This window comes from Humulus lupulus, chromosome X (genome assembly GCF_963169125.1).
Source record: "Humulus lupulus chromosome X, drHumLupu1.1, whole genome shotgun sequence".
Classification (NCBI taxonomy): Eukaryota; Viridiplantae; Streptophyta; class Magnoliopsida; order Rosales; family Cannabaceae; genus Humulus; species Humulus lupulus.
The window spans coordinates 228992591-229064679 of NC_084802.1; the positions used below are offsets into that span (position 1 = coordinate 228992591).

The 72089-nt window shown below is 41.1% G+C and overlaps 1 protein-coding gene, 1 long non-coding RNA gene and 1 other non-coding gene across 3 annotated transcripts; 1 reads left to right on the forward strand and 2 right to left on the reverse strand.

Moving 5' to 3' along the window:
- Nucleotides 1–2609: 2609 nt before the first annotated feature.
- LOC133803222 (uncharacterized) lies at nt 2610–5281 on the forward strand. The gene is made up of 3 exons (XM_062241195.1): nt 2610–2937; nt 3319–4067; nt 4252–5281. Exons 1-3 carry the CDS (start codon nt 2644–2646, stop codon nt 4802–4804), a joined length of 1596 nt encoding a protein of 531 aa, XP_062097179.1. The 5' UTR covers nt 2610–2643; the 3' UTR covers nt 4805–5281.
- A 6373-nt stretch (nt 5282–11654) lies between these two features.
- LOC133805977 (uncharacterized) lies at nt 11655–26578 on the reverse strand. The gene is made up of 2 exons (XR_009879019.1): nt 26512–26578; nt 11655–11890 (listed from the first exon to the last, which is right to left on the reverse strand). It is a non-coding gene; the product is annotated as an uncharacterized LOC133805977 (long non-coding RNA).
- A 32325-nt stretch (nt 26579–58903) lies between these two features.
- LOC133807923 (small nucleolar RNA R71) lies at nt 58904–59010 on the reverse strand. Its single transcript, XR_009879806.1, has one exon. It is a non-coding gene; the product is annotated as a small nucleolar RNA R71 (small nucleolar RNA).
- Nucleotides 59011–72089: the final 13079 nt, after the last annotated feature.

The following is a 72089-nucleotide window of genomic DNA, read 5'->3' on the forward strand; positions in this document are numbered from 1 at the left end:
TTGGACACTCTCCGTACCAAGAGGCCTTGGGCCGAGCCCGCATGCTTACATGGACCCTGACAATGGGCCTGGACGAAGGCCCCGAGCCCATGCAGGAAATGGGGATAACAGATACAAAGTCTTCATCAACAAAGATGAGACAACTCAATGGGATTACATGCTTAAGAAGATTGGTATCATCAAATTCCTTATTTCTAAATGTGTAGATTTCAATAATTTGAATGAAATATGTTTACTGCCATATTTTTGTGAGTTTGAGATCATTTTTTATATTAAGAGTACAATGGTGAATGTTAATAAACAATTCAAGAGTTATTGTTGTACTTATTTTGTTTGTAAAGTTATTGATCATCATGTAAGATATGGTAATTATAAAAAAAACTATAATACAATCGAGGTCAATAAAATTGATGATGAGATCTTTGTGACCTTAATTAAAGTAAATGCATTCGATGAGGAATGTATGATAACCCTAAAGATAATTGATATGATTCATGCATGTAGTGATGAGACTAATTGAACATTAAGAGAAGGTGAACATGTCAATGCAATTAATGATGAGATCATTACAAAAGAAAGTGAAGATGCAAATGTCAATGCATTTGATATTGAGATCATTGCAAACCTAAAAAAAGATACCAAGGCCAATGCATTTGATGTTGAGATCATTGCAACATTGGGTGAAGTTAATGCAACCCAAGGAAAGGTGCAAGGATGGTGGTATGATACTTGTGCCACCATTCATGCAACCTATGATAAAACTCTTTTAAAAACATTTGAAAGTGCAAAGGTGGGACTTGAAGTCCAAATGGGAAATGAGAAGAGATCTAAGGTACTTGGAAGTGGCTGCATTGATGTGTTCTTCACTAATGGAAAGAAAGTGACCCTAATTAATATTTTCTATGTTCCCTATATGACTAGAAACATTATGAGTGGAAGTCTATTGAATAAATCTGGTATCAAAATGGAGTTTGAATTCGGTAAACTCACTTTGACTAAGTTGGACACTTTTGTGGGAAAGGGTTATACATGTGATGGAATGATCAAACTTTGTGCTCTTGATAGTGACATTAATGATATGGCATCTAAACTTTGTGCTCTTAATATGTGATTAATTCTAATTCTATTACTTAGTGTCATAATAAACTTGCTCATATAGGTTATAACACAATTAAAAGAGTTGTTAAATGTGAATTACTTAATTGTGATGTGAATGAGCATGAGCATGAGCATGATAAATATGAATTATGTGTTAAATCTAAAATGGTAAAGAAACATTTTTCAAGTGTTGATAGATGTTCAAACTTGCTAGATTTAATACATAGTGATTTGTGAATTGAATGACATGTTGACTAGAGGAGGAAATAGATACTTCATGACTTTTATAAATGATTGCTCTAGGAATACTTATGTGTCTTTAAATCCCTATGTAAATTTTTTGGCAGCAAAAATCCCTGCCGCACATTTGGTGCGGACGTTGGTCCCTTAAGTGTTATGTATGTCAAGCGGTACACGTGGCAGCACCCGATTAGCAGCAAAATTCACTTTTGAGAAATTTGAGGTACAAATACTGATGTAGCTCATTTTGTTACACTTTAATGCCTAAGTTAATTTTTTATTACCAAAAACAAAATAAAATAATTTATTCACCTCAAATAAAACACAATTCATTTAAATAAAACTAAGAATTTAATAAATTTTTAAGATGAATTTTTATTATTTTTTTTAATTAACATTTCAATAATTTGATAATTAGATTTTAGTAGTTTTTTTTGTTAGATTTTAATTAACAACTTATTAAAATGTTAGTTAAAACAAAAATAAATAAATAATCATCTTAAATAACTACGAATTTGATCAATTTTTAAGATGAATTTAATTTTTTTTTAAGATCAATACTTTTGTTATTTAGATTTTACTAATTTTTTTAGGTCAATAAATTATTTTATTAAATTTTTTTGTAGCAAAAATTTTTAGGCATTGAAGTCCAACAAAATGAACTACATAGGTATTTATTCCGCAACTTTCTCGAAAATGAATTTTGCTGCTAATCAAGTGCTGCCACGTGTACCGCTTAACATACTTAATGGTTGGGGGACCAACGTCCACACCAAATATATAACGGCAGAGATTTTTGCCGCCAAAAAATTTACACACGGATTTAAGTGCAACAAAATGAACTAGATGAATATTAATATAGCAAATTTCCCATATTTTAATAAGAAAAGTACATCTACTTAACAAAAATTCAGTAGGTTGTTTTGTACAAAAATATGACCCTCGAATCACTTTCAACCATAAGATTTAACTTTACAAAAAAAAAATCTAATGGCTGAAAAGAAAAGATAGCTCAAGCCCCAGCCCAAGGGATTACATAATTACCCCCAGCCCCCAAAAAAAATACTCTCAAAATTTTGCTTTTCAGTTTCTTCCAAATGGATATCAAGCCCAAGCCCACCAGCGAACCTGCATCATACATGTGCAAACAAGACAAGGCCTACAGAACTGGAAGCCCGCGTCCGCGTCTGTAATGATCGGCCACGTGTCACTTTGTCTGTTTAATTACATAAGAAAAAGGAAAAGTATCAATCCCAACAATTTCTATTCTTATATATCTTTTGCAAATTTAATTAAATTAAAAAAATGAAAATTAAGCAAGAGACGGTGACCCTGGTTCTGGTCAACCTGGCCGGGATCATGGAGAGAGCCGACGAGTCTCTGTTACCGGGTGTGTACAAAGAAGTGGGCGCAGCCCTCCATACCGACCCAACTGGACTTGGCTACCTCACTCTCTTCAGGTCTATGGTCCAGTCCTTGTGCTATCCACTCGCTGTCTATTTCGCCCTCCGCCATAACCGAGCTCACGTTATCGCTCTTGGTGCCTTTCTTTGGGCCGCCGCCACTTTCCTTGTTGCCTTCTCTTCCACCTTTCTTCAGGTACTTTATTCTTACGTTACATTTCTTCCAAAGATAGAAGAGAACAAAGAATTTGGTATCTTTTCAATTTTGGAATCCAAAGTTTCTAATTTTAGTAATAATTTATTGCTAAGCATTGTAGATGTAATTAATTTAGTTTCCTAATTGGCGTAAGAGAACTTGTTTCAATTGTCTATACCATATATACATATATATATATATATATATATACATCTACTATGGAGTTAAAAGAAAGTAGATACCAACATAACAATTGACTCAACTCAAACTGATGCTGATGATTAAATGGATGCATCTTCAATATCAAGACAAAAAGTACGTTTTTATCTTTGTATCATACCGGCAGATTGAATTTACTATTATTCACATATTTTTCAACAGGTGGCCGTATCAAGAGCTTTAAATGGGATCGGCCTTGCTCTAGTTGCTCCTGCAATCCAGTCCCTTGTGGCTGATTCAACAGATGAGAGTAATCGCGGTATGGCTTTTGGATGGCTCCAACTGACAGGGAACCTTGGCTCTATAATCGGCGGGCTCTCTTCTATAATGATAGCTCCAACAACGTTCATGGGAATCCCTGGTTGGAGGATCTCGTTTCATATTGTTGGATTAATCAGTGTGATTGTTGGGGTGTTAGTGCGTCTCTACGCTACTGATCCCCATTTTTTAAATGAAACAAAACCCAGCAATGAGATTTCTGGCAATTCCTTTTGGTCAGAAGTCAAGGAGCTAGTAAAACAAGCTAAGGCAGTCGTTAAAATTTCATCTTTTCAGATTATTGTGGCGCAGGGTGTCACTGGTTCCTTTCCCTGGTCAGCTTTAGCATTTGCACCGATGTGGTTGGAGCTCACAGGATTTTCCCATGAGAAAACCGCATTTCTTGTAGGCTTGTTTGTGGTTTCGGGTTCCCTTGGAGGACTTTTTGGTGGCAAAATGGGCGATGTCCTTTCTGTGCATCTACCAAATGCTGGAAGGATAATCCTAGCTCAAATAAGTTCGGCATCTGCTATCCCTCTTGCAGCCATACTTCTACTGGGTTTACCTGATGATCCGTCAACCGCAGCCATTCATGGTTTGATCTTGGTAGTAATGGGATTCTGCATATCTTGGAATGGTCCGGCCACGAACAAGTGAGTACTCTGGTCTGGTGTTTCTTTCAGTGTTCTTCACATTTCAGCAAGTATGCCCCCTCTAGAATTGTCACAAGGCTGTTAGACTTGCTAAATCAAACCAGTCTATTTTCTGATTTTTTTTTTAATCAAAGTTAAAAGTGTATTAAGGGGAATTTTGACATAGATGTTATGGTCCTTGCAGTCCTATTTTTGCAGAGATAGTTCCTGGGAAGTCCCGAACCAGCGTGTATGCATTGGACAGGTCTTTCGAGTCTGTACTCTCATCATTTGCTCCCCCTGTAGTCGGGTTATTGGCACAACATGTTTATGGTTATAGACCGGTTGATAAAGGGTCCTCTGCATCTGAAGAGATTGCCACAGATAGAGGAAATGCTGCGTCTTTGGCCAAGGCACTGTACACAGCAATAGGAGTTCCGATGGCTCTCTGTTGTCTTATCTACTCATTCCTGTATTCAACCTATCCAAGAGATCGGGAGCGAGCTCAAATGGAAGCTTTGATAGAATCAGAGATGCTGCAAATAAGATCGGAATTACCTGCAGATGGGCAACATCCTCATCAAGTTCTGTTATCCGAGTCAGGAGAACCATATTTGCGGGAAAGAACCGTAATCGAAGTGGAGTATGAGGAGGATGCTATTTTTGATTTTGATGATGGTGTTGATGTTGATAATGATGGTGATGAGAATACATTGTTGTACCGCCAATTAACATTTGCCAATCTAAGTGCACCGTAAATGATCTACAGGCAGACGTTGACTTAACTTCCACAAATCTACAACTACAATATCAGCAAAACTCAAGCTTGTGAGGTCATACAGAGCTTTTTGCGGGGTATGAACCTCACAAAAGAAAGTAAAAGGCTACATTACAAAAAAAAAAGTTGACAATGTCAGTTTACATGCGTGCTTCAGAGTCTCTGTGACCCTAACTTGATAAGAGGGGAAATGGAAATTCAAAGCTTGATGATAATGTAATTTATGTTACCCTCAATTTTGTTAAGTGGTAGAAATTCTAGTCCATATAAAAAGAATTAGGCGATGTTTACAAATCAATGGACAGTCAAAAGAACTAGCGAGAATTGTTCTCCAGTATATTCATTCGTGTATTTACTTTCATATTTGTCATAAAAATTTGTTGTACTACACTTACAATCAGTTAAATTTAGAATGTTCAGTAAACATGTCAATGAACTATCCTTTTCTTTTTCATTACATATTAGTAAAACGTAGCGACAAAGTTCATGTTTAACGTAGTTCACTATCGTTTAGCGTCATTGACCGACATTGTAATTTTTTATTTTTATTTTTTAAATGGACCGACATAGCAATTAATGGAGATAACCACATAAACTTTTTTTTCATACTTAATAAAAATAATTATACCCTTTTTCGGTTAAAAAAATACAAAAAATGACAACTCATTTTTTCTTATATTTAAAAAAAAAATTAAAATGTAAACAAAATTCAAGATTTTCCTTAAAAATTTAAAAGTAGGTTATATTTAAATTTGAAATAGTAAACATGAGCTTATATTTAAGTTGGTTTGAAATTATAAACAAGTACTTTACCTTTATGTTTTTATTTATCTTTTGAGTTTTTTTTATTAGAAATTAATCACATTTATTGGAATAGAAATTCAAAAATATATTTATCTTTAAATTTGAAATTGCAAACAAATATTTTCATTATTATAGATTCTATGTTTGTGGAGAAAATAACTTTTTATTTACTTACAACAAAATTATAAACAATAAGTTTACTATTTACTATTTATTTTAATGAAATTGTAAACAATGAGTTTACAATTTAGTAAAGTAAGAGTAAAATATCTATAAGTTCATATCCTGCAGATACAGTACAATTTTTTATTTAATGAAAATGTAATTATTGAATTTATTTTTTAATTATTTAAATGAAATTGTAAGCAATGAGTTTATTTTGCAATAATTTATTTTAAAATTTTTTAAATTTTCTTAGCATTCTATTTAAAACTATTAGTATTAATTGATATAGCAACTTTTTTATTATAATTTTTGGAAAAAAATTGAAGAAAAATAATAATTTATATATAAAAGTGTGAATAAATATATTACATTTATTTGAGATATTGAAGGACTATGAGAGTATATGGAATTGAGAAATTTGAAATATATATATATATATATATATATGTGTGAGAGTATGAAATAGTTAAACTATTCAAAAATGATAATTTAGAAATTTTACTATAAAAATAAAAAGTGAGCAATTTTATGGAGTGATGTGAAAAAATAAAAAAGCTCTTGTGGCCATTTCTGCAATTAATGAGAGCAGAAATTTTCACTCTTTATATAATCACACAATATTCAAAGGGAAATTTGAACTTTTATGCTTAATGTGGGGTATTAAGTCAAAAATATACTAGGCTCTTTGATCATTTTAAAATAATGTCAAAAGTTTTGATAGTACCCAAAATGCCCCTGCCACAATTCCCCTACTCTCTTCTCATTTCCTCATTTCTCGCTCTTGGTTCACTCTCTCTCACTCACCTAACCTCACAGCACCACTAAGAGCACCATGGGTAGAGATCTGAGCACTACCAACAGCCGAGCTCCTCCCTAAGAGGAAGCCATTTGTAGAGATCAAGACTGTAACACCCCAAACTCCAGGGACTGTTACGGTGTGCCTTATAAACAGTGCTAAACTCGCTAATCGAGTTATTTGGCCAAATCCTGAATAAATATATTACATGATTAGCGGTTTAGGGATTAAAAATTTTGGTTAAGATGTAACGTTTCATTAGAACGTTTACTATATACATTGGGATCCCAAAAATATAATTTAAAGGCCTATTACAAGAAAATATTTACAACCAGCCGATCTAAGCGGCAAAATAGGGTTTAACCCTAGTTCCTCTTCAAACCTCGGCCGTAGCGGTCGAGCAGCTGCATATGTACACATCGTCACCTAAGCTCTCCAACTCAATGATGGTCCAGCTTTCTTTTTCCTTTACTTGCACCACATAGCACCCGTGAGCCGAAGCCCAGCAAGAAAACATAATATGCTCATGAACAGTAATAACATGTCATCAAAACATAAGGCGCACGCCTAGCAGAGATAGCCCTATTCAACCAGGAAAATGAGTTCACATAACGTTGAATATAACACATCAACCAATAATCATAATAATCATACAGGAATTTTAGCCCAAAATAGAAGAGTGACAGTTGTAATAGTCACTAAGGTGGGTTTATTCCCAATAGCCATGTGATGATAGGGTCACCGGGGCTTTATAGATAAGTGAACATTTCACTAGCTTAAACAGGATAGGTTCATGATGACTAGTCACCAACATAACCTTCCTCATGACTCTAGAGTCATAACTATGGAACTCTGTTCCCTAGCCATGTGACAAGCAGTCACCTAGGCCTTAGGCCTTAGGCCCTGGCTCTGAGTAACTAGTCCTAGACTAGTCAAGCGCTTATAAGATTCATCGACCTTAGGGTCGGTCCAGCGTTAATGCCTTAGAGTCATTCAACGCTGATATCGATTAGATCTAATCTTCATTCGGCCCAGCGTTCAGGACGCCTATGCTGTTTCTGACTCTTAGGTCAGTATCCCTGACTAGTTAGTGCCATATACAAGTAAACAATATTCGCTAGCATTTAATATGTAATCAATGTCCACTTTTATCAACCAACATACCTCAACAACAATCATGCATGTCATATGCACAGGGTGCAGTTTTCTTACCTCGGGTTCGAGCAAGAATTAGTAAAAGAAGGACCATTGAGAACGATCAATCATTTGATCCTTTAGCGGTCACCTAGTCATAACCAAATATGGAATCCCATCAATAAAATAAATCATAAAAAGGTTTATAATCTAAAACCACACTCCCGGGATCCATCCCGCATTCTCGGGACTCTTAATCTACCCAAACGAGGTAAAGGAACCAACCCCCGAGCCTTAAAAGTCATCCCGAGCCCTAAAAATAGGTTACTGGAAAAAGCACTAGCGCTGGGGCACTGCCTAGTAGCACTGGGGCGCTGCCCCAAAGTCAAAGAAGCCCAGAATCTGCCCTGCCTAGCGCTGAAACCAAGCCTCAAAACAAATCCCAAACATCATCCAAACATCTAATTCAACCCCTAAACTTCATCTACAACACACCCTCATCAAAACCCAAGCAGCCAAACTCAAGAACTTCCATTAATTCCCACCTAACACATCAAAATCCTCAACTAAAACTTATTAGAAAAACAGAATATAAAGAAACGATTTTCATGGCTGAATTCCTTACCTCAAGCTTGACTTAGATCCCCTTCAATGATTGAACCAAGGTCCTAAGCCCTCAAGCTTTTCTCTCCTAACTTGGATCCTCAAATTGGCTCTCAAAAATCAAAAGGAAGAATGAGAGAAGAACATGTACGGGAGAGAAAGAGATGAGGATGATGATGCTCTATTTTTCACAATTCCACAGCCTTCTAAATGATACATATCCTTTGCCAAATGACCATATTTCCCCTAGGTCAATTAAACCCCTCTAAAGACTTCCAAGGGTAAAACCGTCATTTCCCACCTATCTCGTTAATTATAATTAACACCCTTCAATTCCCGTTGTTCTCAATATTCTCAAATACCAATAATTCATATCCCGTTACCCTCTAATTCCCAGCAACGTTCTAATCACCAAATTACCCCGAGACTCACTCCGAGCCTCGAACTTAATCTCGTTATGACTAGACCGAAAACTTGCATTCCTGATCGTCTCATGCCGAATGGCTCGAACCAATCCACATATAATGTGGTATTATTTATAATTTGCCCACATGCATGAAAATACACAATCACGCCCTCAACAGGCCAAATTACAAAAATGCCCTTATAATTAAATGTGGACCCATATGCATGCATTTATCATCATATAATAATATCATTCACATAACACATGCATATAATCATTTAATAACATAATAAATCAATTATGGCCCTCCCGACCTCCTAATCAAGGTCCTAAACCTTATTAGGAAATTTGGGGCATTACAAAGACCAAAGTAAATTTTGAGGAATCTTGGAGTTAAAACTTATGGGTAAGAAAATTTTTCTTAAACACTTGGATTAATGATGTTTCCTTTAAACTTTTTGGGCATTTCGAATAGATCTTAGCAATATTTGCACATATTTTTAGTTTTTTTGGTTTTTTGTCAATCTGCGTTTTTTGCAATTTTTCTGGGTTTGAGTTGTGCTCGATGGGTTCTCGATGCCTGCTCAATGCAGCCTCAATGGCATATCATTTTTTATGGTTACATGCTTGCTCAATGGTTACTCGAAGCAAGCTCGATGGTAATGTGCATTCTCACGATTTCATGCATGATCGATGGTTATTCGATTCCTGCTCAAAGATGTCTTGATGGTCATGTGCATTCTCACGATTCATACATTCTCGATTGTTACTCGATGATTGCTCGAGGTAAGCTCGATGGCAGTGTGATTTTGCATGTTTTCATACATGCTTGATTGTTACTTGGTTCCTGCTCGATATTAGCTCGATGGTAGTGTGATTTTGCATGTGTTTCATGCATGCTCTATGTTTAGTCGATGCATGCTCGATGGTGTGCATTTTCATTCTATTTTTTGGTGTGCTCGATAGGTATTGTTTCTTGCTTGATAGTCATCGAGGCATACTCAATGGCATCCTCGACGCATGCTTGTTGATTTTTTTTCTAGTTTTTCAGCTAATTGTATTTGTGTTTTTCTTATTTCAGGTTAACTGTTTACGTATTTGTTTCTTACAACAGTGTTTGGGAAACAGATGATAGGAAATGGTATTTTAAGGATGCTGAAGGTGAAGTGATACCAATAGAGAATGATGTCACTTACTTGCAACTACTTGACATACAACACGAGACATTTCAGGTGGATAGAGAGGTGTATGAATTGAAACTCGAGGTGTCGTACGTATGCGGCGACCAACCATTTGCACCGGTTCATTTAAGGAATGATCGTCAAGTTCGTGTATTCTTAAGAATGAGCTTGAAAGAACGGATAGCCTTATGTGTGACTCCAGTGAAGAAAAATGTTATATCAAATCCTTCTCCTATTGTGAGCAAAAAAGACACAACCAATGTCGATCCATCTCCTACAGGTAGCAGTTACAAGCATCTTAGTGAGGTGGGCACTTTTGTTCCAATTACTGATCCGATGGCTACTGTTCAGCTTGATATACCACATGGAGGTCCCACAAGTGTGCTTGAGGCATGTGAGTACGATCCTTATGTGAATGATGATCCAGTTAGTAATTACTTTGAAGATAATGATGATGGTTCCAAGGATGACTCGTATTATTGTGCAGATGTTTCAAATGAGGAGTTAGACATTTCCCAAGCCCAACAAGTAGAAGAACAGTCAGGACTACCTCTTGTACAGGTACACCTCCCAACTCAAGGACGCAGAACACCTGCCAGAAGTAGTAATCGTCCTGCTAGGATAGAAGATAACACTAGGTGGAGGGAGACAATTGTATCAAGAGTAGACCACACCAGATGGAGTGCCCCAATGTTTACGAAAGAAGATATTGAGGCATCTGCTAAAACCCATTCCTCATCATCTGGTGCACCAATGGGAGAAATATATGTTGGGAAGACTTTTGAGGACAAGAATGATTTAAAAACCAAAGTTTCTCTATTTGCAATGAAGAATAACTTTGAGTATATGGTGAAAAAGTCTTGTACTGACGTGTGGTATATCGCATGCAAAGATCCTGACTGTTGTTGGAGACTGAGAGGGAAAAAACTACCAATGTCCCCCATGTTTGAGATCACAGTGTACAAGAGCGTGCACACATGCTCACTAGAACTGCGACAAAAAGGTCATCGTCAAGCTGCACCGTGGGTTGTTGGGCACCTCATAAAGAACAAATACGCAGTTGATGGGACCAGCTACATGGAAAACGACATAAAGGAGGATATGAAGAAAATTTTTGGTATTTATATGAGTTATAAAAAGGCATAGAGATGTAGAGAGAAGGCACTTAAGTATGTTAGGGGGACATATGAAGATTCGTATTGTAAGTTTTCATCCTACTTGCACTTGTTGCAGTAAAAGAATCCAAGTACAATTATTGATTTTGTCACTAAAGATGGTCGTTTCCTATATTCACTACAAGAAAATATGCTTTTAATAACACCGAAAATGTGTTATCAAAACATACCATAACACTTTTTGATGTGTTAAGACCGACTATGTTATCATAGGTCAGGGTACTTTACATAACACTTTATCATTGTTATACAAATGTGTTATTATACTGTCAACGATAACACAATTTCTGTGTTATTTTAATAAATAGATAAGTGTTTAATTATGTTATTTATAGTTGATTATATAACACATTTCAATACTTATAAATTTGTGTTATACTGCACTTTAGTATAACACTTTTTTTGTGTTATAACACATTTTTTGTGTTATACTATACTTTAGTATAACACATTATTTGTGTTATACTACACTTTAGTATAACACATGTGTTATATTAGCTCAGAGAAACATAATCTTTTTCTACTTACACAAAACTAGGAAAACAAATATGAAAGTTGAAGCCAAATAAGGTAACATAAATAGATTTTTATTAATTACTCAAATGTAATTACAATATTTAGTCTACTAGTCTAGGCTTAAGAAATCATATTACAACATAATTTATGCCCAATTCAGATTCCTTTATCACTAAATACAAAACAAGAAATATACACAAAAATTAGTGAAATACATTCTTCCATTCTAAAGGCCTCAACTACAAATGTTGTCAAGAATTGCTCCAAAGAAATCATCTCAATATACCTGCACATTGTAAAAAAAAAATCCTTTTATTATTAAGAACATAAGACTTAAGCTAGTTTCCACCTGTAAGCATATAAAGTTTAAATTAGTTATATGAACTAGTTTATATACCTAACTAAACTGCCATATAGCCAATTCCTTATTAGTGATTCATTGAGAACCATCACATATTTTAATTAACATATGAAATATATGGAATGGATGCAACTTATAGTTTAGTCCCTTCATGTTGATTGCAACTTATAGTTTAGTCCCTTCACTTATCTTTTTTATTCTCTCTTTTCAATCTGAATATGATTCAAACCACTTGTAAAAAAATGTGACTGATATTAATTGTATATTTATATAAATAATTTTTACACAAACATAATTCATTATATGTATAATTTCATTGAATTTCCTGTAACACAAGTATAGGAGCCAAAAAAGGGAAACACCATAGTTTTCATGCCCAAAACATAAGAAACACAAGTATCAGATTAAAAGTAAACAATGAATTGATGAATCAAAATAAATTCAAAGAGAAAAGCAGAGGCTACAAAACTAAATGGGTCAGTTTCTAAGTTGAAAAAAATTCTGATACAGGGAGCTATGTCCCTTGACATGGGAAGACTATTCACATGATATGGCATTGGAATTTTCTCTTATGTGGTAACTTTTTTGACTACCACTTAATTGTTTATATTTCTAATGATAATATATTCATATTATTTATACTAATAAGATTACTAATGAATGAAAACATGAACAGGTCCCAATATATATAGCAGAGAACAAAATGAATAAGATTACTAGAGAAATCAAAATTGTTGTCCAAGCTCTGGGAAAGACCTGTAACCAGTTGAAAAATCATTCTGTTAACAAGACATGATTCACTTCTGAAAGCACTAGTTGTTAATATTATTTAGTTATGTTAGTTTGTCTGCTGAAGAGTTTGTTATATGGTAGTTAGTTTCATAACTACCCCCTCTGTACTACTCATTCTCTATATAAATAAAGCTCTTGACTAACTCTCTTTAATGAGTTCAATTTAGGCACCGTGAAAGCTGAGAAAAAAAACTGGTCCATGCACTATTTTACCAATCCCAGGAAACATCATTTCATTGTCATGACAAGAATCAAATTGAGGTTTTGCTGATCAAACTATTAAATTTGGTTATAGTTACAAGACAGGAGTACCTGTGTGGTGCTGCGAGCAACCCCGTCCCATTTGTTGTAAGTGTTTCTGCTGTTTTCTTTCCATACTCCAAAATCCATACTACAAAAAAAAAAGAGAAACTGTCCAACTCGTGTTCCTGACTTTTCCAATTTCAAAACAAGAAAAAATGCAAACAAAAAAAAAAAAAAAAAAAAGCAAAAGCTCACCCCACTGCTGGCATTTTGATCCATCTTGCCAAGAGTTTTTCCTGTGTTGTATTCCATTCCTGCATTTAAACATTATGCAAAAAAAAAAAGTATACATTTGAATTTGTCAACATTAAAAACAACTCTCATACGTTAATGGCTCACAGACATTATACCATGTAATAAGCAATGGCTCATCGAGGTTATTCTTGACATTAACAAAAACATTCCAATTGGTAGTGACGTTGAGAATCGGTCCTGGAAACTGCCCCTTTATCCCAATAACCTAGAATAATGAAACAGCCAATGTCATTTTATCACTAGCCTCAAATGTTTAAGTCTTACACAGTAAAATACTGGAGCAAAAGGAGATAAACAGAGACTTAAAAGGTAATGCTGCTCAAAATGAAGTAAAAAGCCAGATTAATTTCTCGTACTCTTTAAAAAACAGTACACATAATCAAGTTGCCGACACACCTAAATAACCAACAAAAAAAAGAAAACATACCCATGAAAGGAAAATTATTCAAGCAGACAAAAATACTATATATTATAAAGGATAAATAAAAATGAATTTATTATCTTCAATATGTAACATTTTTTTAAGCAAGTTAAATAATCTAACTGCATTATGTTTTCTATACTATGACGGAGAAAGATAAGAAAGAACAAGGGATGGAAATAGAGAACCAACTCAAATTCCATAGTAAAACTAAAGGTGTACCTTCAATGTTATTCTCATGTATGAAAAGTTAGAATATGATATTATACATAAAGCATTATTATACAAAAACCTGGCTGTTAGAAAGGAGAAGGGTCAATAAAAACCTGCCTAAGTTCATACGCCACGACAGAACCTCTTCCAGCCCTTCTTTCAAGCTTCTAGGGTTGTAATTCAACTCTACTTTGGCCTTCTCACAGGAATATGCCCACCAATGCCTTCATCACTAGCCAACTAAGCTACTTATTTCCTTGAAACATACCCCCAAAAATTCTTCAGTAGAGAACCTACAGCCTATCAAAATTTCTTTGAAAATAAACAATTGCATTGATAACAGTTCTTTCTATCCAAACAACATGGTAATAAGACTTTCAACAGTCTAAAATCCTGCTTGGACAAACTAAGTTATCTAGCATAAATATTCAGAGTACAACTCTCAACCAAAATGATATTTTAACAATGATTCAAGGCTAGTAAAAAGATTATACAGAAGTAGGTCCCTGTTTTTTTTTTTACAATATATAATGCACCAAGTAAACTTTCTACCAAAAACTTACCAAAAACCATTAAAAATTTTACACTGTGCTAATCTTCTTTGCTTATATGAACAACATCCAGAGTGTTGACCCAAGATTTGGCCAACTGACATAGAGTCAAAATGCGATTGATATGAATGAATGTATAGAGAAGAACATATGGAAAAAACAGTAAATCACACAAGAATTTTTATAGTGGTTCGGCCCCAGGATCTGTTAATGTCCTACGTCCACTTAGACTGATATTGATATGAGAATCAGAAGAGTGATCAAAGAACTAGGGTTCAATGAGTTTCACTAACCTCTGAAGAACAATACAAGTTTACTAGGAGAATTACTATAGTTTCGAATGATTCAAAAGCCAAAAGTCCCTCCCTTGAGCTATCCCTTGCTATTTATAGGCTCAAGGGGGATTACAAAAGATTGTTACAGATATTCTCCCCTGAATAATCGGGTACTCAGGAGATTGAGTGAGATAAATTCGGGATTACAAAGATCTTCCCATAAATGTTGCCTTGTACACGGAACCATTGACCAGACTGGTCGCGGGTAAGACGGGCTTACCCTGCTTCTACTGTGTCCTCTGGTCGATACTCTGGCAGACGCTTCCAGGTGTCAGCCACGTGTCCAGGGATTACTTTCCACGTCATCAATGCTAATTTATTGGATAACATTTTCCCCCCAAAGTTTATTTACTACGAACAGTAAATAAACTTTTGAATGAACGACTCTTCGGTAACCCCACCTGACGTGTCAGAACCCTTCGTGTGTTCTTGAAAAAAGCAACCCACTTCTGTCTAATCATGCCTTTTCAGTTCCCCAGAAACGATTTCGACGGCCATCCCGTTTCCCCATACTTTGAAAAAGGAAAACTAATGATTACACTTTTTTAATATCAGAGACAAACTTATATAAGACCTTCAAAGCCTCCTTTTTCTTTTTACGCACGCCACTGTTTTTGCAAGAAACCCTAAAAACCAGAGTTTTAAACTTCCCCGGAGACCGTTTTCCTGCACTTCCAAGACTCAGACCGTGAGCTCCTTGATCTCCGAAGACCTTTCTTCCACCTCCAAGATCACTCTTCTTGGTAAGTTTTCGAAATCCCATGCTTCTAATTTCTCGTGGAGCATGCTTCTGATGGTGGACTGTTTAAGTTTTTCTGTTTCTGGTTTAAGGTGCTTGTAGACAGAATGTTTTGTAGGCAAAGTAGAGTTACGAGTTAGTTTAAAATCCAGGATCATGCTTTTTAGGACGTAAAATCGAAGTAAAATTTCGATCTTTAAGCCAGTTGAAAAATAAATTTTTCCCGCCCTAAGGGGAGTTGAAAAACCTTTTCCAGAAAAACTTTTTACTTTCACCCTTTGATCCATTTTTCAAACTGTTCGTGTAGAAAGATTTAACTTTTTGTTAGAATGTTGTTGTACAAAAGCCTAACTTTTATACTCGACCAGCGTTATTCTAAAAAGCCTTTTAAAGTTCTATATCCTCACCTCCCCATTCTTCTGTTTGCAGACTTTAATGCCAGATTTGTGGGGAGGTGAAAGACCCATCGACGACGACCTTCTCGCCCAACTGCTCGAGGGAGAAGAACAACCAGCTGACCGTGTCCACGAGATTCCTTTCTCACGATCCTTTTCCAGACCCCATCCTTCCTCTTCAATGGCCCGCTCCAAGTCTACTGGAAAGAAAAGACCTGAGTCCGAAAGCAACCCAAATTCTCCTACCCAGCCTGATCTGCAGGCTAGGGTTCCCTCGACCAGTGGTCGAGAAAATCTTGCTCCTGACCCTAATATCCAAACTAGGGCTCTCCCTCGCCATCGGAATCCGCCTGATGTCGAGTGGTATACTTCCCCAGCCAGTCTAGTGACCCCTCGAATGGTCGCTAACTGCTTCAGGAAATTCCCCTTCACGGGGGTTACTATTGTACGTCCTACCGCAGACCAGAGGGCTAACCTCCCAGGAGGTGCAAACAGCGCTTGGTCCCGGTATCATATTGAGGCGGGAGCTTACCTCCCTCTTCATCCCTTTTTTGTGGGGGTGGCCAATTATTTTGGTGTCGCCCCCTTCCAAATAACTCCAAATGGATATAGGATGCTGGCCGCACTCTATATCCTGTATAAACTTAACAAATGGCCAAAACCTTCACCCCACGAGGTCAACTATCTTTTTGACCTTAAATCTAACCCACAGCACAACGGGACGGGCTTCTTCCACTTCTGCCACCAGGAGACCGGCCGGACATTCTTGAGTGGCACTACCCATATATCAAACGTGGGGCACTACAATGAGGAGTATTTCCTTACTCCAGACATAACCAGCAACAACTTGGCCTTCACTCGAGGAGGTAGGAGCTTGTCTTTGACTGGTCGATACTTTAACCTAAGATGTTTCCTTTCATTTTTCTTAAACTGTAATCTGTTTTTCAGGCCCTTGGTTACGTCCGACCCCAACACCAGACATGGTGTTGAGGTCCAACACTCTGGCCAGGACGTCTGACGCAGAAAAAAGTGTCAAGACCCTAATAACTGAAACAAACTTGAGGCTGTCTGGCCTCCTGGCTCCTCGCCATGAAACTAGAGGGTCCGTGGTGGACGAAGCCACTACTGAGGGGGTTCCCGAGCAGCAACCTCCTGTGCCTCCTCGGAGAAGGAGGCCAACGGGGGTTACAATCAGGGAACCCACGGGTAGCCCTTCCGCAGAAAGGCCTTCTGTTCCCCAAGGCAAGGGGAAACAAAAGGCCAAAGAGCCTATTGTTGACTTGGGAGAATCCTCTGACGATAATGGTAAAGTTATTTCGCTTTTAAATGGTTTGTCAATTCCCTGTCACTTGTTTGACGGGGATGGTAACTTTACATATGCTCCAAATCTAGGGCCAGACTTCTTCATGCCAGATAATGAGTATATGACTAATAGAGTCAATAGTGTAGCGACCAGTAGTTGTAGCTCGGGTATTTACTTTGTTACCTCCTTTCAGTTGTATAACATACTTTCACCTGCCTCTTTTCTTATTAACTTGCTGTGTTTACCTACATGCAGATATGTCTACTCCCAACATCTTCGACATGTACCAGGCCGAGGATGAAGAGGAGGTTCCTCAACTCCAACGGAAGCCTAAGAAGAGAACTGGTGAATCCAGCCGTGGCCCTCCAGCCAAGAAGGGCCGAACAGAAGACCTTCCCCAGGACGCGCCAACTGGGCAAAGTCCCGCGCCAACAGGGCAAACTTCTACCCCTCCTCCAGTTCTTTCCGAGCAGCAGACCACCCCTGCCCCGTCGAATCCTCCAGCCGCGCCTGCCAGAGAGCAGCTTACTCGTGAAGAAGCTCTTGGGGCCAAACTTATGAGCCGTGCCATTCGATCTGCCAGGGATTGTCTCGATTGCATCGGCAAAGGCGACCGTGTTAGGGCTGCAATGGTCGAAGCTGAAGACATGCCAATCGACCAGATCCTGAACAGGACTCTGAACGAAATCTCCAGCGTAAGTACTTCTTTGTATTTCAAGCTTTAGTATTTTAGTCCTCATGATAAGTTCTAACTCCTTTTTGCTTTATTTACAGGCCTTGCTGTCTGCCACTACTGCTCGTACCCGAGCCCAGGCTTACCTCGAGCAGGCTAAGGCAAAGGCCATCGAGAGGTATCAGGTGAAGGTGGCCGAGGAGCTTTTAGCTGCTGAGGCTAGGCATGCCAAGGAGTTGGAGGCCATGGTCCGAGAGAGGGATGCGGCAGTGACTAAGCTGTCAGAGGCTGAAGCTGCGAAGAATGCAGCAGTCAAGTTGAGGCAGGAGTATCGAGATTTCAACCAAGCCCATCTTCGCAAAATCAAGCATTTGGGAGAGGTACTCAAGTCCAAGGATGATGCTATTGTCACTCTCGGGGGCAAGGTGAAGCAGTTGGAGCTTGACAACTCCAAGAATCTGAGGACGACACTCCGATGTTTCTACAATTTCTGGAAACATAATCAGGGTGCTGACTTTAGTTACCTTTCAGAGGAAGTCAGAACTGCGGAGTTGGCTCAATGCGCAGCCCAACTGGCCGAAGAGGAGGCAAGAGCTGCAATCCCCGCCTCTCCAAGCGTCGCTGGTGTGGAAGAAGAAGAAGTTGTCGAGGACGCGACCAACCAGGATGCTGCCCAGGACCCTCCGGCCTCGAATGCCTCTTAAAATTTTTTCTTATATTTTTTCTTTCTTTTTGGATATATGACCCACGGGTCGTGATGTAAAGACAATAGTTTCTTTTTTAAACTTTGCTGCACGGGCAGTAAATCTTTTTTCTTTTACTTGAATAGTTACATCCAAGCAGCGATGCTTGCGGTGTAAAAGCTTAAATCTTGATGCTATAATATCTTTACTTATTATAATATTTGTCCGAATGACTGAACTTAGCATAGTACTTTGGCATGATTTAACAATACCTAAATTTTGAAAAATACTCTAAGTACTGTAGCATGCTTTCACTCATTTTGTTCATGTGTTTACATACCTTGAGAGTATGCTTTGCTATCGATGTGCCTTATATGCCCCCCAAGTGATCGAGGAGCTTTAGGCCCTTGGTCACTTGCCTTGACCATGGCCTGTTCGAACATTCCTGTTCGTGCAAAAAATGATACTTGTAATACAGCAAAACAACACACGTAATGAACAAATACTTGCAAATGTAAATTCACAATGGTTGGCAAGAATGACTGGCTGCGCACAGTCCCTTATAATCTCGTATTAAAAATGGACGAAACATGTCTTTACGAGTGATTCTATAATAGAACCTTACATATACGAGCAATCAGCCATATAACGCGGCTAATCCTCTTTGCAAAACTTGTAAAAAATTGAAAATCTTTACACAAGCCAGTCCTTTAAAAAGGACTGTTTATTGATAATACTTGCGCAGGTGTTCTCCATTCCAATAGCGTGGAACGAGATCTCTGTTTAAGCGTGCAAGTTTGTATGTGCCTGGGTGAAGGACTTCTTCAATCTGGTAAGGTCCCTCCCAATTAGGTCTGAGCACTCCAGCAGTGGGGTCGCGGGTATTTAAGAAAACTCGTCGTAGCACTAAGTCACCGACGTTGAATTTTCTTTCTTTAACTTTGGAGTTAAAGTACCGGGCGACTTTTTGCTGGTAAGCAGCAACTCGGAGTTGAGATTTCTCTCGCATCTCGTCGATTAAGTCTAAGGAGTCCATCATTAGCTGGCTGTTCTGATCCTGGTCGTAAGTTAAGCGCCGATGTGAGGGGGGATCTAACTCGACAGGCAACATGGCCTCATATCCATAGGCTAAGGAAAATGGGGTATGGCCTGTTGCTGTTCGGTGGGACGTTCTATACGACCATAGGACTTCAGGCAGCTGCTCTAGCCATGCTCCTTTAGCTTCTTCAAGTCTTTTCTTCAGGGTGTCTTTAAGAGTTTTGTTCACGGCTTCGACTTGCCCATTCGCCTGGGGGTGTGCGACGGAAGAAAAGCTTTTAATAACTCCATGCCTTTCGCAGAAATTGGTGAATGAGTCGCTGTCAAACTGGGTCCCGTTGTCTGAAACTATCTTCCTGGGCAGACCATACCGGCATACAATGTTCTTGATGACGAAGTCAAGAACTTTCTTGGTCGTGATGGTTGCGAGTGGTTCAGCTTCAGCCCATTTGGTGAAGTAATCAACTGCCACAACTGCGTACTTTACTCCGCCTTTCCCTGTAGGCAGGGATCCAATCAAATCTATCCCCCATACTACGAAAGGCCACGGGCTCTGCATCTGTTTTAGTTCATTTGGAGATGCTCGTGGAATCTTGGAGAACCTTTGACATTTGTCGCATCTTCGTACATACTCCATCGAATCCTCGTTCATTGTTGGCCAGAAGTAGCCTTGCGTTAGAATCTTTTTCGCCAAACTTTGCCCCCCAGCGTGATCCCCGCAGAAGTCTTCATGCACCTCCTTCATGAGTTCCTTAGCTTTTTCTGGTGTAACGCACCTGAGTAGTGGCATTGAATATCCTCTTCGGTACATAACACCATCGACCAGTATGTACCTAGCGGCTCGCCTTTGCAGAGTTCTGGCTTTGTTTCTATCTGCTGGCAGTGTACCATTCGTCAGATACTCCAAGTAAGGCACCATCCATGTATCTTCTAGACGAATCTCCATATTGGCTTCAGCCGCTTCTATGCTCGGCTTATTCAGTCTTTCTACTGGAACTATGTTCAAGGTGTCTGCATCCTTTGCGCTCGCGAGTTTAGCCAGGGCGTCTGCATTCGAATTCTGGTCTTGCGGAATTTGCTGGAGGGTGTACTTTGTAAACTGGGCTAGCAAATCCTTCGCTTTACTCAGGTAGGCCATCATCTTTAAGCCTCGTGCTTGGTATTCTCCCAGGACTTGATTCACGACTAGCTGCGAGTCACTGTAAATATCAAGCGTCTTTATGCTCATATCTTTGGCCATTCTTAATCCAGCGAGGAGTGCTTCGTATTCTGCTTCATTGTTTGACGCGGTGAAGTCGAACCTGATTGCGCAGTGAAATCGATGCCCTTCCGGCGTTATCAATATCACTCCCGCTCCAGCGTGGGATTCGTTGGATGAACCATCCGTGAATAGCTTCCACGAAGGAGTTTTGTCTTGAGGCATGGGCGCTTCAGGCCGTTCGCACTGCTCACTGTCTGGGAGTTCGGTGAATTCCGCAACAAGATTGGCCAAAACTTGTCCCTTTATTGCTGCTCGCGGTGAATAAGTTATATCGAACTGCCCTAGTTCGACCGCCCATTTTAACAATCGCCCAGCCGCTTCAGGTTTTTGGAGGACTTGCCGAAGGGGCTGGTCGGTTAGAACTGTGATTGGATGGGCTTGGAAGTAAGGATGCAACTTCCTGGAGGCTAGTATTAAGCAATATGCTAACCTTTCGATTGGCGGATATCTTAATTCTGCACCGATCAGCCTCTTGCTGACATAGTAGACTGCTTTATGTACGCCTTCATCTTCCCGTACAAGTACCGCACTAGCAGCAACGTCAGTAATCGCCAGATAAATAAACAAAGTTACTCCTTCGATCGGTTTTGACAAGATGGGAGGTTGCGCCATATCAGCTTTCAAGGCCTGGAATGCTCGCTCGCAGTCTCCCGTCCATTCAAACTTCTTATTGCCCCTGAGTAGATTGAAGAAAGGGACACATTTGTCAGTTGATTTCGAGATGAATCTACTTAGGGCAGCGATCCTTCCGGTCAAACTTTGTACATCCTTGATCCTCTCCAGCGACTTCATGTCGATCAGGGCTTTTATCTTGTCAGGGTTGGCCTCGATTCCTCTTGAATTTACTATAAACCCCAAAAATTTCCCTGATCCGACTCCAAAGGAACATTTGAGGGGATTCAACTTCATCTGGTACTTGTTTAACACATCAAAGCACTCTTGTAGATCCCTCACATATCCTTCTGCCTTCTTAGACTTTACCAGCATGTCATCCACATATACCTCCATGTTTGCACCGATCAGCTCTTTAAACATGTGGTTGACTAGCCGTTGGTAAGTCGCACCTGCGTTTTTCAGTCCGAAGGGCATGACTTTGTAACAGTATAAGCCTGTATCGGTCCGAAAGCTGGTGTGATCCTCGTCAGGGGGATGCATGCTAATCTGGTTGTAGCCTGAATATGCATCCATGAACGAGAGGATCTCATGTCCTGCAGTCGCATCGACCAGCTGGTCGATCCTTGGGAGTGGGAAGCAGTCTTTTGGGCAGGCTTTATTGAGGTCTGTAAAATCCACACAGGTCCGCCATTTGCCGTTGGGCTTGGGGACCAGCACCGGATTTGAGACCCACGATGGATAGAACACCACCCTGATAAACCCATTCTCCTTAAGTCTTTCGACTTCTTCCTTCAAGGCTCTTGATCTATCTTTATCAAGCAGCCTTCTCTTTTGTTGCATGGGTGGAAAAGTTGTATCTATGTTCAAGACGTGGCTGATTACCGCAGGATCTATCCCCACCATGTCTTTGTGCGACCAGGCGAAAACTTCCTGATTCTTTCGCAAGAATTCCACCAGTGCATGCTTCGTGGTAGGCTCTAAGTTTTTCCCAACCTTCACGACTCTAGTCGGGTCTTTTTTGTAGAGTTGGACCTCCTCCAGGTCCTCGACGGGTCCAACATTCTCTTCAAAATCCCCAAAGCGAGGATCCAAATCTCCATCCTCACTTTGGGCAACACCCTATTTGGTGACCTCATCACCTGATTGGGCTTGCGTATCTACTGCCATCTGCAATCGGTCTGGGGTAGTGCTCCTCGACGTTCCACTTTTCGCCTTTGTGATCGAGGCGTTGTAGCACTCCCTAGCTTCCCTTTGGTTTCCTAAAACGCGTCCTACCCCCGCGTCTGTTGGGAACTTCATGGCTAGGTACCACATAGAGATGACGGCCCGTAGATCAACCAGTATGGGCCTTCCGATAATGGCGTTGTACGCCGAAGGACAATCGACCACTACAAAAGTGGCGAGTAATGTCCTTGTTGTAGGCGTTGTACCCGTCGTTACTGGAAGTTTGATCATTCCAGCTGGGGCGAGTCCTTCTCCAGAGAAGCCGTATATCGTTTGATTGCAGGGCTCCAAGTCCTTTACGGACAATTTCATGCGTTCCAGTGTTGACTTATACAGGATGTTCACTGAACTTCCTATATCGACTAGTACCCTCTTCAGCATCATATTGGCCATCTGGATGTCCACGACCAGCAGATCGAAATGTGGGAACCGGACGTGCTGGGCATCGCCATCAGAGAAGGTTATCTTACCCTCCTCTGACCGAGCCTTTTTTGGTGCACGGTCCTCCACAGTCATCATCTCGATGTCCTGGTCGTGGCGCAGAGTCCGAGCATATCGCTCTCTGGCCTTTCCACTATTTCCCACGAGGTGCGGACCTCCACAGATGGTTAAGAGTGTTCCAGCCACGGGGGCAGGCTGTAATGGTGGCGAGCGTTGGCGTGTGGACGCCTGCTCGTTGCCACCTGGAGCTTCTCGTTGGGAATTTCCCGAGGCCCGTATGTACCTTCTCAAGTGTCCTTGTCTAATAAGGAACTCGATTTCTTCTTTTAACTGGTTGCATTCGTTAGTGTCATGTCCGTAGTCGTTATGATAACGACAGAACTTGGTAGTATCTCTTTTCGAAATGTCCTTTCGAATGGGTCCAGGTTTCTTGTAAGGCACACTAGAGCTTGTGGCCTGGTAAACCTCTCCCCGAGACTCTAAGAGGGCAGTGTAATTAGTGAACCTAGGTTCATAACGATTACCCTTGGCTCGTTTGTTGTCGAAGGTGGAAGGCTCGTTATACGGCCGTTTTCCACCATTCTTACCATTACCGTTGCCGTTTCCGTTGCCTTTGCCGTTTCCATTAGGTTTGGAACCATTGGCGGCTTTGGCGGGTTCGGTGGCCTTCTTACCCTTTTTCGAGGGTTTTCCATCATCAGCAATGGCCTCTTCGAGCTTGATGTAACGATCAGCTCGGTCCAAGAATTCCTAGGTGGTTCTAACTCCTTCCTTTCGAAGACTTTTCCAAAGGGGAGAGCAACGTTTAACCCCTGCGGTAATGGCCATCATCTTGCCTTCGTCTCCTACTGTTTTTGCTCCAGCTGCCGCTCGCATAAAGCGCTGGACATAATCCTTCACTGACTCCCCGTCCTGCTGGCGAATCTCGACTAGCTGGTTTGCTTCGGTTGGGTGCACACGACCCGCATAGAACTGTCCGTAGAACTCCCTTACGAACATCTCCCAGGAAAGAACCACTCCTGCGCTGCTTCAGAAAGTGTTTGGCGGGAACTTAAAGAACCACTCCTGCGCTGCTTCAGAAAGTGTTGCAGGGAAGATCCTGCACCGAGCGTCTTCAGACACTTTCTGAATGTCCATCTGAATCTCAAACTTATTCACATGCGAGACTGGGTCCCCATATCCATCAAAGTTTGGGAGCGTAGGCATCTTGAATTTGCTGGGAGTTTCGGCGTTAGCTATCCTTTGGACGAAAGAGTGCCTTTCCTCCTATCGTGGTCGATGTAAGAAGTCCTTCCTCCGACCAGCTGCTGAACAGCCTGGTTGAGTGCGTCTATCTGGGCTTGCACTGCGGTAGGAATCGCGGTGGCCTCTGTTGCTGGGGGGACGTTCTCGCCGTGCCTCTCGTGACGATCATTGAGTACATCTCTCAGGTCCTCTTCTCTTCTTCGCTGCTCGCTACCACCGAGCCGGTTGAAGACATTATTTTGTTTGGGCTGCCCCCCAGCATCCTGTCTATTTGGTTGGTCATCTTGAGGTACTTGGCTCCTGCTTTTACCTCTTTCTCCATTCCCCCCACCGTCATTTCCCTTGCCTGAGTCAGCCTCATTGTATCCGTGGCCATCTCTGAACCTTGACTGGCTATGGTGAGATCGACTGTTCCCTCGATGCCCGTTTCTGGCTGAACCATCCCGAGCGTTGGAGGGTGGTCTGCGCTGGTCGTGGTGTCCCCGTGCACCATCGTGCCATGGGGGGCCCTGGACCGCAGAGCCTAACTCTGAGTCTCTCCTGTTGCCAGGAGGGTACTGACCTCTGTTCGGTAGGTTCGGCCCATCATCCCTATGGCGTCTAGGGCTGCGAGGCTGATGCTCGACCCTATTCTGCCTCTATTGCGGGGGATTACCCCGAGCAGCTTGGGATGGTGGCTGCACCTCAGGATCCTGTGGGACATCGTCATGGGGCATCTGAGGCTGCTCGGGCCTTTGCAGACTTGAAGGCTGAATCAGTGGGCTCGGATTAGGACCCCTCTGGGGTGGCCCATTCACCGGTTGGTCAGGCTGCGAGGCAAGTGCAGCCTGATTTCTAGCCAACAGCAAGGCTGCCTCTAGGGCTGCCATGGCTTCGTTCTGGCGGCGATCCACCTCCGCCTGCCTTTCGCTCAATTCCGCGCGCTGCCTTTCAATCTCCTGCTGCTGCCGCGCCATAACTTCAGCGGCAGTCTCCTGACTGGCCCTCAGATTAGCCAGCTCTTCCTGCAACGCGCCCAGAGTACTCTTCAGCGTTGCATCGTCCATTTCCTCCTCTTCAAAATCCAGTTGCGGCTCATCTTTCGCTGTGCTTGCAGGAGGAGGAGGAGGTGGCGGGTTTGACAGTGCAGCGGCAGTCGCCTGCCCAGTTTTCTTTCCTGCTTTCGCCATTAGTTTTCTTAACAGCAATAAATCAATCTCTCAACGAAAGCACCAGAATGTTGACCCAAGATTTGGCCAACTGACATAGAGTCAAAATGTGATTGATATGAATGAATGTATAGAGAAGAACGTATGGCAAAAACAGTAAATCACACAAGAATTTTTATAGTGGTTCGGCCCCAGGATCTGGTAATGTCCTACGTCCACTTAGACTGATATTGATATGAGAATCAGAAGAGTGATCAAAGAACTAGGGTTCAATGAGTTTCACTAACCTCTGAAGAACAATACAAGTTTACTAGGAGAATTACTATAGTTTCGAATGATTCAAAAGCCAAAAGTCCCTCCCTTGAGCTATCCCTTGCTATTTATAGGCTCAAGGGGGATTACAAAAGATTGTTACAGATATTCTCCCCTGAATAATCGGGTACTCAGGAGATTGAGTGAGATAAATTCGGGATTACAAAGATCTTCCCATAAATGTTGCCTTGTACACGGAACCATCGACCAGACTGGTCGCGGGTAAGACGGGCTTACCCTGCTTCTACTGTGTCCTCTGGTCGATACTCTGGCAGACGCTTCCAGGTGTCAGCCACGTGTCCAGGGATTACTTGCCACGTCATCAATGCTAATTTATTGGATAACACAGAGCTTCCTGAAATGGCAACCATGCTAAACTAATTGATTTAACTAAATTATATATATATAAGGTCTAGTGCTAAAATTAAAGTATGTGCTATACTTACTAATGGTGACTTTGTACTGTACATGCATTACAGTCTCAGACCCCAAATGAAACTCTAAAAGCTCCAAGCCAAAGTATAAATAGTCAACTAGAAAAAATTGAAGAAAGACATTTTCCCAAGTTAACAGTTAGAAAAAGAATATTAATTACATACCAGCCAGTTATCCATGAAGCAAATGGTGACCATTTTGGGCCAGCAAGCTTGGTACTCCAATAGTCGAGACCCCTAGAAGTAGAAGCAGAACAGAAGCTAGATACTAAAAATCAAACACAAAATTTTGAGTTTACTAAACATTGTTTATAATTAGTCATCCAACATAAAAGTTGAAAATTGCAGCAATGAAAGAAGCTATAAAAAAACAGAGGAAACCAAAGCACATGCATATCTAGAATTATCAAAGGAAGTACAACATCAGAAGAAAACCTAAATGTACCATCAGAATCAAGAGAAATGGTAGACATAACAACATCAAAAAAACTAGAAGCAGAACAGAACAAGTCTGGCTTTCCTTTTCTAGCTAATTACTGTAACAAGCTATGAATTCAATTGTTCACATGCTTAATAGCCACTCTATCAGTACTCTTGCAGTACCCTCAAAACCAAAGTGTTGGAAGTCATAAGACTAATAAAAAATCTAAAAAACAAAATCCACAAATTGAAAAACTGTACAGAAACCAAAAATAAAAAATCTTACTCAAGAAGCGATAATGAGAGGTTGGACTGTCCAAAAGAAAGCTGAATTATCTAAGTTCTATGATATTACTATGAAATGATTCTTAAAATATACATGGTTAAATTAACTAAAAATTATCATGGTTCTTATCATGCATTACTTTTATAGATAAAAAATGTATACAAATTATTTTTATTATACAAAATGTAGAGCACAATATACTGATTGGAATAAAAACCATGATAATATAAATGATTAGTGTCATTGCAGGCCTGTAGTGTAGTGCCAAAGAGATCCTCTAATATAAATAATATATGGTTCTTCTAGTATTATATATCTGTAGTGTAGTGCCAAAGAGATCCTTGGGAGTATATGACACACATCAAAATAGAAAATTGAACGAAATGATACAAAACCCCAGTACCTTAGCAGAGAAAACCTGATCAATATTCGCAAGTACATCAATGGAGCATTCAAAAAGTCCATGCATCAAGTCCTGCTCAAGTTCTTCCGTCTACAACAACAATTATCTAGTTTTAGTTTTGTAGTGATAACTTGATGTATAAATTTATAGCCTGCTAGTACTAGGATAGATCACCAAATACCTTATAACCAGCAGAAAGAGCATAAACAGCTCCAGGCAACAGCACAACCATGTGCTCATTTAAAATGGAAGACTCCTGCATGTAAACAAACCAGTTAATATAACAATGAAGTTAATATAAAGCAGTCAATCTTAAGGTTTGTAACAACAAAATCTATCAGGATAAAAATCCAAATGTGTACCTCATTTAAAGAGGAAGAACGCTAGGAACTTCTGCCAATTCACTATCATAAAGAGACGAGAACCATTGATGAGTCAAGAAAATGTGTATAAAATGTAGAAGACTTGAAAATTTCATAAAAACAAAAACATATAATACATCAAGTAGTAGTGGTAAGGTTGTTACATACAAATACAATGCTAATCTACACTAGAAGCAAAATGGTGGTAAGGTTCAATTTTTGCACCTAATATCTGTTATTTTGTAGCTCAGATGTCCTTGCAATTTCTTGAGTAGTTGGAAGAGGAAAATCGGGACTGTGACTGAAAAAAATCAAAAGGTGGAATGGCTCTGAAAGATCTTCGAGTAGCATTCGGTGAATCTGATAATTGGGGTTCATAAACTGGATTTCTGTTCTTGGGTTGAGTTATGGACAAAGGAGTAACATCTTTCTCTATTGATCTTGCTTAGGGCTCAATGTTGCCCAGTGACAGAATAGGTCCACCCAAACATTTAGCCTACTGAAGCGTATTGATTTTACTTGGTCTGTACGTGTACCGGAAGAACTTTATAGCAAGAATCGGACCCATCCCTGCTGCAACTATGAGCTGTAATAAAAAAAAAAAGTAAAAATAGTTTCTATTAGTATATAAAACTGCAATGCCAACAATGGCCTTGACTTTGACTTCTCTATAATAGAATTTTCAGGTTACCAACGATCAGATGTTGCATCAAATACATCCAGAGAGAGCAACCAATGAGATCTCCTCCATTTCACTTTTTTCATAAGCGTAGGCATGTATGCTGATTACAAATACAACAATTTCCTGGACATCAATCAAGCCAGGAATCAGTATTAGTGGATCAAAAGCAACAACCATCTCTATATTTTGAGCAACCAAAGTTTTGGTCAATGTAATGGTTCTCTAAGTAACATCCAAATTTAAGTTCAAGTTTTGTCGAAGTGCTTAAAACTAAATAATTCAGCAGGCCTGAATATAAAAGAACAAAAGAAGAAAAAATAGTTGTTTAGGAGTTCGACTATTTTAAAAAACACAACTCACATGAAAAAGAGATCTTCCAAACCATCCAGCGAATGTGCTAGGATTCAGAAGTCTGTTCCCAAGAATAAAAAAACAAAGTGAAAATTAGCATTTTAGGTTAGACAGTAAATTCCCATTGGCAATTCTGATGGGAAAAATATCTCAAATAAACATTAAAAATTTGTGGATGCTGCACCACTGTTTCTTCACTAAGATCTTTGTCCAGGACACTGACTAGAACAGGAACACTAGTGTAGAAAACATTATAAGCCATCAAGCTAACATAATTAAAAAGACTAGTCCCTGAGACACCTGAAACAAAAGAGAAGCTGAAAACATGCCAAAGTTAGTACACCAGACATTTAAAAAAGAATAATATACAAGATCAAAAGGAATAATGTTTACATGTCAATTATAAAAGATATAAAAGTTGAAAATAAATGGCATTGTCCAGGAGAACTCACAGGATCAGAGATAATTTCAATTAAGATGTATTAAGACCAGTTAACTATACTAGATAACAGGAGGGTTAATCTGCTAAATCATCAACAATCAATTTCAGGACTCCAAGTGCTCCCCAACAAAACCTTTTAACTCCAGAAAACATAGTGTTGACGCGGTTCTTCGCCAACAGATAATTAAGAAAAGAAGAAAAAGGGATTCGTGCTAATGTTGAACTGAAACAGATATATGATCTTAGAAATGAAAAGGTGGCTAAAGATACGTTTTTTAAGTGGTTCAAAGGTTAAAATCCTTCTACTCCACTAGTCAGTATTATTGCTATATACTAGATATTTGATTACAGGGTCCTTCTTACAAGAGATAATCCAACCCTTATCAACTCCCAGGGTCTCCATATTTATAGGAGAAGGCGCCTGGGAGTTGGTAAGAAGGTCATCCCGTGACCTTCTTACCTATCGTATCAACTCTGTGACATTCATGATTAATACCTAAACCTGACACATAAGTGTGGTCAAATCAATAGGTAATGGGATAATGGGCCGCACGGCCCAACCCAGTCGTGGGTGTCTGAATACGCACGTTCACGCTGCGTGTCCGAGAAGTCAGGGATATATCAGACACGTGATGTCTGATATATGCACGTTTACCTTGTGTGTGTTGACTTTATAAAGGGTCATAGCCTCCAGATCCAGCTCGTACCACGAGCTGGATACTTAACTCGACCTTTGGCCTTCAGAGTCCGGACTCAGTTCTTAGGCAAGCTTGGCGAACCCTTGGGTTACCTCGAGCTAAGGAGGTACGACCTTATGACGGCAGCTCCGATTTTGGGGATGTCCATGAGATAATCATGATTAGGCCGCAGCTCAGCTCGCTAATCAGCCCGTGGGAAAATCAGGGCGTACATCTGCCCCCCAAGCCCCTGCTCGTGGTATACTACGTCGTATAAGGCCACAGTAGGGGCTTTTAGGCTTCCCCATGAACTCTTCACATTCCACATCTTACGCAGGCGCCTGATACGTGGAACATCGTGGTTGGTGACGGTACGTCTTACGAGAACCGCATTTAATGGCCTAGCCTATGCCCAGCCGTCGTTTCAAATTTCGAGTGGAGGGCCTTGGATCCCACATCAGGGCCATCCAACGGCCCTCTATACATGACCCTTCACGTATATAAAAGGGGTGGCCACCCTACGCATGGGCCACCCTTTCATTTGAAATTTCTCAGAACTTCTTTCCTTCTTCTCTCTTCATCTTAGAAGAAAAAGAAACCCTCTTCTTCGCGACCGCCATTCTCAATTGTTCAAGAAGCTCAGGCGTAAGGACTTCTTCAAAGCTTTGGAAGCAAACACTCCGACGAAGCTCCCACCTAGGCGACACCTTTATCCACCTCCCAGCCAAACACTGTAAGTCTCCTGACCATGTGTGTTTTGAAAATATTTTTCACTGTAGCTTAGGTAAATATTTACTGTAGCCACATGCAAGGGTTTACTGGTTTTTGTGGGTGTGAAGGGTGAAAGCCTTTTAGGTTAGGGTATTTTTGCTGTAGGAAAACATTTGGGAGTATGGTTTACAGGATGCATTTTCTGGGGAAAATTTCTGGGTAGAAGTTTTGGTATTTTGGGTGCAAAACAGGGTAGCTTAGGGGACACGCTTCACAGGCGGTTTTGCCTTCCTTGCCTACTGAAACTTTCCCCCCAAGGCAAATTCTATCCTGACCCTCCCGACACACGAATTTTGAGTAATCTGGGATCTGTTGGGAGCACAGACGCGTCTTCATTGAACCGTGTGGTCCCACTCTCCACGGGCTGGGCTTACCTCAGCTTGTGCAAATAACATTTGATTTTTCCTCATGCTTGGGTCGCCTTTTCTGAATTATTTTCCTTTGTTTGCTAGGCGACCAGATGGCACCAAAGAGGAATGCCCCACAGAAAACCGTCGGCAGCTCGGCCTCCCAGCAGGACAAAGGAAAAGCGGTGATGCCTGACTTCCCGATCCCCTGCTTTGGGCCGGCAGTGGAGAAGGAGCTCGAGGTGGCTCCTGATGCATTTTTTGAGGCGGAGAGGATCGTCTCAAAGATTACCGACCAGACAAAGATCAACAAACTATTCCTCTCCCACAACATCGGGCTGGGGAGAGCATCAGTGATTGCTTGACCTCCCGCAGAGGGCGAGCGGAGCTGCGCGCCGCTCGACGAATCATTCGCGGCCTGGAGCAGCGAGCATTTTAAGGCGGGGGCCTTCCTCCAGTTGGATCAGTATTTTGCTGACTTCCTGAATTATGTGAAGTTGGCCCCATTTCAGCTCCCCCCCAACTCTGATCGGTTGTTAGCGAGGTTGAGATATTTATTTTTGAAGCACGAGTGGGAGGTCCCCACTCCAGCGGACATTTTGTACTTCTTCTGCCTCAAGGCCAGCCCGGATCAGCGGGGGCGAGGCGACGGGTTTTACTACTTAACCGGATTTCCCAATACGGCTGCGGTCATCGAGCTTCCCAGCCACCCCAACGACTTCAAGGATCAATTCTTCATGTCGACGGGGTTCAGAAACTGCGAGCTCCACTACTTCAATCGTCCTCGTAAGTGTTTTTTATCCTTAGCTCATGAGTTAAGTGTCGTCTTAGCTCCTCTCGTATCCCTTTCTGACTTAGACTAATCCTGCAGCCATCTTCGCGAAGACAGAGAAATCTGTGACCCTCGGGGCCCAATACGAGACACTGGCGGGCTTGCCCCCCAGTGAGAAAGATTACCGCGTGCTCGTAACAGACGAGACGATGGTGGCCTGCAAGCTGATTTTCCCAAATCAGAATTTGAACCTAAAGAGGCCCTGGGGGATTCCCCCAGCTCGCGACACCAGATCCATCATCGTGGAGGAGGTCGCGGGGGATGAAGATGAGGAGGACGAGGACAACGAAGTTCCCCTCGTGAGGAACAGGAAGCGGGCTTTGGAGGTCGCCCAGAGGACGGGCGAGGAGAGGATCCAATCCGGAGCAGCCGCGAGTCCTTCTGGCCAAGGTAACCCTTACATGTTTAGGAGTCTAGATAGGGCCACAGCAGACCCTCGGCTGGCTAGGTTCAATCCTAGGCATCTCGTCCATTGTCACCGAAGCGATCCGGATCTGAACACAACCCTGCTCCATTGTGTCGACTGGCTTGTGCTAGACAACCAAGATAGCCGGCCTAGGGGTACCGTAGTAGTAGATAACACCCTAGCTTTTAGGTCGATCCTATTCGAGGAGTATGGGACCAACCTTCGGTCATGGCCATCACTTCGGAGGGGTACCGTAGCTCTGGGGCTTAGGCAATATGTAGAGGAATCTAGCCCTGAGTCAGCCTCGGACCCAGAACTTGTGCCAGCTCGGGAAGTAATCAACTTAGATTCTTCTTCTAGCTCGGGGGGTAGGATTCCCTTTAGTATACATATACTTGAATTTGTCTCATTACCCCTTTGTTTTTGTTTCTGCATGATTGCTAACTCTCGTACTAACCATGTTTTTGTTTTGACAAAAGAGATGTCTCAGCTCGAGGAGAGCTTGTGAGGTGCGTTCTTCGGGGGTAATCCCCCAACAGGGGCCGCCGGGCCAAGAATGAAGAGGCTCCGGACGTCCAAGCATGCCGCTGGAACCCCCGCCAAGTCTCCTGCAAAGGAGAAGGAGCAAGCCCCAGCCACCCAGGTCATGGGAGCGATTCCTCCTGCTGCAGGGGGAAGCAACATGCCTCCACCCCCTCCGCGAGCTCCGACCGCCGCCTGGGACGCAGGAACGGAGCTCGGGACTTTGACGATTGTACCCTCCGAGGTACGCATCCCAGTCAATCCCCAGGACCTGGGGAAGATCCCCGAGGCCTTCCGGGGAACGGTGTATGAGTCAGCGAATTATGCCGTCAGCCATATATACAAGTTCACCGAGAAGGAGCTTCGGGCCATCGAGACAATGAGCCCGGTGGGAGTGCTGGAGTCTTCACTAGGCATGGCCATGACGGTAAGCTAACTAACCTTTTTGTGGTTTTTATCATTACATTTTGCCCTATTTTTTCTCTCTTTTTTCTAAGGAAATTATCTTTTCACCTTCGCAGAGCGCCGTTGCCCTTCACCGGAGCATCGCCAGGACCAAAACTCAGTTCGAGGACATGAGGAGCGAGCACCAGACTACCCTGCAGGCGGCTAAGGATGCCTTGGCGGCCTCGCAGGTCGAGTTGGAAAAAACCCGCTCAAAGGTCCAAGAGCTCGAGACCTCCCTCGCCACCTCGCAGACAAACCTAGATGCTGCGAAGGCTGAGGCTCAGGCCGCCCGGGCCGCCCTAGAGGCCGAGCAGAAAACTTTGGAAAAGTCCCTGGAAGACCTGTTCTACCATTGCTGGGCTTACAATCCAGACGCTGACTTCTCCTTCCTGTCAGCGAGCCTTTGGGAGCGCTTGCTGGTGAAGTTCCAAGCTCGCCTTGATAAAGAAGCGCCCTCCAAGGCTGAGGAAGGCTCTGGCGCAGCTGAGCAAGGCGAGACGGCGACCTCCAAGGGGCCACCTGGCAGAGCTTAGGGCGTTTCTTCTCTTGTGCCCTTCACTATTTTTTAATATTTTTTGTGTAACCTTTGCATGAGGTGCTTCCACCTCGAGACAATTTGATTCAACGCTTTTAATTGATCCTCTTTCTTGTCCTTATGCATTTTGGTTACAATTTTTTGAAAATCTTAGTTCGCGTTAATCTTTTATCCATATCTCAAGCTCTTTAGGAAGAACAACGATCAATAGATTTAAATCAACTTCTGAGTTTTATGACCCGGCTATGACCAGGAACTTAATTCGAAAACTTAGTTCACGTTAACTTTTATCCATATCTCGAGCTCTTTAGGAAGAACAACGATCAATAGATTTAAATCAACTTCTAATTTTTATGACCCGGTTATGACCAGGAACTTATTTTGAAAACTTAGTTCGCGTTAACTTTTATCCATATCTCGAGCTCTTTAGGAAGAACAACGATCAATAGATTTAAATCAACTTCTAAGTTTTATGACCCGGTTATGACCAGGAACTTATTTTGAAAACTTAGTTCGCGTTAACTTTTATCCATATCTCGAGCTCTTTAGGAAGAACAACGATCAATAGATTTAAATCAACTTCTAAGTTTTATGACCCGGTTATGACCAGGAACTTATTTTGAAAACTTAGTTCGTGTTAACTTTTATCCATATCTCGAGCTCTTTAGGAAGAACAACGATCAATAGATTTAAATCAACTTCTAAGTTTTATGACCCGGTTATGACCAGGAACTTATTTTGAAAACTTAGTTCACGTTAACTTTTATCCATATCTCGAGCTCTTTAGGAAGAACAACGATCAATAGATTTAAATCAACTTCTAAGTTTTATGACCCGGTTATGACCAGGAACTTATTTTGAAAACTTAGTTCACGTTAACTTTTATCCATATCTTGAGCTCTTTCGGAAGAACAACGATCAATAGATTTAAATCAACTTCTAAGTTTTATGACCCGGTTATATCCAGGATAGGACTTAGTTAGCGTTAATCCTTATCAATATCTCATGTTTTTTAAGAAAAACAACGGTCAATCGATATGAATCAACTTCTAAGTCATTAAGGAGACCTGGTTATATCCAGGTACCATATGCCCCCCAAGTAACTGGGAAAGGGTCTTTCGTGGTTACTTTAGATTACACTTGCAAACATGTACAAAAAGCTGATTCTCATTAATACATAAAAAATGGCCCTCCTAGGCCTTACAAGTGAATCATTGATAATATTTCTTTAAATGGATGGCGTTCCAAGTTCGCGGGACTGCCCCTCCATCAAGCCGAGCTAACTTATAAGTTCCCTCCTTAATGATTTCGATGACCTGGTATGGTCCTTCCCAATTTGGTCCCAAGACTCCCTCTTTGGGATCTTTCCCGGCCAAGAAAACTCTCCTTAGGACCAAGTCGCCGACGCTAAAGGCGCGCTTTTTGACTTTGGAGTTGAAATAGCGAGTGATTTTCTGCTGATAATGGGCGAGCTGGAGTTGCGAATCTTCTCGCCTTTCATCAACTAGGTCTAGGGAATTGCACAGTAGCTCGTGGTTGCGGTCCTGGTCGTAAGATTGGACCCTATGCGAAAGCACCTTAATTTCAACGGGGAGGACTACCTCACTCCCAAAGGTTAGGGAAAAAGGAGTATGACCCGTAGGAGTCCGATGCGAGGTTCGGTATGCCCATAGGACCTGGGGGAGCTGTTCCGGCCAGACCCCCTTCGCTTCATCTAATCTCTTCTTGAGGCTCGCCTTTAGAGTCTTGTTGACAGCTTTGACCTGGCCATTCGCCTGAGGATAGGCCACGAAGGAGAAACTTTTCACAATTCCGTGCCTTTCACAAAACTCGGTGAACAGGTCGTTGTCGAACTGAGTGTCGTTATCGGAAACGATCTTCTTGGGCAGGCCGAATCGACAGATAATGCTTTTAACCACGAAGTCAAGCACTTTTTTGGACATTATCGTTGCCAAAGGTTCTGCCTCAGCCCACTTCGTAAAGTAGTCGATGGCTACCACGGCGTAACGGACCCCGCCCTTTCCAGTGGGGAGGGCGCCAACAAAGTCTATCCCCCAAACGGCAAACGGCCATGGGGACGATATCATCTTTAGCTCGACTGGAGGAGCTCGGCCAACTGCGGCGAACCGCTGGCACTTGTCGCACTTCTTCACGTATGAAATCGAGTCCTTGGATAGAGTTGGCCAGTAATACCCTTGCCTTAGGACCTTTAAGGCCAAGCTTTGCCCCCCAGTGTGGTCACCGTAAAAGCCCTCGTGCACCTCCTGCAGGATGGCCTTTGCTTCACCTGGAAGAACACATCGTAGGAGAGGCAGGGAGTGCCCACGCCGGTATAACACCCCATCTACTATAGTATACCTGGGAGCTTAATAGAGTACTCGCCGTGCATCATTACGCCCTTCAGGCAGCTTTCCCTCGACGAGATACTCAAGGATGGGGGTCATCCAGGTCGGCCTGGCATCGATCATCTCTACCTCCGTCCTGACATCCACTATGCTTGGTTTCTCCAAGAACTCTATTGGCACTAGCCCCAAGGTCTCCGTTTCCCCAGAGGTGGCGAGCTTGGCAAGAGCGTCTGCGTTAGAGTTCTGCTCCCGAGGAATCTGTTCGATCGAGCCTCGCTCAAACGCGGACAACTCAGCTTTTACCTTTGCCAGATAGGTGGCCATCTTGGGTCCCCGTGCTTGATATTCGCCCAGAACCTAATTTACCACGAGCTGGGAGTCACTGAAGCACTGGACGGAGCTCGCCTTCAACTCCTGGGCTATCCTCAGCCCGGCAAGCAAAGCTTCGTATTCGGCCTCGTTGTTGGAGGCTTTGAATCCGAATCTCAGCGCCGAGTGGAATCTATGTCCCTCGGGGGATATCAAAATGATTCCAGCTCCGGAGCCGTTCTCGTTGGATGAACCATCTACAAAGATCCTCCACGACGCCTGGGGCGAGGTGACTTGGGGTGAGTCTTCTGCGGGATCCTCCTGGAATCCCGTGCACTCTGCCATAAAATCGGCCAGGGCCTGACTTTTTATAGCAGTTCGCGGAGTGTACAAAATCTCGAACTGACTGAGTTCAATTGCCCGTTTTAACAAACGTCCCGATGCTTCAGGTTTTTGCAAAACCTGCCTTAAAGGTTGATCGGTCATGACGTGTATCGAGTGGGACTGGAAGTACGGTCTGAGCTTTCGCGAGGCCGTGATAAGGCAGAACACCAATTTCTCCATCAACGGGTACCGGGATTCAGCCCCGAGAAGTCTCTTGCTGATGTAGTAGACTGGTTTCTGAACTCGGTCTTCTTCTCGTACCAACACGGCACTAGCTGCATCCCCAGTGACAGCCAGGTAGAGAAAAAGAGGCTCTCCTGCTTTGGGTTTGGATAGTATGGGCGGCTCGGCAAGATGTGCCTTCAGGTCGAGGAATGCGCTTTCGCACTCCTCTGTCCATTCGAACTTCTTGTTTCCTCGGAGCAGGTTGTAGAATGGCAAACACTTATCAGTGGACTTGGAAATAAACCGATTGAGGGCTGCCACTCTTCCTGTCAGGCCTTGGACATCTTCTCGCGACCTGGGTGAGGGAAGCTCGAGCAGTGATCTGATCTTGTCGGGGTTTGCTTCGATTCCTCGGGTATTGTCTATGAAGCCCAGGAACTTCCCGGACGCGACTCCAAAAGTGCACTTCTGTGGATTAAGCCTCACGCCATACTCCCGTAGTATCTTAAAACATTCTTCCAGGTTGGAAACATGGTTATCGGCAGTCTTTGACTTGACTAGCATGTCATCAACGTAAACTTCCATGTTTTTCCCGATCTGGCTTGCGAACATTCTGTTTACTAACCTTTGGTAGGTAGCTCCGACGTTCTTCAGCCCGAACGTCATGACCTTGTAACAATAAACGTTAGTCGGGGTCATGAAGCTGGTGTGTTCCTGGTCTGCCAGATTCATGGTGATCTGATTGTAGCCTGAATACGCGTCCATAAAGGACATGAGCTCGTGCCCCGCCGTGGCATCTAATAGCTGGTCAATCCTTGGCAGTGGAAAACAATCCTTTGGGCAGGCTTTATTCAGGTCGGAGAAGTCTATGCAGGTCCGCCATTTTCCATTGGGCTTCGGGACCAGCACGGGGTTGGCGACCCATATTGGAAACTTGGCTTCACGGATAAAGCCACATTTCTTGAGCCGGGCCACCTCTTCCTCCAAGGCTTTAGCCCGAGCTGTTCCTAGGCGTCTTTGCTTCTGGGACTTGGCAGGAATGCTTTTATCCAGATGAAGTGTATGCATGATGACACTCGGGCTGATTCCCACCATGTCCTCATGGGACCATGCAAACACGTCCAGGTTATCCCGCAGAAACTTAGTCAGCTCCGCCTTCCTCTTGCTACAGAGGTTTTTCCCGAGCTTGACCATCCGTGATGGATTCTGCGGATCAATGTTCACTTCCTCGAGCTCCTCAATCGCCTGGAGCTCGGATCTGTCCTCGCCTATTTGGGGGTCAATATCCTCACTTAAGACGACATTTTCCCCTTCGGCGCTTTGAGGTTTTTCAATCTCTGGATCAGCTAAGGGTTCCTGAGATTCCTCTTCACCATCTTGAATGGCCATTGCCAGCTGCCCGGGTTTAGATTTTCCCTTCATAGAAATGCTGTAGCATTCCCTGGCAGCGAGCTGATCACCACGAACAGTGCATATTCCCGTGGAAGTAGGGAATTTCATCGCGAGGTGGCGAATGGAAGTGACGGCCTCAAATGCCACGAGCGTAGGTCGTCCCAAGATCGCGTTGTATGCAGCGGAGCAGTCGATGACCACGAACTCGAGGAGCTTGGAGACTGTCCGAGATCTTTCTCCTAGGGTGATCATCAGCTCGATCGTCCCTATTTCTGCCGATCCCTCTCCCGAAAAACCATACAACATCATGGAGGTCGCCTTTAGCTCGGCGACGGTCAAACCCATCTTCTCCAATGTGGATCAGAACAGGAGGTTCACCAAGCTCCCGTTGTCGATCAGCACCCTCCTCACCCTCCGATTGGCGAGCTGAACTGCCATGACCAAAGGGTCATTGTGAGGGAATTGGACATGGCCCGCATCTTCCTTCGTAAAAATGATCGGTTGCCTCTCCAATCGCTGCAGCTTTGACTGACGCTGCTCCGAGACGAACTCTACTCCGTTATGAGCCTTTAGTTCGTTCATGTATCTCTTCTGGCGCCTCTGCACGTGCCGGCCATATGCGGACCTCCAGAGATGGTGGATATCTCTCCTCCAACCACGGGAGGAGGGACGTCCTGATCTACCCGAGGCCCGGGCTGACTGGCCGGGACTTCTGGAGCAGGACGACTTGCTGGAACCCTGTTCCGTGCATATTGAGCCAAGGGGCCAGCTCGGATGAGAGTCTCGATCTCATCTTTTAAATGCCTACAATCGTCGGTATTGTGGCCAACATCGTTATGAAAACGGCAAAACTTGGAGGTGTCTTTCTTCCCCTTGTGGTGCTTTACTGGCTCCGGCCTCTTCCAGGGGACTCGAGTAGAGTTAGCTAGGAAGATATTCTCCCTAGACTGGGTGAGCTCTGTATAAGTCACGAAGACGGGCTTGACTTTTTCTACGGACTTATTCTTCTTTTGGCCGTGCTGACTGTTTTCGCCATTTCCCTTTCTTTTGCCTCCACCGGGCTGGTTTTTCTGTGTGACGTTTTGGGTCGCTGCCACGACCTCCGTCCCCACTCCAGCAGGCTGTTCCGGGACCTGGCTGGTTCCCGCAGCTGAGGCTTCGGCCTCCTCCAAGTTAATCCATTCTTGGGCCCTGTTAAGGAATTCGTTAACCAAGCTGACTCCCTTCCTTTGTATATCCTTCCAGAGATCTCCTCCAACGAGGATTCCAGTTCTCATGGCCATGAGCTTGGAGCTATCATCTGCGTCTCTGGCTCGAGCGACGATGTTCGCAAATCTTCTCAGGTAGGCCTTCAGAGTCTCACCGGGCTGCTGCCTCACGTTAGCCTGGGAGTCGGCCTGAACACGGGCAGCTTCGGAGGCTTTGAATGCCCTTTTGAAGTCTGCCGAGAAAGTCTTCCAGGAGCTGATTGACTATCTTTTACTTTGCTTGAACCACTGCCTGGCAAGTCCAGTCAGTGTGGAAGGGAAGATTAAACATCTCAGCTCGGGGCCAATGTTGTGGGCCATCATTAGGGTGTTGAACATCCCTAGATGGTCCGATGGGTCTCCGTCCCCATTGAACTTTGACAGGTGCGGCATACGGAAACCAGATGGGTACGCCGTTGCTGCTATGCTGGGGGCGAAGAGTTCCATCTCGTCCCCTGAATCATATTCATCTTTTTCTTTTTTTGACAAGAGTTTCCTCATCAGCTCTTCCATCTGAACCAGGCGCTCGAGGGTTTGGTCCTGATGTCCGTGGTTATTCCGGGGCTGTTCAACAGCTCCGGACCCATTGTACATATTTGGTGGGTTATTGCCCCTCCTATCTTGAGATAGGTTATTTGGGGCATTCCCTCCGTTACGTACTTCGGACAGGGCCCCCCCTGAGCGAGCGTGGCCATCTCCTCCTGCTGGTTCCCCCCTATGAGAGTTAAGGCGATCTCGCAGGTCGCCTCCCTGGGTGGTTTGATGACTTTGTGCCGAACTCAAACGCTGACGCAGGTCTCCCCCAGAAAGATCACTCCGGCGACTGTCGGTCCAGTGGCTCCTGCTAGATAGGCTTGGAGTCCGCCTTTGGTGGTGAGGATCTGGGCTTTACCTTGGCGCCCTGCTACGCCGGGAAGGTCCAGCTGATGGCGGGTTTCTCCTACTACTCCCATAGGCTGGGATATCTCAGACGGGTCGAGGAGGAGATGGATATCTGATTGGAGACGGAGGATGCCTGACTGGAGAGGCGATCCTAGTTCCATCAGGACGGATCAAATTTGGTGGGGGCCTTTCGACCCTGCCAACCTGCTGGTCCCGCGCCTGACGATCTGGACGAGGCGCAGGACGGTTGTTGGGGACGGGCTGATGCTGCGAGCCCTCCCCGGATCTCCTTCGGGAATTTCCTCGTGCTCCCCTGGGCACTCTCGAGGATGGTTGGGAGCTAGGAGTTGACGTTCTGACCGAACGGCTGTATTGCTGTTGCCGGGCTTCAGGCATTTCTTCGAAGTTTGCCTCTCGGTGGTGTGATGAAGCAGTGGAGTTGGCTGTCGGAAGTCTATCCGAGCGGCTATGCCTGGACCAGTTACCTCGGCGAGACTTAGGAGCCTCGCCTTGCCTCTCTCCGACGTTAGCGTCGGTTGTGAGAGGGGGTAGTCGGGCTAGCACATCCTTGATTTCCTGGTTAGCTATTGCTAGCTGGCTCCTCAACTGAGCGTTCTCCATCTCCACCGTCGTGTAATAACACGGGTTTGGATTAGGTGGCCGGGGGGCCGAACTTCCGGTGTCATCTTGGCCCACCGGCTACTTTCCTGGCCGCTGCTGGGCCTCAGGAACTTGTTCACCAGGGGTGGCAGTATGATGAGCCTCCTGCCCATCATGTTGTTCTATCTCGTTACCGTGCCTGGATCGAGTAGTCACCATAGTTGGATGTTTGCGACAACACTAACCAAACTTGCTCTCAATGAAAGCACCAAACTGTTGACGCAGTTCTTCGCCAACAGATAATTAAGAAAAGAAGAGAAAGGGATTAGTGCTAATGTTGAACCGAAACAGATATATGATCTTAGAAATGAAAAGGTGACTAAAGATATGTTTTTTAAGTGGTTCAAAGGTTAAAATCATTCTACTCCACTAGTCAGTATTATTGCTATATACTGGATATTTGATTACATGGTCCTTCTTACAAGAGATAATCCAACCCTTATCAACTCCCAGGGTCTCCATATTTATAGGAGAAGGCGCCTAGGAGTTGGTAAGAAGGTCATCCCGTGACCTTCTTACCTATCGTATCAACTCTGTGACATTCATGATTAATTCCTAAACCTGACACATAAGTGTGGTCAAATTAATAGGTAAGGGGATAATGGGCCGCACGACCCAACCCAGTCGTGGGTGTCTGAATACGCACATTCACGCTGCGTGTCCAAGAAGTCAGGGATATATCAGACACGTGATGTCTGATATATGCACGTTTACCTTGCGTGTGTTGACTTTACAAAGGGTCATAGCCTCCAGATCCAGCTCGTACCACGAGCTGGATACTTAACTCGACCTTTGGCCTTCAGAGTCCGGACTCAGTTCTTAGGCAAGCTTGGCGAACCATTGGGTTACCTCGAGCTAAGGAGGTACGACCTTATGACGGTAGCTCCTGTTTTGGGGATGTCCACGAGATAATCATGATTAGGCCGCAGCTCAGCTCGCTAATCAGCCCATGGGAAAATCGGGGCGTACACATAGTTTTTTAGAAAAACATCTTATATCTTTTCTAGCTTCAAATCATGTTCATGAACTCCAATCCCCATTCAAAAGATAGGAAACCTAACTATACAGCATACCAGTTTCATACGTTTTATATAGAGAAATATTATAGTTTCCCCAAGGGGATGTCAACACATAGCTAATGTCTACCAGATCCTGGTCATATTAATTTAAATTTTAAAATGTACCATGTATTTAATCACAGGTCCAGTGATAACATATAGCAGGTACTGATAAGGATTACCTGTGCTTTCTGTGATGGTGTTACCTGACAACATATAGCAGTCCTTGACAATATTGCTAATTCAGTAAAATATGTTCGATAATGCTTAAGTGCAATTTCAAGAGCCCAATCATCAACAACAAATGCCACATCCTGTTGAAAAGTGAAAAAATAAGAAGACAAACAAGCTCATCAAGATACAATCAAAAAAACAAAAAGTAGAGAGAAAAATTCAATAGCTTCTTCACAAAAACATCCCAATATTTACAACAAACATGTACACATATAGTGTACATAACCTTATCAAATACTCCCACGCCCATCACAGCAATTAAAAACTACTAGATCCATGGTTTGGAAAAACTTTTGAAGAAGCCTACATTTTGAAACCATTTCAATCTGAGACATGGAAAATAAAAAGTATTTAAACCATCCTTTTTTAATGCTTTCTTATTATGTGCCATTTTACGAACTAAGGCTATGTTTCAATTCTTATGAATCTATGCTTATTAATTTTTTTTTTTTTTCATAATTTTATCATATTTTAAATGTTATTCAACTTACACCTCAATCCAATTCAAAACCTACCTTTCGATTCAATTGAGAAAATTGCCTTCAATCCTGATATAGTTTTTTACAACCATTGACTAGAAAAATGAAATTATACTTATTAACACACAACAGAGTCAGCTTGAAAGAAACTTAAACTGTCTGATATAAGTATAACAATGAACTTTTTTCAACATTTTGATATAGCCTAGAATGTTAATAATGGCAAAGATAATCTAAAGTTGATTTCTCACAACTAGGAGCTATATAAAATACCTTAGGTTCTGAAGTTGTAATCCTCATTGTAAGTAAAACTCTCTCTAAACTTCTGCCGACTTCATCTTCTGTTTTGCCATTAATTAATAGAAGCTGTCCTTTTGGCTCTGTCAAGTCAGAAAGCATAACATAGAGCAAATAATATTTAATGAAAATTGATAATATTAAAGAGAGGGAAGAAACATATCCCTTACAAAGCTATGGAAGGCAACAAACTCAAACCATTAAATTAAGAAATAGAGCCAGGTAGAACACACCATAGCAAGTTAAAGTCACCTCTCTATTTAAGCCACACAAGTCAATCTTTAGCCCCAATTGTCACAACCCAATACTTTTTTGTTATTTTTCCAATTACATAAAGGGAATTGCAGAAAGAACTAAAATTATGAAAGAAAAAAAAGACACCAAAAAAAAAAAAATCAATCAAGTGAAAAAGTTAATAAAGTATTTGGAGCAAGGTAATTATCTGAAACAACTAGAGACATTAAGGCCAAGTGTCAATCTCATTTCAGATAATATACTCGATTCTCCTTTGCTCTGCTTCTTCATTACATTTATCTAATATTTAGCCTATGTGCTTATAGTATATATACAGAGAGGAGGGGCGGATGGAGAAGGAAACCGATTTGCAGATTATTGAGGGACACTCTAAGAGACAAATTTGTATTATATGTAAGGAAAATTGGACTGAAGAAAATTACATAGAAAAAATCAAACCACGCTTAAAAACAAGATATTCACATCCATCTCAATTCGATATGACCAGTTAATTCAGTCCAAGACACAAAGAAAGAAGAGAGCTGACAGAACCTATTGGAGGAGTCCCTTCCTGCGCCGCTGCTAGTCAGAGAGAGCAAGTCGAGAGCCTGTTGGAGAAGTCGCCGTCGGTGGGTGCTCTGCTTCCTCCGCTGCTCGACTTGTTGGACTGTCCGTTGCCGAGAAATATGGAGAGAGAGTGTGAGAGCAGAGGTCGGGGGAGGCCAGAGGTAGAGAGAAAGACACGAGAGGGAAACAGAAAATCAAACAACCCCATTAGATTTATTCCCAAATTAAGCTCGATTAGCATAAAAAAACAATGACCCAGATCAATAACACCTAAAACTATATATCCTTACCTAGCTTACCAAGACCGAAGAGGAGTGAAACAACCCAACGAATGGAACCCTACTGACAGAGAGATAGAGAAAGACGAGAGAGAGATGGAGGCTAAGATTTGAGGGATGGAGGAGATGTGAGCTCAGATTTGAAGCAGGGATGATGAAACCCAAGATAGAGTTCGGACTTTGCTTAGCCGAAGAAGAAAATGGTGAGTCCGAAATTGGTGTGATTTTTTCTGAAAAAAAATGTAAAGTGGCGGGCTCCCAAAATATTACCGCCTTTTTCATTTACTACATACATAACATTTACCATAATACTTTTTCATTTCTATTATATTCATGTGTTATGGAAATGGGTATTTGGTGTAGTGATTGCTTCTTTTCCCTTGGAGTTTGTAGGAGGGGATTCAGATTTTGTTGTCCTATGATATGTGTGGCTGGCACATTCTTGAAGAACAAGTACGGTGGCCATATGCTATGTGTCGTTGCTTTGGATGCGAATAGTCATTTATATCCAATTGTGTTCGGGTTGGTGGATAGTGAGAACCACAACTCGTGGAAATATTTCATGACAAAGTTGAAGGAAGCCATTGGGGACGTTGATGACCTAGATTTTGTGTCAGATAGGCATGCTATCATTATTCATGCTCTAGAGGCTGTCATTCCTGATGCCTACCACAACGCATGCTACCATAACATTAGTATGAATGCGAAAGCCAAGTTCAAGACTGATGAGATGTGGGCAGCAACCTATGCATGGAAGAAGACCGAATGTCTAAAGCATTTTGAAAATATTAAGTGAATGGATCCTCCCATAGCTGCCTATCTGGAGGGAATTTTTTTCGATAAGTGGTGTCGTCCTTTCTTTCACGGGAAACGATATAATATAATTACAAGCAACTACGCTGAAAGCTTCAACAACAATACCAAGGATGCAAGAACCTTTCCAGTTATAATTTTTTGGGGATTCATTCGGTTCACAATACAGTCTTGGTTTTTTGAACGATGTAGTGTGATAGAGAAGACTACAACCAAATTATCCACCCTAATGGAGGCAGATGTATCGAACAATGATGACTAAGGAAGGTTCATGAATGTCTATGCCCTTGGCCAATTCGAGTTTCATGTAACTGGTGCAAACAGTGATGTTGAGGTGAATTTGATGACGAAATCATGCTCATGTAGGGTATTCCAGCTCATAGGCATACCTTGTCCCCATGCAGCTGCAGTAGCTATAGAGTGTGGGGTGAACCTTTACTCTTTGTGTTCACTGTTTTACACCATTGAGTCATGGAGGAATTGGTACAAAGAAACCATTTACCCAACTGGGAACGAGGATGATTGGATACTTCCAGATGACATTAAGAATATGGTAGTTGGTGTACCCGTAGAGAAACAACAAGTTGGTCGTCCAAAGAAGCCAAAGCTAGGAAGACCAAGGAAAAACTGTTGGCCATCTGGCGGGGAAAAATATGTGAAAATACATAAGTGCAGTAGATGCGGTGGTCGTGGCCACAATAAGTCCTCATGCAAAGCTTGTCTATGAGTATAATTTTTTGTGTATTTTATTTAAACTTGATTGGTCATGTTATTTTTTCTGTATTTTATTTAAACTGAATTTTGTGTTGGTCAGCTATTCGATGCATGCTCGATGGCCACTAATGCATGTTCAATGACTGTCCATGTGTATATCCTGATGCCTAATAATTCTATTACTAGCTAAATTAACGAATAAAACTCGATGCATGCTTGACGGCTACTCGATGCTTGGATTTTTACTGCTAATTATCGTTAATGATATGCATGATTTGCATGCTCGATGGCAGCCAATGGATGCTCGATGCATGTTTGATGCTTCTCCATGTTCTCATGCTGAATGTAAGCTCGATGCATGCTTGATACATAATTTTTTTAAGCAAAGAAATATAACAAGAAGAGAATGTTCAATGCTTAACATTCTAATATCATAAGTTAACTGTCCACTTGTTTTTGAACAACTCCATGTTGTCATCGCATATCGTGTGAAGTGGTAGCCTACCCAATAAGTGCTCGATGTGCTTGATGGCGTACACACCACAATCTCCACTATGAACGAAACATAAACTGCATTAGTAACAAAATCAACATAAAATTTGAAAAACTTGAATAATAACAAGGTGCAAATCAACCCATCGAACCCACATAGAACCACCATTGAACCTTATTGAACATACATAGAACCCTCATCAAACTCTATCGAACTCAAATTAAGATAACTAGAACCAAGTAATATGCCTCTACCCATCGAACCTACATCGTACCGCTATCGAACCCTATCGAACATACATCTAACTCCCTATCGAACCCACATCGAACCCTATCGAACCCAAATTAAGATAAATTAAACCAAGAATTTTGATTACCTTACTTTAGTTTAGGGTATTGAATCAACTAGCATGTGGTTCACCTTGATCTCCTTGCATCTTTTAGCTCCAGGTGGAATCGTCAACCGAGGGTCGTCCTTGAAAAGATGTGACTATAATAATAGCGAAGGGAACAAAGTAGACCATGACTTCATAAAGGATTGCAGTTGTTTATCACTTATCACTGTCACGTCTGAATCATAAACATTAAGAGTCCAAGTAGAAATGGATGCTTCAACTGCAAACCAATGCGCTTGAAGGCAGTTCTGACACCAATATACAGTGTTTATCCCCTTCCACAACGCTAGAAATTGATTGTCAATGCCCGTAATCCTTGACATCACATTTGAATCCCACAAAAACCTTTTCTTATTGTAACGCCCTACTACCCAGGGACAGTTACACTGTGTATTTTAAATAGTGCTAAACTCGTTAAACGAGTCATTTGGCCATAATCATGTAACTAAATGTGATTAACGGTTTAGGTTTAAAAATTTTGGTCAAGGATACAAACGTTTCACTAAAACTTTTACTGTATACATTGGGATCCCAAAATATATTTAAAAGGTTAATTACAATAAAAGATTTACAACCAGTCGACCTAAGCGGCAAAATAGGGTTTAACCATAGTTCCTCTGTAAACCCTCAGCCGTGATGGTCGAGCAGCTGCATATGTACACATTGTCACCTAAGCTCTCCAACTCAAAGATGGTCCACATTTCTTTTACCTTTACCTGCACCACATATCACCCGTGACTCGAGGCTCAGCAAGAAAACTCAAACATGCGCATAAACAATTAATAACATGTCATCAAATCATAATAAGCATGCCTAGGAGTAATAACCATATTCATGGATGCAGGCAAGTACAAAAAAATGATTATGGGATCCTGCGCCCTGAGTAGATGATTGTTAAGTCAATTTGGGGTCCTGCGCCTTGAATAGATGACTATTAAGTCACTCTGGGGTCATTCGCCCTGAATAAAAGACTATTAAGTCAATTTGGGGTCTCGCACCCTGAGTAGATGACTATTAAGTCACTCTGGGGTCCTATGCCCTGGATAAATGACTATTAAGTCAATCTGGGGTCCTGCGCCCTAAGCCATGTGACGTTCCAGTCATCTGAGCCTTTTAGCCCTGACTCTGAGTAACTAGCCAAGCATTTTAGTTTTCTTCGACCAATAGGTTGGTCAAGCATATAGTGCTCTTGTTAATTAGATCTAATCATATCGACCAGCGTTCAATGCTATTGCCGCTCTTGACTCATAAGTCAATTCCATAAGACCAGCGCTCAGTACTCTTACCGATCCTGATTGATAAGTCAAAGCTTCACGACCAGTACTTAACACCATTGTTGTTTCTGACTAATAAGTCAATATGTTGCTCAGATAAACAATGCATTGAAGCATTCATACTACAACAGATATCCAAATATAGAGCAATCGACATGCTTCATCAACAATCACCAGCATAATTATGATCATGCACATTTACAGAGACTCAAGCTCTGATCAATTCCATATTCCACGTTCATTCCATGGCATAATCACATGTATCACATGCATCACATACATCACATACTGGGTGCAGTTTTCTTACCTTTGGTCCAAGCACAGGTTACCAATTATCGACCCACGAGCACAATCCTGATTCTGAACCCCTAGCGATAACCTAGTCACAACCATAATATAGAATCCCATAAAAAATGAGTAAATAAATACTTCTGGACCAAGTCCTAGTCTCCGGGACGTTGAATCCTACCAAACTGGGTAGTAGGATTGATCCTAATCTCTTAGGTTTAAGTTCCCATGACTAAAAACCCAACCTGGCCAAAACTGCACAGGCAAGCCGCGACTTGGCCCTGGGGGTCGCGGCGCCCTCCCCTGATAGAGAGCCCTCTACCTGGGCTTCAGGGTGCGGGCCACGACTTGGCCTTCTAGAGTTGCGGCACACCCCCCAGGCAGAACCCTCCTTGTTATGGGTTCACATAGGTCGCGACTTGCTAGAACAAGGTCGCGACCCAACCTCAAACCCAACCATTTTCTACATTTTCTCCTATTTAAAACCCTCCAAAAACCTATCCAAACATATTCAAATCTCAAAACACAAAGTTCCCAAAAATCCCAATGGCCCAAAACCATCAAAACCCAAATCTCAAACCATCCAAAAACTCATCAAAACACAAAATCCAATCAAAGCTTAAAAACTCGTAAACTCAAAACTTAAAGCTTGGATTACCTCTGATTGAGTCATTTCCCAATTAAAGCATCTGGCTAATAAGCTTGTAATCTTCCCTAGAATCGCTATGACTAGATCCTTACTTGAATCTGAGTCCTAAAACTCGAGTTTCCTTCGAAAATGCGAACGGCGTCAAAAAGGGAACAGGAGAGAGAGAGAGAGAGAGAAAGAGAGAGAAAGAACGTTCTTTTATATTTTTGACAGGTTACTTTGAGCTTAAGTAACCTCAAGCAAATCCTAATGCTCGGGGTCCCAAAAATGCCCCCCGGGGTAAAATAGTCAAAATTCCCAGAATTCCCTCCTGATCTCACTAATTCCCAATATATCATCAAATAATCATTCCCATTACCCAATATCCTGGTAATGTGCTAAATACCCAATATTCCCCTTGACTCACTCCGAGTCAAGTATGGGTCCCGTTGTGACTTTCCCCTTAGCTTACTCCCTAGGATCGTCTCGTGCCGAGAAACCCAATTATATCCACATAGTAATATGGTCTTACACAGACATATATCACATATATGACAAATATACCCATAACGGGCGAAATTATGAAAATTACCAATTAATCATAAATGATGCACATATTAATCACATAATCACATAATTCCATAATTTTCCATCCTGGCCCCCTAACCAAGGCCCTAAGCCTTATTAGGAAATTTGGGACGTTACAACTATCCCCTCCTTACATAAATTTATCCTCGAAATTTTATCTAAATATCTCATAATATCAATCTTGCATAATTGATTCCAATTCCCAGGTCGCTCCTTTGACCTTACTGTTTCTGTATCATACCTTAACCAAAGGTACTGCTTTGTTTCTCAAAACTCTGTTTTTTATATCTCATATCTGGACTGGCTATTCCTCACAGGATAACTTAGCCTCTAATTCTAGATCCCCATAGCTCAACACATGAGCGTCATCTAACACATGTTTCCTCAACATGTAAATATGAAATACATTGTATACAACCGACAGTGCCAAAGATAAGGCCAATCTACAGGCCACCTGACCGATCCTATCTGGGATTTCAAATAGTCCTACTAATCTAAGGCTTAACTTGCTCTTATCTCCTCACCCATTTCCATGGGAATACTCTAGGGAAGATACGGTCTTCCAATTGGAACTCCATGTTCCTGCATTTCAGATCAACATAACTTTTATGTCTATTCTGAGAAGCAAGAATTCAAGCTCTAATCTTTTCAATAGCCTCAATGATCCTCTAAACCACCACAAGATCCAAATATAACATCTTACTCATCTCATCCCAGTGAAAGAGCGATATACATGTCTTACCATAAACCATCTCATAAGGTGCCCTTCCAATAACTGGATAACTCTCTCTCTCTGATTTACCATCAGTCTGAGGATAAAAAGTTGTACTGAACTCCAGCTGTATACTCATCGCCTTCTGCAACCTTCCCCAAAACTTGGAAGTAAATGTAGGGTCCTCATCTAATAAGATAGACCTCAAAGTCCTAAGAAGGCGTACTATCTTTCTTTCACAAAGAGATCTACATACTGGTCAACTGTATCATTCACCCTTACTATTAAAAAAAAATGAGTTGACTGTGTATACTGGTCCATAATGACCCAAACTGAATCATGCTGACCCACTATCCTAGGCATCCCCACTGCGAAATCCATCGTGATGTTTCCTTACTTCCACTATGGAATACACAAAGGCTATATTGGCCTTACTAATTTCTGATACTCTGTCTTGACCTACTAACAGGTTAGGCACTTTGCCACGCATTCAATTACGTCATTCTCCATTCCACGCCACTAATATAAAGTTTTCACATCCTGGTACATCTTCATGGTGCCTGGGTGAAGAGAATAAGGGGTAGTATGAGATTCATCTAGAACCTCCCTTTTAATATTAGTGTCCATCATAATATTAATCCGATCCTTAGAGCTCATTAACTCATGCCTGACACTGTATGATCCTTATCTAACCCAGCTAAGACATTCCCCTCAATTCTTCCCATCTGTGGTTCACTCAACTATTTTTCTTTTGATCCTCTCTAAAAGAGTAAACTGAAGCGTAATATTTGCCAACTAATCCATCAGTAACTCTACTCCAATTCTGGTCATATCCTTCAGCTAACATGATGCATAGGCAATCACCTTTTCTATCAATGAGGTAACAATCCTCGAGAATTCTTTCACAAAACACATGTAATATCCTGCCCGTATAAGGAAACTCTTGACCTCTGAGGCGTTCATTTGCCTTGGCCAATCTCTGACTGAGGGTATACTACAATACCGTCGATCAAGACCATCACAATCCAATTCAAATATTCTCAGAATACCTTGTTCATCTGATCCATCAAAACAACTGGGGCATAAGTCAAATCCACAAGACATAACTCAGCACTCTTAGTGCCCATAACTGATATAAAAGACAGTCCTCTGCTTACCCTTCTCCCTGATCTTTAGCTGGTAATAACCTGGTCGAAGATCCACTTTAAGGAATACTGTCTCACTTAAACATTGAACCTTTCGTTCCTGCAGCTCTGCTGAAGTCGTTCAATATAGTGCTCTAGACCTGGTTCCGTCCCTGGCACCATCCTAATCACCATTCTACCTCTTTGTGTAAAAGTAACTCTGGAAAATTCCCTGGAACACATCCAGAAACTCACAGACTAATCCAGTCTGTCCTGGTCCCACTAGCACGACTTGAGTGGTATCCACCACACTAGCTCAGAGTCCTATGCATCTATCCTGCAATAGGTCTCTAGCTCTAAGTACAGATGTCATAAGCATATGGTTCCATGCATAGTGCCAGCAAATACAAGGGTTTCTCATCCTCAACCCCAAGAGTACCATCTTTTCCTTATGATCTATTATTGCCCCAAACTCGACTAACCAATCCATATCCAGGATCATATCGAAGTCAGTCATAACCAACTCTATTAAATCAACTGATGAGTCATTTCCACAATAATCTAACTCATCTCTTAAAATTACCAATAGAGTACCACATTGTTGACGCCATTTTTCATCAACTTAAAATGTAGAGCACGTAAACAGTAAAAACTATGGCAAAGAAGAATAATACAGTAAAACAATAAGAGTTTTTTACGTGGTTTAGCAGTTAACTCTGCTTAGTCCACGAGTCTTTTATATTAGGACTTAGGAAATTTCTGGAAATTCTTCAGGGATGAATTCTCCAGAGATTCTCTCAAGATCACAAAATTTCGGTCCTTTACAAAGGTACATGACATCTTTATTTATAAAGGAGATCTCATAATCCAACCCCACACGTTTTGGGAAGTTATTCTGTAAATTAATAAATTTAATTACTTTAAAGTTTGTAACTCCCACATACAAGGAAACGTCCCCTGAAAACCAGGGGCGTATAACCGTCTAGTTAATATCCCTTTATTGTAGGGAAGTTACAACAATAAATATCTCTTGAATGCATGGACTGCGTCTCCTCAGGTGACTCACTAAGTCGTTCGAGGTAAGCAATCAGCATCATCCCAGTCTAGGTCTCTGAGTAAATTACGAGCTGTATTACTTTCCCCAAGACCAGCTCAGAGTGGGTAAATACCACCGAGGCCGCCTTATTTCGGGCTCACACCCATGCCAAGCTCGGGCCACTTGATCCGAGGCTACCCGACAATGGATATACTCCGATGTTCCGTCTTTCCAGCTTATAAGGACTTCGAGGCTACCTATCTTTCAAGGTTGCCACCTTCTTCGAGGGTTTGGCGTCTACATTACGAACATGTATTTTAGCTATCGCGAGCTCACACCTGACGAATCCAGCTTTCGAGGTCACAGCCTCAGGTCTCGAAATCTGGGTGTAACACACATTCTCATCACAACATAACCATGTAATCTGCATATCAAGTCTATGCCTCTCTAGATGCGACAAGCAAAGAATAACATGGCACCAAAACCAATTAACATAATACAAAAATAAAAACTAAAAAGCTGACCTGCAACCACTGAGGAAATAGCCCCAGTCTCAGTCTCAGTCTCTAACTCTGACTACGTCAGAGCAAACACTTGAGCTGGAGTCAATTTGTTCGTCCCTTTTGGCTCATCCTTCCTTCACCTTGGGCAATCCTTCTTATGGTGCCCAAACATCCCACATAAGAAACATGCCCTTGCTCGAAATTCTCCCATATGGTTCCTCTTACACCGAGTGCATGTTGGGTAGGGTGTCCAATCCTTGTCCTTGACCGATCCAATAAACGGAGGTATCACTGCTTGAGCTCTGCGCTCTTCAGCACTCTCCTTCCCAATCTCATTTCTTGTGCTCTCAAAAACAAGAGCCTTCCCTACCACATGGGCATAGGTAGAGATTTCATGTACTGGGGCGACTCTAATGGCCTGAGCTATTCTAGGATTCAATCCCTGGATACACCTTTCCTTCCAAGCTACATCCGTGGGTACCATATCAAAAGCAAACTTGGCCAACCCATCAAATCTGTTAAGATACTCTGTTACTGTTGCATTTCCTTGAACTAGGTTCATAAACTCATTTGTCTTAGAAGTCTTGACTACATCACAGTAATATCTTTCATTAAACAGCTATCTAAATTCTTTCCAGTTCATTGCAGTTGTATCTCGTGTCTGAGATACCACTTCCCACCACATCTGGGCATCTTCTGGCAACACATATGTAGCACAGATCACCCTATCGTGACCTACCACTCCCACACTGTCGAGGATGGAACCGATCATGCCTATCCATTGCTCAGCTCTAAATGGATCTAGGCCGCCCTAAAAAACTGGAGGGTAATATTCCTGGAATCTTCCACACTAAAATTCCTACCTGTTCTCAACCCTAGGCTTAGCCAATACTGGTGCCACTCCTAGCATAGCAAAGGAAGAGATGCTCCCTGACAGAACTTGTTGTTGTTTTAAACACCTGATCTCTTCCTCTTGCCTCTGCAATCTTAATTGCATATCTGTAAACACCTGCTGCAAATTCTGAGGGGCAAGTGAAGAACTTAGGCCCTGGCTGTAATTCTCAGTCTTGGTATATCCACCACCGGGTCCCATTAATTTCCTTGGGTACATAACCTTTGATTATTCTGCATTCAATAACTTGATCCATTAAGCATGATAAGCACATTCAAAAGCCTTCCCCCACGAGCACAGTCACACAACACCACATTCATATACCACAGTGGTGCCAAAATACATGCCCACAACATTCATGCATCAATCCATAACCCCTGCTCTTCTAACATACATACCATGCTCTCAACTTCAGTATGCAAATAACACATTCATATAATAACTAAGCAGGTAATCACATAATCATATTAATAGTCAAGGGCTAAGACCTAACAGAATCGCATGCTCTCTGTTACACCCAAATTTTGAGAATAGAAATTTTGATCTCGAAAGTTAGGCTCGTAAAGTGTAAGCTTGGAATAAGCAGGTTTGTCATAATCGACTTTAATGAAAATATCAAGAACAACCTTGTTGTGCAGTAAGTGTGACAACATTGGAATTGGTGAGCTCGGAAACTACGTGGTCTCGAAGGTGTTTGAGAATATATGTCAAGCTTGAAGCTACAATGACAATGGTCTAACACTAGTATAAATTTCCTAATTCCTTTCCTACCATCAGACAAGACGGTTCGAGCTTGGGCATTGTGAGCTTGAAAAGGATGTTCTGAACAATGTTACTTGTTAAAAGTCAAGGCGAACCGAGGTAGCAAGCTCATGATGGTTGATCGATCTCAAAGGCGTGTGAATTGAATGTTCAAGGTCGCGAGATGAGTGTGAACATCTTTATTATTATAGAATCCCTATGTTTAAGGGATTGGCTGTAATTTGTTGTTAAAATCCCAAATATCATGGGATTTATACGTGTATGTAGTAACTATATGCATTAAATTGTATTTATTTGATTGATTTGTATAATAACTCCCCGAAATATGGGGGAGATATTCGGTAAACCACTCTATAAATATTGTGGAGCAATTCATTTGTAGAGACAGAGAAATTTGTATTGGGAAGACTCTGTAAAATTGCTTCCAGAAAGCTTTGAGAGAATTCCATAAAGTGAATAACACCGACTCATGGACTAGGCAGATTTTAACTGCTGAACCACGTAAAAATAGTGTCTATTATTGGTTGTTTCCTCTGGTATTTTGTTTAATTTCTCTTCATTTCTAAATTGACGAAAAACGGCGTCAACAGTTTGGTGCTTTCATCGAGAGCCATTAAACAAGGCGTGAGCCTGTTTAATCAGAATACCTCCTGAATCATCAATGGTCATTGCAAGCAACCCCAGTATTGGTGAGCGACCATTGCCCCAGATACCCGAGGAACATACCCCTTGTACCGAGGAATATCCCCGACAACCTGGAAAGCAGCCTACGGTGGATCCGGACCCTGAGGAGAGGAGTGATTCATCCAACTCTCGGAGGCCGCCTGCCTCCAGGCCTGACAAGGATTTGTATTACAATCCTGAGAAGTGTGTTCCTATCGTGGAACTTGAAAATTGCCAACTGCGCAAACAGTTGGCAAAGGAGACAAAACGCAACGAGGAATTAGCCAGATAGGCAGCTGACGTCCAGGCACCTCCGCGGAGGCCTAGAGGACGCCCTCGTGGGAGCACAGCCGGCAGGAGGGCAGAACAAGCATCATAGCCGAATCAGCCAAGGCCCCGAAGTAGTACCTGGGCTGAGGCCACTGCCAAATCAACTACAGACTTGCCTACAGGAATGGGAAATAACCAAGCCCCTCCAGTGGCTAGAAACCTGAATCCTAACACTGCGAGAAACAACCCGGAGCTTGTACGGACAAACTCTGGGCCATCCAGGCCCGACAATGGGAGACAGCCACCATCACCCATAAGGCACCCACCATCACCAATAAGGCACCCTTCGCCAGCCCGAGATGTCCCACGAACTGCACCACGAAGGCTGATTAGTGGTGAAAAATACACATTTATTGATTCTAATAGTCAAAATAAATTAAGTTTTAATTAATATTTTCATAGAATTAATATGATTTATTTTATAAATGAAAATATTTGATTATGATTTAATTTATTGTTATTTTGTATGAATTAAAGTTGCATTTTGGCATAAAGAAAAAGAAAGAATCACAACTGAAAAAAGAGAGTTGAAAAAGTGGCATTTTTTAAGGAAATTAGGCCCAAAATGAGCCCAAACAAGCTTGCCACCACTTGGACACGTGGCACGCCTCTATTGGCTGCACTTGGTCAACACTTTCAGCCACCTTTCAACCCAATTTTTGTGGGTTTTGAGTCTTGCACATTTCCATTTTCAGCTCTTAAGCTCATATTTTGTGGTGTTTTAAAAAAAGGGCAAAATGACCATTCACTAAACTAGCTAGGTTAATATTAATAATAAGATTTGATTTTTCAAAATCATAATTTATTATTGATATTTCAAATTTATTTTGTAGACCCCATTTGTAATTTATTTATTTTAGTCATTTTCTCCTTCTATAAATAGGGACTCTTCTTTCACATTTGGTATGTAATTTTGAGAGTAAAGAAACTATAGCAAAATTTCTACTCACTTTCTTCTCATATTTTCTTCTTTGAATTTTGTGAGAATCATGAGCATAATGGCCTAATCTTCCTAGGAAGGTTAAGGATGATTCCATATGCTAGTGATGTTATTTTGCTACTTTGATTTACTATGTTCTTAATATAATGTATTTGAGTTATTTATGTTCTTTTATCCTCATCTCTATTTTGTTATCTTTATTTACTTGCACTAATAGTATATATGATTAGTCATGCTCTTTCTATGTGCTTCTAATTAGTAATTTTATATTGATACATAATTTTATATCCAATCTTCTATTGCATTATTGCCCTTGGGTATTTTGTCATTTTAGATTTTTCATAAGATTAACATTGTGCTCCTAAAGTAAAGAACTTTATAACTCAAATGAACTTTTGTTAGAAAAGAATATGGACTTTAATGTTAGATTTTCCAAGTAAATGTTGGGATGTGAACTATTTACTTGTGTGTTTTTGTAAATCAAGTAATTAAGTAACCAAACAAGCAAATGGATGATTCTTAAAACCTTTATATTTCTCAAACTCTTGATTACACCTTAGTTTTATTTCACTTGTCTCATTTTATCATTTCATCAAAAAGTCAACACCAAAATCTCAAATCTCTTTTCATTTCCATTTTTATTTGTTTCATGTTAATAACTTTTATGTTATTTTTTTACTAATCTTTTGGTTTTAGGTTACCTCCTTGTGGATCGACCGCTCGATTTTACTACAACTACCGCTTAGTGGTTGTCACGATTTGGGCGTTAAACAAATTTTGGCGCTATTGCCGAGGAGGTAGTTTTCAAAGGTTTAGTGAAATTTTTACCAAAATATTAGTAACTTTATTTGTATTTTTGTTGGTATAAATATTGTGTTAGTATATTTTTTTTTAATTTACTAATTTTTAGTTAATTTGATTATTATTATTAAAAAAACTAACTAAAAATCATAAAAACAAAAAAAAAATAGTTATATATATATTTCTCTTCCTTTTATTTTTCTTTTTCTGTAAAACAAAAAAATATATATATACATATCTATATAAAAAAACAAAAAAAACGTGAAAAAATAAATATTTGTATATATTTATTTTTATTCTTATTTTTTTTCATTTTCCTTTCTTTTGGTTACAAAAAGAGAACCATATATATTTATATAATTATTTTTTCTTTTTAGTTAATTCTTATTTCATTTCTCTTTCTTAATTTCTTTTCTATTTTTTTGTTTGTTTTAGTTTAACACATATTTGAACAAAAAAATATATTAAGCTTGTTATTTTATCTTCACTTTAATTCTCTTTTCTTTATTTATTTTTGTGTTGTTTATTTTGTTGCTTAGTTTAGGCTTTTCTTTTTCTTTGCTTTAGTTTTCCTTAGAATTTAGGTTTTCCAAAAGAAAAAAAAACACCATAAAATTTCAATCATAAAACTCTTAGTATTGGGAATAATTGTGTAATATTACAAATTGTAGAAACCGATATTGTTCTGTCTAGAAAGATTGGTTGTTAAATAAGGTTTGTGATAGCGTTACCCTCCACACTTACTTGAGAACCTCGGGGAGTTCTGTCTAGGCAAATGTGGGTCTAAATCGGTACATTGGCAACCTTCCCAATCAGTCTGGGAACATTTCGAGCTTTGCACTATTACAATGTTGAACTTATTAGTATAAGAAAACCAAGCTTGTTCTGTCAAAATAAGCAATTTCACTATGCTTAAAGGTTGTTTGGTCGAAAAGGTTTAACTTGTGATCCACCATACTTACTCAGTAACCTCGGGGAGTTCTAGTAAGGCATTGGAGATCACCCAAAAACCTCAAAATCTACCTGGGAACAAGTTTAACAAAAAAAATAATGACATAAAATAAATCTAATTCTGATTTCCGAGAGTGGATGAATCATCAACGAAACTTCTAGTGACACTTCTTCCAATTCATCTGCCACTCCTTCCAGGACTCCTTCCACCAGTCCTGCTTCTCCACAAACTTTAGCTGATAGTAATCCATTCGCAATGGCTCGCAATGATGAAATCCAACCAAGAACTCTCAATGACTACCTCCATCCTACTCGCACTTCCACGCCTTCATGCATTATCTTCCCTCCTAATATGCATGCATTAGACTTTAAACCTGACATGATTCAACTCTTGCCCACATTTCATGGAATGGAAAATGAAAGCCCATACGTGCATATCAGCGAATTCGAGGAGGTAGTAGCCACTTTCTATAACCAAGCCGAAAATAATGAATCTGTGCGATTGAAGTTCTTCCCTTTCTCCTTGAATGACAAAGAAAAAAGTTGGTTATACTCTTTGAGACCTAGGTCTATTGGAACATGGGAGGAGATGACCAAATCCTTCTTTCTGAAACACTTCCCTAGCCATAAGACCAACAGTCTAAAATGACAAATTTCCACATTTTCCCAAAAGGACAATGAAACGTTCTATCAAGTCTAGGAAAGATTCAAAGATATGTTGAATCAGTGCCTGCACCATGGCTATGAGAACTGGCGTTTGGTCAGTTACTTCTATGAAGGCCTCACGAGTCATGAGCGCCAGTTTGTAGAAATGATATGCAATGGTGAATTCCTCGAAAAAGAGTTAGACGATGCTCCTGAATATCTCGAAGAAACCGCAAAAAAATCTCACACCTGGACTGGTCCAAGTGCTACTAATAGCACCAACCGACACAAGCCATCTGAGATCTATCAACTTCGAGAAGAGGATAGTGTTAAGGCCCAACTCGAAGCTTTGAAAAAGCAGTTTGAGGCCTTAATGATGAAAAATGGCCAAAAACCGCACATGATCGCTCAAGCAGAATCGCAAGAACCTTGCTTTGTTTGTGGAGGGACGAAGCATTTAGCTAAGGACTGCTTAGCTTTTAATGAAATGAGGGGGGTTTATGAGGAGCAATGTAATGCCTTAGGGGCATATAACAAGCCATTCTACCATATGTACAACCCTGGTTGGAGAAACCACCCAAATTTTAGTTGGAGAGATTCCAACCAAGCTCAATCGTTTGGCGGCCAATGGAGAAATGAGCAAGAAGTTCAACCATCAAAGGCGTATTCTGCACCTCAATACAATGCTCATCCACAATGAAATTCTCTCGAGAATACTCTTCATGCATTCATAGAGGAACAATCCAAACTGAATTGCCAAATGATGGAACAAATCAAGGAAATGAAATGTCAATTCTCAAAATTGACTAAATCCTTGGCCATTCCGAAAAAAGGCAAACTTCCTTCCCAACCAAAATTCAATGTGCAAGGCCAACACATGGACCAATCTTCAAATTATAATGATCAAAATGTTAAGGAATTAAATTCCATCACGATTAGAAGCGGTAAAACTTTGCAAGACCCACCCATAAAATCCAACTCTCCTAGTACTCCAAAGTTATTCCTGAAAATCCACCACTCAATGCCTCTCCAAAAGTACCATTTCCCCAGGCATTGGAACCTGTTGGGAAACTTCCTGATAACTGAGCTGAAATCCTTGAGCACTTGACACAAGTGAAGATTAATCTTCCTTTGCTTCACATCATAAAACAAGTGCCGACTTATGCCAAAATCATCAAGGATCTATGCACTGCAAAAAGGAAGCACCATGTCAAGAAGACTGCTTTCTTGAGTGGGCAAGTGAGTGTGGTGATTGAACAAAAGACACTGCCGAAATACAAAGATCCCGATTGTCCCACCATTTCTTGCGAAATTGGGACCCATGAAGTCAACCAAGCCTTACTTGATCTTGGCGCGAGTGTAAATCTCATGCCTTACTCTGTATACTCGCAACTCGGTCTTGGAGAAATGAAGCCAACATCTATTGTGCTACAACTTGCTAACCGCTCCACCAAAAATCCTAGGGGTATTGTTGTGGATGTTTTAGTTCAAATTGAAAACTTCTATTACCCCGTGGACTTTCTTATTCTTGATACCCAATCTGTGGTAAACATGGAGTCTAAAATTCCTATTATCCTCGGAAGACCATTCCTTGCTACTGAAAATGCTTTGATCAATTGTCAGAATGGTCTAATGAAGATATTGTTTGGAAACATGAATCTTGAAGTCAATATCTTCCGCTTCGGGAAATAACCCCGAGAAGATGATGAATGCTATCAAACATTCATGATTGACTCTTTAATTCCCGAGGAGGTTCAATTGCGAAGCAACTTTGATAATCTTGATGAACTCCTCCTTCTGTTTGACAACGAAAGTCCCAGTTCTATTGAGTCTACCCTTGCAATATCAGATCACACAGTCTCGCGCAATAGAAGGACTCAGTTTTTGCAACCTTACTTTGAAGAGCTACCTCGTGAGAGGTCACAGCCAAAAACTTCAGGCGAAGAGGTTCCAATTGTTCAATTGACCCAAATTTTCGAGGGTTTGAAACATGTCTTCTTGGGAGACAGTGAAACCTTTCCAGTTATCATCTCGTCCAACCTTCAAAATTCTCAAGAAATTCAGTTACTCAAGCTACTACGAACGCATAAATCTGCGACAGGTTGGACGCTTGCTGATATCAAAGGTATTAGCCCTTTAATTTGCTCCCATCGAATCAATCTAGAGGACGAGGCTATCCCTCGAAGAGACCCTCAAAGATGACTGAACCCTACAATGAAAGAAGTTGTAAAAAATTAAGTTTTTAAATTGCTAGACGCTGGTATTATTTACCCAGTAGCTGATAGCAAATGGTTCAATCCAACTCAAGTCGTGCCCAAGAAATCTGGTGTCACTATGATCCAAAGTGAAAAAGGGGTCCTTGTCCCCACAAAAACTATGACAGGGTGGTGCTTGTGCATTGATTATAGAAAATTAAATGCCGCCTCCTGCAAAGATCATTTTCCACTCCCATTCATTGATCAAATCCTTGAATGTGTAGTTGGTCATCCATTCTATTGCTTTCTTGATGGCTATTCTGGCTATTATCAAATTGAGATTGCATTGGAGGATCAAGATAAGACCATTTTCACTTGTCCCTTTGGCACTTTTGCTTTCCGGCGTATGCCATTTGGCTTGTGTAATGCACCAGCTACATTCCAAAGATGCATGATGAGCATCTTTAGTGACATGATTGAAAAATCAATGGAAGTATTCATGGATGACCTAACCGTTTTTGGAAACTCCTTTGACACATGTATTCTTCATCTTGAGGTTGTTTTAAAATGGTGTATTGAGAAAGGACTTGTGCACAATTGGGAGAAATGCCATTTCATGGTGTCTTCTGGCATAGTCTTAGGCCACATTGTTTCTGAAAGAGGAATTGAGGTTGATCAATCCAAAGTCGACCTTATCTCCAACCTGCCTACTCCTAAGACTGTCAAAGACGTTAGGTCATTACTTGGTCATGTTGTTTTCTATAGAAGGTTCATACAAAAAATTTCAATGATTGCTCGTCTGCTAAGCAACCTCCTATCCAAAGATGTCACTTTTGAATGGACACTTAAGTGTGAGGAATCATTTCGAAGGCTTGTCAATTCACTCACTTCCGCTCCCATCATTCAGTCACTTGATTGGAGTCTTCATTTCGAGATCATGTGTGACGCCAATAACTTTGCTGTGGATGTTGTGCTAGGACAACGAAGGGAGGGGAAACCTTTCGTTGTCTATTATGCAAGTCGAATTCTCAATAGTGCTCAAATGAACTATTCCACTACTAAAAAAGAGTTGCTTGTCGTCGTCTTTTCCCTTGACACAGATCACTCCGCCCTTAAGTATCTCATTTCCAAAAAGGATGCTAAGGCACAATTAATACGGTGGATCCTTCTCCTACAAGAATTTGATATAACGATCAAAGACAAGAAAGGAGTTGAAAATGTCGTCGCGGACCACTTGTCCCAAGTCAAATTCAGCAATCCTGCTGATGGTCCACCTATTCATGATGATTTCCCCGATGAACAATTGCTTTCTGTTACTAAGTTACCGTGGTTTGCTCACATTGTGAACTACTTAGTAACAGGTGAACTCCCATCTAAATGGAGTTCACAAGACAAATGTAAATTTCTAGTCGAGGTGCGCAATTTCTTTTGGGATGACCCATACTTATTCAAGTATTGCCCCGACCAAATCATGCGAAGATGCATCCACGACGATGAGGTGTCTAGTGTGCTGAATTTTTGCCACAATGATGCTTGTGGTGGTCACTTCTTTGTGAGGAAAACCGCTACAAAAATCTTACAATGCGGTCTTTATTGGCCCACTCTGTTCAAATACACCAATGATTTCTGTCGTTCTTGTGTAAGGTGCCAAAATTTAGGTTCCTTACCCCGTCGGCACATGATGCCCTTGAACCCAATTCTTGTTATCGAAATATTTGATTGTTGGGGGATATACTTTATGGGAAAATTTCCACCTTCTTTTGGCTACCTTTACATTCTTCTCACTGTGGATTATGTTTCCAAATGGGTCGAGGTTGTACCATGTCGAATCAATGATAACGCTACAGTTGTCAAATTCTTGAAATAAAATGTGTTATCGAGGTTCGGTACTCCTTGCGCTATCACCAGTGATCAAGGCACTCATTTTTGCAACAGCTCCTTTGAGGCTCTTATGCGCAAGTACGGTGTACTTCATAAAGTTGCAAATGCCTATCATCCACAGACTAATGGTCAAGCTGAGTTAGCCAATAGGGAGATAAAACACATTCTGGAAAAGTTGGTAAATCCCGACCGCAAAGATTGGTCTACACGTCTTCTAGACGCTCTTTGGGCATACCGCACTGCTTTCAAATCCCCTCTTGGGATGTCTCCCTATCAGATTGTCTTTGGAAAAGCCTCTCATTTACCTGTCGAGCTCGAGCACAAAGCGTATTGGGCTATCAAAGCCCTAAACTTTGATCTATCCGTAGGTATAAATCGCAAACTCCAATTGTCCGAAATTGAGGAGTTGAGAAACGATGCATATGAAAATTCCAGGATTTATAAAGAAAAATTGAAAATTTCTCATGATAAAAAAATCATGTGAAAACACTTTGAGCCAAATTAGAAAGTGCATCTGTATTATTCTCGCTTGCACTTGCACCCCGATAAACTGTGATCGCGATGGACTAGTCCATTTTTAGTGAAGCAAGTATTTCCCAACGGTTCTGTTGAGGTTGAGGACCCAACCGATGGGAGAATTTTTTGAGTCAATGGCCAAAGACTGAAGCATTACATTGAGAGTGTGAGTCATGTTGAAGAGATCCTTCTTAAGGACTCAATTTATACACTCTGAAGTTTTGAAGGGTTTGTTTGTTTGTTTGTTCTTTTTATTTTTATTTTTCTGTCTTTCTTTTATTTTTGTATGTTTTTCGTTTTTGTATTTTGTTTGTTTTTGGGGTATTGTTATCAGGCTATTTACGCTCTCGCCTCATGGACATGGTCATCATCCATGTGTTCTCTTTCCCTACCTTTTTCATTGATTACTCATTTTGACATTGAGGACACTGTTTTATTTTTGGTTGGGGGTGGTGAGCATTCATTTGGAAAATCTTATTGTCGAGTTGAATTTTTTTTAGTCAAATTTTTTCAAAATTCTCCAAGCATGAGTACAACTTGTTGGTTTGAGTCCGCTTTTACTATGTTTAGCTATTAAGAAGTGATTTTCAGAGTTCTTTTGTGCACTTTCAAAACATGTGATAAATTGGTTGTTACCACAAATAGTTGAGAGAAATTTTGAGTTTAAAGTTTTTCATTTCTTGGTGAGTTGTGAGAGTAGAGAAAACAACTTTTTGAACATTTATTGATCATTTGAGTTGGTAAAGTCCCATCTTTGGAATTAAAACATGACATTTACTAGAGGGATGTTTTTCATTTAAGAATGAGTCTTTGTAATAATTTTTAAATTTATGTTCAATTTATTTTATTTTGTTTGTAATTTCCTTTCATTTTTGTGTTGCCTCTAGTCAAGAAAAAAAAAAGGAAAAACTGATGAAAAAAAAGAAAAAAGAAAAAAATGTTGAAAAAAAATGAAAAAATGAAGAAAAAAAAAAGAACAAGAGCAACACTTTCCTTTAATATTTTTGTAGTTGTTGAAAAAAAATTCTTCCTAGTATTATTTTTTTGTTTTATGCAATTGTAAAAAATATATATATATTATTATTAATAGTATCCTTTTCTTATTTATCATTTCTGGTTAGTTGTTATTTATTTTTGAGCTTTCTCATGTAAATCCAAAAGGTTGTTTGTCATTTGAATTCCAATAAGTTGATATGTCTATCTTGTGATCAATACTTGTTCAAATTGATTGTTCTAAAAAATTTATATTTTCTCATTTGAGCGTAAACTGTTACATTTCCAACTCCAAGAGTGTAATCCTTCTCATACAAATACTTTCAATGCCCGTGAGGAATTTGGAGTTGAGACCTTTATACTTTTGAGATTTTTCGATACTATTTGTGTTATGACTTGCGATAAAAAGAATATGATTTGGTGCACACACACACAACTCTGGAATCGCAACTGAAGTAGTTTAGATAGTAATTTCTGACTTCTTGATGATACTTTGAAAATGCTTAGATGATTTTTCTTGGTTTGGCTTGATTATTCAACTTGATAGTTTTATTTTTCGCTTGAATTGCTAGGGACTAGAAATAAGCTAGTTGGGGGTTGTGATTAGTGGTGAGAAATACACATTTATTTATTTTAATAGTCAAAATAAATTAAGTTTTGATTAATATTTTCATGGAATTAATATGATTTATTTTATAAATAAAAATATTTGATTATGATTTAATTTATTGTTATTTCGTAGGAATTAAAGTTGCATTTTGGCATAAAGAAAAAGAAAGAAAGAATCAAAACTAAAAAAAATAGTTGAAAAAATGGCATTTTTTAAGGGAATTAAGCCCAAAATGAGCCCAAACAAGCCCACGCCCAAGCTTGCCACCACTTGGACACGTGGCGCACCTCTATTGGTTGCACTTGGTCAAACTTTCAGCCACCTTTCAACCCAATTTTTGTTGGTTTTGGGTCTTGCACCTTTCCGTTTTGAGCTCTTAAGCTCATATTTTATGGTGTTTTAGAAAAAAAGCAAAATGATCATTCACTAAAATAGCTAGGTTAATATTAATAATAAGATATGATTTTTCAAAACCATGTTTTATTATTAATATTTCAATTTTATTTTGTAGACCCTATTTGTAATTTAATTTCTTTTTAGTCATTTTCTCCTTCTATAAATAGGGACTTTTCTTTCACATTTGGTGTGTAATTTTGAGAGTAAAGAAACTATAGAAAAATTTCTACTCACTTTCTTCTCATATTTTCTTCTTAGAATTTTGTGAGAATCATGAGCATAATGGTCTAATCTTCCTAGGAAGGTTAGGGATGATTCCATATGCTAGTGATGTTATTTTGCTACTTTGATTTACTATGTTCTTAATATAATGTATTTGTGTTATTTATGTTCTTTCATCATCATCTCTATTTTGTTATCTTTATTTACTTGCACTAATAGCATATAGGATTAGTCATGCTCTTTCTATGTGCTTCTAATTAGTAAAAGTAATATTGATACATAATTTTATGTCCAATCTTCTATTGCATTATTGCCCTTGGGTATTTTTTCATTTTTAGATTTTTCATAAGATTAACATTGTGCTCCTAAAGTAAAGAATTTTATAATTCAAATGAACTTTTGTTAGAAAATAATATGGACTTTAATGTTAGATTTTCCAAATAAATGTTGGGATGTGAACTATTTACTTATGTATTTTTGTAAATCAAGTAACTAAGTAACAAAACAAGCATATGGATGACTCTTAAAACCTTTCTATTTCTCAAACTCTTTATTACACCTTACTTTTATTTCACTTGTCTCATTTTATCATTTCATCAAAAAGTCAACACCAAAATCTCAAATCTCTTTTCATTTTCTTTTTTATTTGTTTCATGTTACTAACTGTCTGTGTTATATTATTTTACTAATCTTTTGGTTTTAAGTTACCTCCTTGTGGATCGACCACCCGATTTTACTACAACTACCGCTTAGTGGTTGTTATGATTTGGGCGTTAAACAGAGGCCATCTTGCATCGGCAGTCGAGATGGAAACCGACAGGCTAGGCTTGCACAGGGGAACGAAAGAGAGGCTACCCGAGATCGCAGGGCTCCTCAGCCATTGGGAAGCCAAATGTCAAGATCACAAACTGCTGGAACAAGAAGGCCAGCAGGGGACCCACCTTGTAATCACCGAGCCACACATCCAGAGAGGGCTACAAGTTACATAAGCGAAAGCTCGAACTGCACTCGGTCCGTAAGAATTTATAGCACTGAGCCAAGACATACATGGAATCGAGGGAATCACCCTGACCTGCGTGATCATCTAAACCACAACCGAGGGTGAGATAATCCCTTGAACCATGATCTGCGCGACCATCTGAACAGCCGTAAATAGCCAGCATATAACCATATACCAAGACAGGGAGCTGGAGCTCTTATTAAAAATGACAGCCCCCTCAGGTTCAGGCTCGGCCCTAGTGGATTTAGTCCAGGAAAGGATTGACCAGTTAGAAAGAGCATTGAGGCTCTTGCAAGACGAGCATATTGGAAAAAAGCTGAAGAGTCTGATGAGGAACTCGAGCCATTTGCCCCGCATATCTCCAGCACTCCATTTCCTTAGGGATTCAGAATACCCCATGTCCCACCATTTGATGGAAACTCAGACCCGTATTATAACGCCCTAAACTCCAGGGATCGTTACGGTGTGCCTTATAAACAGTGCTAAAATCGCTAATCGAGTCATTTGGCCAAAATCGTGTAACTAAGTATGATTAGCGGTTTAGGGATTAAAAATTTCGGTTAAGAAATAACGTTTCATTAGAATGTTTACTGTATACATTGGGATCCCAAAAATATAATTTAAAGGTCTATTACAAGAAAATATTTACAACCAGCCGATCTAATCGGCAAAACAGGGTTTAACCCTAGTTCCTCTTTCAACCTTCAGCCGTGGTGGTCGAGCAGCCACACATGTACACATCGCCACCTAAGCTCTCCAACTCAAGGATGTTCCAACTTTCTTTTTCCTTTACCTGCACCACATAGCACCCGTGAGCCGAAGCCCATCAAGAAAACTCAATATGCTCATGAACAGTAATAACATGTCATCAAATCATAAGGCGCATGCCTAGCAAATATAGCCCTATTCAAGCAGGAAAATGAGTTCACGTAATGATGAATATATAACATCAACCGATGATCATAATAATCATCCAGGGCTTTTATCCCCAAATAGAAGAGTAACAGTTGTAATCGTCACTAAGGTGGGTTCCGTTCCCATTAGCCATGTGACGATAGGGTCACCGGGGCTTTACAAATAAGTGATCCTTTCACTAGCTTAAACGAGATAGGTATCTGATGAAATAGCCACCAACATAAACCTACCGCATGACCATAGAGTCACAACCATGGGATTCTGCTCCCTAGCCACGTGACAAATAGTCACCTAGGCCTTTGGCCCTAGCTCTGAGTAACTAGTCTAGACTAGTCAAGCGCTTATAATTTTCATCGACCTTCGGGTCAGTCTAGCATTAATGCTCCTAGAGTCATTCAACACTGATATCGATTAGATCTAATCTTTTTCAGCTCTATGTTCATGACGCTTATGCCGTTTCTGACTCTCAGGTCAGTAATACGCGACCAGTGCCATACACAAGTAAGCAATGCTACCAAACATATATCATATGTCAAATATCTGAATATAGGGCATTCAACATGCTTACTTAACAATTGCTAGCATAATTAGGATCATGCATAAACACAGAGACTCAAGCTCTCAACAATCTCATATTCAATATTCATAGCTAGCCCTAATCACATGTTTCTCGTGCAACACATGCAACACATTTAATCATGTGACATGCCTCAACAATAACCATGCATGTCACATTTAAACATCCAACATGCATTAAGAATAACCATGCATGTCATATACATAGGGTGCAGTTTTCTTACCTCTGGCTCGAGCGAGAAACAACAATTGAACGACCCTTGAGAACGATCAACCCCTTTTAATCCTTTAGCGGTTACCTAGTCATAACCAAATACAATCTCCAATTAATGAAAATCAACAAAGATAGTGTCTTGATCTAAACCCCACTCTCAGGACCCTGAAATGTACCCACAGGGTGAGTAGATTTGATCCCGGGCCTTAAGAATTGAAACCCCGAGCCAAAAACCCTTAAAAACACTCAAAACGAGATTCTGAAGAAATAGGGTAGCCTGTAGCGCTACCCCCCCTAGCGCCCCAGCGCTCAAGACAGACCAAAACCGACCCCCAAGCATCCTTGGGTAGCGCTGTAGCGCCCCCTTGTGGGCACTGTAGCACTACCTCCAGCCTGAAGTGCCCCTGAACCTTTCTCCTTCGACTCCTTCATTCCCAACTTGATTCCAATGCTTCCAAATATCAAATTAACCCAAAATCCATCCCCACATGTCCTAGGCATCACAACCCCAAGAACCCTAGCCAAAAACATCCATTGAAACTCAACTTTCCAACTCACAAACCAGTTGGAACTCAAATGGAAAAACAGAGCAAGAACTAATGTTTTTATGGCTAGACTTAATCTCATAAGCACACCCTCTTCAATGGTAGAGTATAACCCTAGATCATCAAGACTTGATTCCTTGGCTTGGTTCCTCAAAAAGAACTCCAAAATTCAAGAAGAAATGGGAGAGAAATGACCATCGGGAGAGAAATGACCATCGGGAGAGAAGAGAAGTGAGGCTCTATTTTTCTACAGCTTTCTAAACTTAAAGGGCTGATATAAATCCTTAAGGGTGAAAAGACCTAAATGCCCTCATGCCTAAAATAAAACCTTAACAACCACCAAGGGCAAAATCGTCCTTTCGCACCTATTTCGTTAATTATAATTAACACCCTCCAATTCCCGCTACTTCCAAAATTCTCAAACACCAATAATTCATATCTCGTTACCCTTTTATTCTTGGCAATGCTCTAATCATTAAAATCACCCCGAGACTCACCCCGAGCCCCGAACTTAATCCCGCTATGACCAGACCGAACACTTGCATTTCATGATCGTCTCATGCCGAAAGGCTCGAACAAATCCACATATAATGTGGTACCATTCATAACTCACCCATATGCACGAAAATATACAATTACGCCCTAAACTGGCCAAATTACCAAAATTCCCTTATAATTAAAAATAAACCCATATGCATGCATTTATCATCATATTATAATATAATTCACATAAACATGCATATAATCATCTAATGTCGTAATAAATCAATTATGGCTCTACCGGCCTCCTAATCAAGGTCCTAAACCTTATTAGGAAATTTGGGGCATTACAACTATCCCCTCCTTATAGAAATTTCAACCTCAAAATTTATCTGAACTACCTGGAATAAGAATTCCACACAACTGATTCCAGTTTCCCAGGTCGCTCCCCCGACCTCACTGTTTCTGCAACATACCTTTACCCAAGGTACACTTTGTTCCTCAGAACCTTATTTCTTCTGTTACAATCTGAACTGGCTATTCCTTACCGGAATATCTAACCTCAACCTTCAGATTCTTATGACTCAACTCATGAGTTCCTTTTAACCCATTTCCACTGCATGGAAATACATAACACTCTGTATACAACTGACAATGCCAAAGATAAGGCTGATCCAAAGTCAATCTAACCAGTCCTATCCAGGACTCAACTGCCAAGATAATCTAGGGTTCAGCTTGCCCTTAACTCCTCACCTCTTTCCATGGTGATACTTTAAGGAAGATACAATCTTCTACTTGGAACTCCATGTTCCTGCTTTTCAATTTAGTAAAAGTTTTCCATTTACTCTGAGAAGTGAGCATCCAAGCTCCAACCTCTAATAACCTCAATGGTCCCCTGAACTACCTCAGGATCCATAATCAACACCTCACCCATCTCATTCCAATGAACTGGTGCTAAGCATTCTCAACATACTTCATCTCATAAGGTACCTTTCCAATTCTGGATAGCTCTCTTTTTCTCTTTGATTTACCATCAGTGTGAGAATAATGAACTGTACTGAATTCCATCTATATATTCATCGCCTTCCTTAACCCTTCCAAAACCTGGAAGTAACAATAGAGTCTTCATCTGATGAGATAGACCTTGAATTTCATGAAGGCGCATTATCTCTCTCACAAAGAGATCTGAATACTGATCAGCTGTATTATTCGTCCTTACTGACAAAAATAAACTCACTTGAAACACTGGTCCACAATGACCCAAACCAATTCCCGTTATCCCACTAACCTGGGCAATCCCACCGCGAAACCCATCACGATGCTTTCTTGTTTCCATTATAAAATACTCAAAGGCTGAAATGGCCCCACTAATTCCTAATACTCTGTCTTGACCTGCTAACAGGTTAAGAACTCTACCACATATTCCATCATGTCCCTCTTCATCCCAAGCCATCAATATTAAGCTTCTGAACTCTGGCACACTGCCACAATGCCTGAATGAAGAGAACAAGAAGAGTAGCACGAGATTCATCCAGAATCTCCTAATTAATCCCAGTGTCCATCGGATTCCAAATCTGATCTCTATACCACAATAAAATCATATCTGACATTGTATAATCCTTAGCTAATCTAGCTAAGACATTTTCCTCAATCTTCCTATATGTGGTTCACTTAATTGTTTTCCTTTTTAATCTTTTCTGAGATAGTCATCTCAAGCATAAATCTAGCCACGTGGCCCACCAGAAACTCTACTCTAGTTCTGGTCAGATCCTTTAACCAACATGTTGCATAAGCAATCCTTTTCCCTATCACGGAGGTGTCATAACTACCTACTAACTGATTCTTATTTGCAAGAAGACTCAAAACTCTTTCCCAAGGCACCTGTAATATCCTTACCACCCAAGGAAACTCCTGCCCCTAAGGCATTCCTTGACCTTGGCAAATCTCCGCAAGAAATATCTCACGACACCATCGTCCAAGATGATCACAAATCCCATTCAAATAATCCTTTGAATGCTTTGTCTATCTAGCTCATCAAGATAACTCAACATTAATTACCCTCTCAAATCATAACTCAGCACATTCAGTGCTCTTATCTGTTATAAAACAATCTTCTAATTAATCTTCTCCCTGGTCTCTAACTGGTACTAACCAGATCTAAGTTCCACCTTAAAGAAGACCCGCCTTGGTTGGGTTGTGTCATTCGTTAGGCATTTGGCCATCAAGTTCCCAACTTTTAGTGGCATCAGGACGATGAAGGGGGACCAGCTCGCAGGAAGGGAATGCTACAGCATTTCCATAAGAGGGAAAAGTCAGCCAAGTGTGCAGGCTCTAGTAGTTATCCAAGAAATAAATGGAACCATTTTTTAAATTGATGAGGAGATCGATCCTAGAGTAGATGAGAGGGCCGATCTCAAACCTTTGGAAGAGCTCGAGGAAGTTAAGCTCGATGCAATAGATGTTAAAAAAGTAGTGAAGGTGGGTAAGAATCTTTCTAAAGATGCGAGATAACAATTAATCTGCTTCTTAAAAGAAAACATGGATGTGTTCGCATGGTCACACTCGGACATGGTGGGAATCAGTACAAATGTCATAAGCCACACACTTAACATTGACAAAAGCTTCCCCCCAAAGC

What these genes read in the sequence shown, in the direction of transcription:
- LOC133803222 (XM_062241195.1), top strand. Translation starts at nt 2,644, where the DNA reads ATGAAAATTAAGCAAGAGACGGTGACCCTGGTTCTGGTCAACCTGGCC. An exon ending in TCTCTTCCACCTTTCTTCAG is followed by an intron (nt 2,938 to 3,318) that starts GTACTTTATTCT and finishes ATTTTTCAACAG; the next exon opens with GTGGCCGTATCAAGAGCTTT. An exon ending in AATGGTCCGGCCACGAACAA is followed by an intron (nt 4,068 to 4,251) that starts GTGAGTACTCTG and finishes TGGTCCTTGCAG; the next exon opens with TCCTATTTTTGCAGAGATAG.